Genomic DNA, 69,609 nt, shown 5'->3' on the forward strand with positions numbered 1-69,609 from the left:
AATTGGACACCTGTGGAAGTTCCGTTTGTGTGTCTGTGCTACTCATGTTCCAATAAAACCTAATAATTTAAAGCAATAATATGGCTGCCTTTGTATCGCTCTTAGGCCTATATTTTATTCCTATTCTGGGATTAAAGTTCGCTTGTTGACTAATTTCTAATCCACAGGACTCCTGATTGGGAGTATTTTTCATTCTCTGTTTACAGGGCTGGTAAATTGCCCAGACACCTGATAGCTACAGGGCAGTAAGATGCAAGTAGAGTGTCCATCTGTGAAGCTTGGGTAGTAACCTGCTGAGAAGCTCATCCCTCTGGCTGCTGGGAAGACTGTGTGTGTAGAGACTCCTATCAAGGTGCTGTTCCCTGGACCCTGCTCAGGGTCTCCATCTTCTGTATCTGGCTGCAGCTAGTTGTGACTTCTGCATCCCCAGCCAACACTTCTAGATTGGACAGAGCTTGCCAGAAAGAGCTTTATTCTTTTCCCACATCACAAGCCTCCCATCCTAGGTGTGGGGTTGGCAACATCATGCCTCTTTGGGGAGAAGGGGGTGTATCTTCTTCCCCTGCAGATAGCTCCAGCCACTTGCACCTCAGCTCTTCCCAACAGAGTGATGAAACTGATAAGAATCACATCAGTTTCATTTCTGTCCATGGGGTTCTGAATAGCAGCTGTGAAACTGACCAGGTTCTTGTCTGCTTCCTGCTGCTTCTTGGGACAGCTAAAGCACAGTAGCAATCTGGAGTTGTCTCTCCACAGATTTAGGAAGAAAGCACTGCATCAGTTCCCTCTGTGATAACTACCCAGGCACTAGGCTTAGTAATTCAGTTTCAGAACAACAAAACTTAAATTCTGTGGAAATTGATGGTTTAGGCCCCTTTCACTCACTAGGCAAAGTTTAATTTGATGAGTTGATTAATTATTGTTGTGTTTCAGTTAAGCTCTGCTTTAACAACTCAGCCCTGATAAAGGGACACTGAGGCACGTGGTCTCAGAAACTAGATTAAAGTGGCCTCTCTTTTGAAAATAAAAATCCTAATGGAAGAGTTAAGCAATATTAGGCAAACACCATATAGTACCTCTTCCTAAATCCTAAACTGGGGGGAGATTGTTAGCTTATGTGGCAATTACTACTTTATTGTATAAGTCTGGCCCGTGGCAGGATGCCAACGTTTCTTTTCCTTAGATAAAAAAGATGATAAAATGGAAGGCAAATTCCTGCGTCCAGGCAGAGCAGCAAGACAAGTTTAGTGAAGACCCTCTTACCATACATTTTTGTTGCCTGTATTCAGTGGCTGAGTTGCTTTCTTTGTGCCTTGCAGTTCAATTATATATGAAAGAAATTATAACGAGCGGTTGAAATATGGGTAGGAAAAAATCCAGTTGACTTTAGATTGCAGTCACGTCATGGAAAAGTGACTTGATTAGTCCTATCTTAGAACCCTTTTGAGGCATGGCCATGTGGCAGTGTTTCAGTATCAAGCTGTTTGCCTGGAATCTTCTCCCCTGAAAGTTCCTGCTGCCATGCTTGGTTTTATGTCAACCAAATTAGCTTTGGAGCCATAAACTGGGAAAGCAGAACTGACAATCTGCTCTGCTGTGTAGAACTTTGTACATTGAAGCCATTTTGTGTAAATGACTCCCCGCCCCAAGTGCATAACTTTTCAATCACTTCCTATTCTGATATTCATTGCATTGAAACTAGCAATATGCTTCATATACTCCTTGCATAATGCAGGTGACTGGGTGAAAATCAGAAACTTTATATCCAATGTCTTGTACTGGAGTTCTCATATTCAGGTGCGAATTGATCTAAGGTTAGCAGAAATGGTGTTTTATCAGAGGGGTATGAATCAGTTTATAACCCATTGTACTGTAATATCATACCATCTTTTCCCAGACTTCTGAGAGTAGAAAGGGGTAGTACAGTATGAAGGATTGGTTGCCTAAGGAGCCCAGGCGGGGAGCATTCTTCCCTCCGAAGCCTTTGGCTTCTCATATACTTGAAGCATACCTCTAAGCAAAGTAAGACGAGCTCTGGGTTCCCCAAGCACTACCTGTTTGCATAGAGTGGAAATCCTGTACTTTAGCTTCCAGACTACTGCTCTAAGAGGATTTGCTAAAAGGAGCAAAGGAGATAGTGGTGAAGTGGCTCTAGTCTAAGATTCAATTGTTGTCAGCTGATAGGGTGGTAGTTCTATTACTAGAGTACCCAGAGGAACCAGTCTGAATTGAGATCCCCATTGTGGTGGACTCCATTAGTGTAGTAAAAGGCAGTGCTCTGTCCTAAAGGGCTTTCTAACTCCTTCAAAAGACAAAGCAGACAGGTGGATTCTGCCCACAATGGTGAGGGATAATAGGAATGGGAATGCATTGGTACCCAGATTAGCAGTGTGTACCGCGGATAGGTGTCAGGGTGTTTTAAAGATGCCAATGAAAAGTTTAATGAGTAGCTGTATAGTCTGACATTGAACTGTCGGTTCTGAACTGGCAGGAACCTATTTGGATGGTAATGCTGGCTTCCGATGTCTTTTTTTTTTTTTTTTTTTTCTTTTCTGTTTATCTTGGCAAATAAATCACTCTCTGTTTTTAATCTCTTTGTGAGAGTGAGATCTTGGAATGACTCATACAGATGTGTGGATCCAATCCTGCTGTTGCTTATTTATGCAGAATTCCCATTAACTCCATTGGGCTCTGCGTATGCCTAACCAAGAATGGAATTTGGACTCCAATCTATTTGTATCTAAGCACTCCCTTGACTTCCTGGTTGATCTGTAGTTAATCTGGAGCTTTATTATGGGTTTTATCTTACTAACTTTAAAGGTGACCTGCAAAGAATGTTTGCTTTTTTTTGTGATTGCTTTATGATATTTCAAAGTTTGAGATATTTAAAAAAATTCTTTTCTGCTTGTCTTTTACATACAAATGCAGGTGGTTTATCTTCTTCTTTTCCCTGGAAGACTCTATGGACAAATGGAGAGATGGTAGGATTATGATATCAAAAATACCAGGGAAATGATATTTATTCAAGCTCTAAAATCAATTTAATTCAATGCCTGACAATCAGTTGACAGTTTTTTGTTCTTGAAAAGATTCCATGCCCTGAACCTTCCAGCTGAGGGCTGAGAACTCCCCTTCCAGTTCTTTGTCCTCTAAAGAAACTTCCAGCAAAAAAGTGAACAAGGAAGAGAAGATGCTTCTGACATTAAACAAATGAATCAAAAAACTCCTGTTAGACTGTGTTCATTATAAGGAAACCAGAAAGCATCCATGTTTCAGTTTGTTCCTTTGCAGATCACCTTCAAAGCATCAGATAATCTTAATTAAATAAATTAATGTAGATTTGAGGCCAATAGTCTTTTGGTTACTGACTTCACACATGTATCGGGTGACTCTTGTTTGGGCACTAACATTTGGTATAGTTTCTTCATTGGCTAATAACCTTATATTGAACAAGGACAGCAGTATTGTAGAGGAGGCTAGTCCTGGTAGGGAATTGTTTTTCATGGTGGTAATGGCCAAAATGCATCCTGTATGCAATCTTGAACTTACCACTGTCTCATGCAAAGCTCTTACTTTATTCACCACATGTTGGTGTGTGTTACTCAGCTTGCAAAGCGTTTCAGTTACTTTAAATGTTTTAAATGCTTTCTTTGCATTTCCAGAAGGGTGTCGGCAATGCAGACTAAAATATTAATAGTGAGGGGGAATTGAAAAGGGAAGTTGGTCACATTTGTTCTATTTTACTCAAGTTTGGGTCTCAATACCTGAAAGAGATCTGACAGATGGTTAAAATGGGAGCCATGTCCGTATCAACAGAATTTGAATGAATTTGGCTTGATGTTTATTTGACTTGGCTAGTATCTTCTGATGATAAGCGTGGACCAAACCCACTTTTTCTTTGAGCCATTCTGACCCCAGCACTGAGATCACGTTGCTAAACCTATGTTGACTAAACCAAACTTAACCAGTTGGCCTAGATGAGCGTCACACGTTAATCCTGTTGGCACTATAACATGGGATGTGTTAAAAATACATACCTGCGTCAAACCATTCCAGTGGCTTGCTGTAGAGATACAAATGGATCTTTTAACAAACTGTTACATCTTGTATTTAATTTCCATATTGCTGCCAAATTCATGAACACATTGGAAAGACAATTGGGGCTGGTGAACTTGTGTGTTCCAATAACTGTCGTCCATTTCTGGTGATTTCTCCCTGTAGGGAAGAGATTGATTAATGGAGATAACTGAAAAACATGATTCAGAATAGTATCATAGGGACCTCTCTCATCAGTGTAAAGCACACTTTAAAATACACGTGCCACAGATGGAGCTAGTGACAAGATTTTTCACCACTTCATTGGGTTTTATCCCCCATTTGCTGCTCATTGGCTGTGTGGTGACTGCTATGAAAAGCAGTTTGAGTCCTAGAAACAGCATAAAACAGCTGATGAGTTTTAGCCACAAGGTGGCAGCACTCCACTACTGATTACTGAATTTGATCAGAACACCTGTACACAATATTTGTATCTTAATCTGGCAGACTGGGAACCGGTTTAAGTACATCTGCTTCTTTTGGGTGATAAAACCTGTTAACCTTTCAGAACTGATAGTTTGCACCATCTTTAATGGTAATGCTTTATTTTTCTTGATGCTTAACTTGCTGCTGCTACTGTTATTGCTATGTGTATGTATCTGACTCATTGCTGGTAATTGTGGTAACAGGCTCTAAGAAGAAAATACGATTGGTCCTAATTAGACGCTTCCCTCGGTCTCATCCCATCCTAAAGGTCCGTAAGAGGTCTTTCAGAGCAGGTGGGTGGCACTTATCACAGATCGCTGTGTGGGTGATGGGAACCTCTTCTAAATTCTGCACTTTCCAAATGCTGCTTAAGGAGAGCTTGTGGTTTGGGTGTGTGTAAGCACAGGTGTTTAAAGGTGTGCTTGGTCCATAGCCGTATGTTGCTTGCTGATCTGACTTTCTAAAATGGGGAATTTTGTGAATTGCAACTTCAAAACAAGAGCACTTTTGTACTCTTGCTAAATCACCTTGTATGGACCATCTATCCTGTGCAGAAAACTGAGAATTGAAACACGCTAGGTGCAGGTCTCATGATGACTGGTACACGTGCCTTCAGGCCCCTGCTTCATTCAGCAAATGAGCAGTTATTCAGTGTTTCTCTTTACTCTCCATATTCAGTATCAGGCCCCTGGTCTTATTTACTGTACACCATCCAAAACCTGCACTGAATACAAAATTAGTCATTTCCTCTTGGGCATTTCTGTGATATTTGTCTTTCATAAGCACTAATGAAGTTATCTTCATGACACTCTTGTGAGATTACATGGTGGCATTCCCATTCTGCATGTGGGAAATGGAGAGATTTAAGGCCAAAATTGCAAAATTTCCTAGAAGCTGCTAGGAAAGTTCAGCCCATAGATGGAGCATCCTCAGTAAAAAATTTAGCTGCTAAACTCTTGACTCTCTGCACATGTGTGAACTGACGTTTTTTCAGTTTAACTTGGTCAGATTTGGGAAAATTCTCATTGGCATGGAAAAAGGCACATGCTTGACCCCAGGGCGACCCTCCTACCAAACGTCATCTCCCTGTGCCAAAAGCATGGAGGTGCTATAGCTTCTCAGCAATGGCTGGAAGAATTTTTTTTTTTTTTAAGGCCCAAACACTTCCCCTACTCTCTTTCTTGGAAACAGCTGAACTGTTCTAGCTGAAACTTACACATAGAAAAGCCAGAGGCAAACATCTGGCATGGGAAATTTCAACTCGAATGGCTAAAATTAAGTAAAGTTATCAGCTCCTGGCGTTGGTCATTTATAAAGGAAAGTGTCAGGCAATCTGAGCTGTAGGTGATGCTATCTTCACTGCCTATACTACTGTCAGCAAGCTGCAGCTTTACTCTTATATGGGTGTAATTCTTGTATGTTCAGCTCCAGAACATCTGACTGCTGGAATAAACTGGTCCACTGAGTTAGAAATGCAATTAAAAGTCCTTTCCCCGGGTAACAGCCCTTTGCCTATCCAGAATGATGTTGGAAGAGGGGCTTCTGGGGGGAGAGACTTTTGGCTGTTAGCTTTCCTAGAGAGGGGTGGCTCTGGACATATTTTAAAAGCAGCAGACAGTGATGCTTACCAATGGGCATTTCAGGAAAACAGTGGAGTTAGAGAAGCACAACTGGCTATTTTAGCCACATTGTCTGTGTCTCCAGGTCATGAAGAGGAAGCGTCCTGTCTGGTCATAGCTGCAAGACTGGACCTGATTCTCCGTGTGTATTGAACTAAAAGAAGCTGAGCATTATTTTCTGATCACTTGTCCGTGGGCAGTGACGATTTCAAGTGTCGCTCTCCAGTAAGAATGTAGCTGTCCCAGGTCCTAGCCTGTGATCTTTAATCTATCAGGAAGACGTAAAATTGCTGCTGATGTTTCTGCCACTGAGCTTATTCTGTTTGGCGCTATCCCTCCTCTCCCCCACATTTTAGCCCCTAATCTGAGAGGGATTCGTGTGTTGTCCTGTGCTCGGGTTCCCTTCTGTGTAAGTGTGGAGTGGTGCACAAGGGCAAAGGAGGAAGCACAGGAGAGTGAATCTGAACCCGCATTAATGACAGCTCTGCTCCATGGTGGCAAAGTTGTTACTGCCTAGTAGTAGGAATGAGGCCTACGCAGAGCATGCGGATCCAAATTTTATTTGGCACCAGCATGAACTTCAGTATGTGGGGTCGTCCTGGATTTGACCGGCAGCCTGCACTAGGGAATAAGCAGGCATGCAAAGGTCTTCCATCTAGGGAGGTACTGTCAATTGCCTACCCTCAAGTAGCCTGTTTTCTCTCTCAGGTTCACTACTGTGCTCCGGGCAGTATCATTAAGGCCTTTGTGTTGGTCTATCAGGAGATTGTTACTGTGCTGAAGTTTAATTAGCTACTGTTTAACTCAGTCCCGTGTCACACACAAGTGAGATCGCAGACACACGCAAGCGACAAGTGCCTGCCTGAAAGCTTGCAATTTAGACACAGGCCAGCAGGAGCTAACGATAAAGGGTAATGTAGGAATTAAGGAAGAAGTGAGACTAAATCATGGCGTGTTCACTGTTCTCTCTCAGCATTTTTAATATAAACCTTTGGGACAGTGTCTGGAATGAAACCTGAAAAAGAGAGTTCCGGGAAAGGATCTGAAAGATCATGGAGGATGTCCAGTGTATAATAGAGCATCTGAATAGGCAAGATCTGGTTGGAAGAATAGGGTAGTCTAGGATAAGGTGTAACATTCAGGCCCTTGGAGACAAGGTGTTGAGAGAAGACCTTTGCAGAGGGATGGATCTTCTCATAATGGAAATATCAACTCCTTAGCACGTGCATGCGCATAAAAAAATAATAAAAATTGCTGTTTAACTCTAGCTGTTCCAGTTGGAAGCTGAAATTTCATCCACTGCAGCATCCACCCAAAACGTGCAAACCTAGCTCCTTCCTTCCTTGGCTCCCCAAACCTTACTGACCCTGCTTTCTCCACTGTGTCTATGCTTAGTAAAAATAACTTCCTCCTGCTCCAGGTCACCGAGCCCCACCAGCGAGGAGCGGCCATCGTTGTGTAGCAGATAACGCTAACCTGTACGTGTTCGGAGGGTATAACCCGGACTACGATGAGTCTGGAGGGCCAGAGAATGAAGACTACCCTCTCTTCAGGGAACTTTGGCGATATAACTTTGCGACAGGTGCATGGCATCAAATGGGCACCGAGGGCTACATGCCTAGAGAACTAGCATCCATGTCACGTGAGTACGGGAATTCAGTTACCAGCTGTGAAATCTGTTCTAGCGGAATACCCTAGTGCTGTGCAGATCCAGCTGTGTAAAGACAACGTGGTATAATTAGAGCACAAGAGAGCTGTGCTCTGTTTTGACTCTCCCATGGACTTACTGTGTGTCTGTGGGCAGGTCACTATTACTGTCGCCCTCTTTCATCTCGCCCACCTGCTTCCCAAAGTGCCTGCCATAAATCTAAAATGAGGAGCGATTCTGGGTGCCCAACTTGAGACAACTTGACAGGGCCTGACTTTCTGAGGACTGGTGCCCAGCGCTTGCTGAAAATCAGCCCTCTCTTAAGGCATCCAAAAATTGACCTCCCAAATCACTAACTTACTTTAAAATTGTAGGCCTCTATCACCAAAGCCTCCTTACCTTTCTCCTGTGCCGCACTTCAAGATCTGCAGGTGACGAGCACTGAGTGCAGAGCATTCTGCCTTCCCTCAACACATGCCTGAAATGTTAGCTCTTCGTCCTCTCAACAGAGACAATAATAGTGCAGTCCCTTTCCGTTCTCCCAGCATGGGGTGTGACCCAAACCTGTGCTCCTCTTTCCTAGTTGTGTTACACGGGAACAATCTGTTGGTATTTGGCGGCACTGGGATCCCATTTGGGGAGAGCAATGGCAACGACGTCCACGTCTGCAACGTGAAGTACAAGCGATGGGCACTGCTCAGCTGCCGAGGGAAGAAACCCAATCGAATATATGGACAGGTACCAAGGGAAACCCAGGGTGCAAAAGGCAGCCCTTATTAAGTAGCCTTCTAGTGCCCCAAATGGATGGGATGCAACTCTGCCCCACTTCGCTTAGAAGATATGCATGTGCTAAGCTACCTGTTCATTGGATGTTCAGTGGTTCTTTGTCTAGTGCCTTCCCCCTCCCCTCTGCTTGTGGTCAAGACTGTTGTCCTTGGAAGGGTGTGTCTACACTTAGAACACTACAGCAGCACAATTTCAGCACATCAGGGTAGACGCTTACTATAACGACAGGAGGGGTTCTCCCGTTGCCATAGGGAATCCACCTCCCCAAGAGGAGATGATGTGAGGTGGACAGAAGAATTCTTTTGTCGACCTCGTTACCTACACCGGAGGTTAGGTTGGCATGGTTACGTCTCTCAGGTGTGAAAAATCCACCCCCTGAACTACAAAGCCATGCCAATGTAAGTTCCCAGTGCTGACCAGCCCTTACACTTTGTCAAAGATCAAAAGTGTAACAGAGGCTTGTCAGTGGTAGAACAATAGGAATCGATGCTTGGAAGTTTTTAAAAGAAGTTTTTAATGGGAGTGGATTGGCCAATGCAGTGTTAGTGCATCAAAGTCGACCAGTGGAAGGGAGCTTCTGTGGCTGGTTTTTGTCAGTTTCTGTGGTGTGGGAACTTCAGAAGATTTAATGCTCACAAACCACAATGTCAGATAGTAAAGTCTTTCTAAAACGCATCTAATATTCTTACTTTTGTACCACTCGTGATAAGTCTTGGGTTAAATAGGTTGTACTCATCTATAGCAGGCTATCCCCGTATGCACACACATAGCAGATGTCATCTCCGCTTGCATCTAGCTACTGTCCCCAAGTGAGGGATGTATAAAGCGTATTCACTGTCCCCAGCTCTGCCTGTGTGCCAGAGAAGTGTCCACATCTCTGTTACTGCCTAAGATCATTTGTGAGACCTCCTTCTTGACTGCACCTTTGCCCAATGCTGTAAATGGATGGACATTTAAAACACTCTGGAATTGTAAAGGCTGCCTCGTCTGCCATCTTGCATGTGTTGTTTGCCATGCAAAGGGTTTTCATCCTTGTCACTGATATGTGCTAATTGTATGTCTGTGATAAAACAATCACCATTCTGGTCGCTGGTCAGCCCAGTACAGATTCACAAGGTTAATTGTGGTTGGACTTAAACGTGCAAACAGCCCCTAGTGCACTGATCTGTCTCTCTTTTTTTTTTTAGTGCATTCAGAACGCAGCAGCTCTGAGCACCTTGCTTGCTATTCAGACTGTCGTTTTCCCTCTTTGAATCCTTCCACATAGTTCATTTTGCCTCTCATATCAAATTTAAGTTTCTCGATGTGACAGTGGGAATGTTCTGTAATATTTTTTCTGAAGCCGGCATGTGCTATGCGTTGCAGGGTTACCTGGGGGTAGAAAGGGTGGTTTGCTCTCTGCCGAGGCTCAGAGAGACAGGTTGGAATGGCTTCCAATGGAGTATCTGCACAGACTGGCAAATCAAGTCATCAGGATGTTGATACCTAGCAACCAATGACCTTAGATGGCCCATCTCTCTGCAGGAAACCAAGCAGTGTTTGCCCAGCTGCAGAGCAAGGACTGAGAAGGCACTAGGGGGTGGTTAAGGCTTGGCTGCTGAGGGCTTCTGGGGACACACACCTGAACTGGGACAGAGAGGTCAATTGGACTGTGCTGGAACTTGCTTTTCTCCGTGCTGCCCAATGACTTCCCTGTGCCATGTTCCCATCGACATAAACTCGTCTGTGTTACAGTGCCAGGTTAGTGGAGGAGTTGCTTTGCTCCCTATGATTGTACAAGCCTGCCTCAGCTGGACTCAGTAAACGGAGCTCCCGCTGTGCAGCAGGGCTGCTGACGGCCGCAATGTCCAGTCTAAGGAGGCGGGGAAGCTCTGGAGCAAGCGTGAGACCCTAAAGGTCTGGCACACTCAAGGGGTTCTGCCTAGAGACCGTTGGGGCCGGAGCGCCAATCTTGTGGATCTGTGATACCCTTCTTCCCCTTCATATTCCATCACTGCTCCCATTTCTTACCACCCTGTCAGGAATCCTGGCTCACGCTCCCCATCGCTCATCTTTGCCTTCTCCCATGCTACTCCATAGGCCCAGAACTCCTGTGTCCTCCACACGCCCCTCTGCTTCCAAATCCCCTTCAAACTGCCTCCTGCTATAAAGCCTGCATGTGATAACCTTTCCCTACAGTGCGCTTCAGGGTAGAACCAGTGCAGTAGGGGTTGCCTATTTAAAATGCAAGCACCTCCGGGTAGGGCTCAAACTGCTGCTGAGGGCCCAATCTGGAAGGCCTTAGCGCTGCTCTGAAATGAAAAGCCTTGTTCTAAACCAGCTTCTCTCCTTCTGTTTGTTGGGACTCTTCATGCAAGCGATGTCATTGGCCCCTGGTCTGCGTTGACTGACCAGTACTGAGCAAGTGACCTGCTGGCTTTATGGGCTTTGATGTGGCTCTTTCACCATGAAGGGGCACTCATTTCCCCACCTGCTTTTCTCCTAACCCCATTTTATGGGAAGTAGCTACCTGTCCACAGCTACAATGACTCCATTAAGCCCTGGTGAGCAGCTCCTGGCTGCCTCTTCCCCTCCTCTGCTGCATCCCTTCTGGAAATGTGCTTTTGGAGGTGATAAAGGGCCAGTTTTGTAACGTGTACGTGGGTCATGAAGAACAGGACATCTCACCTTCCTTCACTCACTAAACTAACACTTCACATCTAACAGGCCTGCCTTCTTTCTTTCCTTATCTTCCAGGCTATGGCTATCATTAACGGATCCCTGTATGTTTTTGGAGGAACAACTGGTTACATTTATAGCACAGATCTACATAAATTGGACCTTAACACTAGGGAATGGATACAACTGAAACCAAACAACATGCACTGTGACATGCCAGAGGAGAGGTGAGCTGTTGACGTTTTTACATTCCCTGCGAGCTTTCGTTTGGTCCAAGATGTGTATTTTGAAAGGAATTATGATAGACTTGATATGAAAAACGACTCTCGGCTCGAATGGCAAATGCATTATCTCAAGAGGGCTTTGACTAGGGAATACACTGTAACTTGTCTGAAGTGGGAAAAATTGAAAGAGCTAATGGACGCGTTTATTAGCAATAGTCGTGTGTGTCTGAAGACTTGCACTTCTGGTGAATGGATCAAGTGAAGAAAGTGGCAAACGCCTCAGTCTTGATACTAAAACTGGACTGCACAACACTAGAACAGTTGCAGGGTTCTGTGCTGGCTGGTTGGTGAACTGTGGGGGAGGGAAGGAGGCTGTATGTGACCCATCTCTTGTCTGATCCTGTAATGTGATGTCAGAGATCAGAAGATGATCAAGCTATTTTTATGCAGGACAGTTGCAAGAATACCTTACTTCTCTCAGGTTTGGGTTTGCTTCCTGGGTTGCTCGTGAAAGCACCCAAGTAGAACTCCTGCCACTGGAGACTGCTTTAGGACAACAGAGCTAGGCTGTATCAGCGTAAGCCACTCAAGCTAGTCATGTTTACAATAGCTTTCAGTTCTGGACAGCAAGGGAGTTATTAACTTCTTGTGATGCTGGCATTGCACTCTCAGGTACAGACATGAAATTGCACATGATGGTCAGAGGATTTATATCTTGGGAGGTGGAACTTCCTGGACTGCTTATTCCTTGGATAAGGTAAAGAGATCAAAATAAATAAATGAAAAGACCTAGGCATTGGGCAGTGGAGGGGTTGAGACAGAGCAGAGCAGTCAGCACACTCTTCATCCCCAGCATGCCATCCTAGTCTGACACTAGGAAAGGTGATAAGAATTGGGATTACCAGAAGAAGGGAGAAGAACCTGTTATAAATATACTCCTGGGGAAATTTGGCGCAACTATACACATGCAGAATTTCTGTCCTGTGCAGATTTCTTTGTTTCCCTGCGGAAAAATGACTTTCTGATGGGGAAGCAAAGGGAAGCCACAGGAGCAGTCACACACCCTTCCCCAGCAGCACAAGCGCATTGTTTCGGGCACCTGGAGCAGCCCACAGAGAGGAAAATCGCTGCTGGGGTTGTCCCGATGCTGGACATGGACCTCTGGGACAGCCCAGCACTTGTGCTGGGTCAGGGTCGGGTGCAGCCTCACTGCTGAGTCCATGGAACTGCAGGGTGATCTCCCACCTCTGTGCAGCTAGTCTCTTGTGCTCCCCACTGCCATGTTGGAGCCTCCACATTTATTTATTGACAGATAAAATTTGCAGAATTTTTCTTTCTTTTCTATGTGGCAAATTCCCTCAGGAGTATAAATGTTTGCGTAATTAAAATATTGAATTGTGAAGGAATGAGTTTACTACCAATTTGTTGTGGTGAATTCCAAATTAAGAAGTCATCTGGTAGATTCTCAACAACCGCAACAGTTTCCCAAAGTAACTTGTAGTTCTGTTGATAAGGATCAATTTCTTGACATGGTTAAAGGGAAAACGATGTTCTGCTAGAGCAACTTTCCAGATGTACTATATGTGCCAAACTAAGGAGGCATTGATTGGAAGCATTAAAGGGAATGGAATGATATTGGGAGTCAGGTGTGTGTCTGACTGACTGTCTGTCTCCTATACTCCTCCCCCGACTTGTGCACAATTTCTAATGGTAAATACTTTGTTTTCACATCTTCTTTTCGTGGAGGAAATAGGTTTTAGATGCCAAGACACTTAATGGGCAGGGAGAGGACTTTAAATGATGCTACATTTTCAAAAAACTTCATAAAAGCAGCTGAGAATCCTTTGGCACGTTATAGACTAACAGACGTTTAGGAGCATGAGCTTTCGTGGGTGAATACCCACTTCGTCAGATGCAGGTAGTGGAAATTTCCAGCGGCAGGTATATATATGCTAGCAAGCAAGCTAGAGATAACGAGGTTAGTTCAATCAGGGAGGATGGGGCCTGTTTCTAAGCAGCAAAGGGTAGAAAACCAAGGCGAGAGAAACTGGTATTCTAAAATAGGCAAGCCAGTTCTCTCGAGTGTTTGTTTAGTCCAGAGCTGATTGGTGTCAAATTTTGCGATGAACTGAAGCTCAGCAGTTTCTCTTTGAAGTCTTGGTCCTGAAGTTTTTTTGTTGCGGAGGACCCGTGCGGAGAAGTGATGGGGCATCCTTACCAGGTCTGCGTGGAGTGTAAGAGATATAGAGAGATGAATGTTCTCTACAGTATTTTTGGTGTGAGAGTATTGCCAGTGTGCACTGGTATGGTATTGATGTAGTAGTTCCAGATTTTTAGTCCTTGTTGTGCCGTATGTGTTACTTGTCCTCAATATTTTGGCCCTCCTCCCATGTAGCTATCGCAGAGAGGGCATTTGCTAGGTATAAGTGTGATTGGCGATATATACATTGGTGGATTCTTGGCTAGGTGTAAGGATAGAACCAGATGGGTGGGGTATGGGCTGAGCAGGAGTTAGGCTGTACGTGTGATAGGGCTGTTCTGGCTGGCCCTTGTCAGGATATATCGTAGGGCCAGTCACCATTCCTCAAGATCCTACGTGAACGGTAATATACTCAGTGAGGGCAACTGCACCATCTATAGCTCAGCCGAGCTCTGCGCTCCAACTTGGGCCCCCGGAGTGACCAACAATAGCATATCCTTCGTGTTAGAGCCCCAGGCCAGGTTATCTCTCTATCAAACGTACCTCAAGTATCCTACAAACCCGAAATCCTGGACGCTTCTGTTTCACCCATCATGCTTTCAGAGCACTTAGGCCACATGCATCACTAGTAGGACTGTCTTTATAGTGTGAGACTTGCTGTCTGAGCTACTTAGACACCATGAGTGCAACACCAGCGAACATACTCCGTATCGTCGGTGTACTAGACCCTGATTTCCTGAGTGGAACTACCATGCGATCTGAGTTCACATCCCATCGCCCGAAGTATCACACCACTAGTCTTCGCTCAGACCTCCTTGGAGGTAGGAGGGTCTCCTACCATAGAAGCATTGCTCAGCACAATCAGATGGACGCTTTACATAGCTGTCGTAGAGGAAGCCTACATCAGCTCATTCCTGATGAATCGCCACTAGGACAGATAGCTGGCTGGCTTGTTCTCGGATTTTTGCGCGTTGGTTCGATACTTCCGCACAAGACGTTCTTATCCAGGTGTTGATACTGGTAACAAGTCTCGGTCTCCAGACCAGATGCCTCGCATATTGGCACCCGCCTGGACTCCACCTACGCCCCTTTTTATGCTTAGCCTGGAACCCCCGCTTCCTCGCTCCTCCCCTCCCCGCCCCTTCTCTCCTACGCAAGAAAAAAGATCCATTCAATATGAAAAAAAAAAAAAAAATGAAAAAAAAAAAAAAAAAAAAAAAAAAAAAAAATAATAATATATTATAAAAAAATTGGTTTTACTATTACGAAAATTTATTTTTTATATTAAAACAATATTGCGTCAAGAGCGTATCGGTACATCTTCCCTATCCTGCCCAATGGGAGGAGACTCTGAAAAATTCCACACACATTTCAACAACTTCACACCCACATCAACCTCAGCCTGGACCAATCTACACGGGAGGTCCACTTTCTAGACACCACGTGCAATAAACTGATGGTCACATACCACCATATCGAAAACCTCTCACCTCTATGCCCTACCTTCATGCCTCTAGCTTCCATACCCGGGCACATCAACGTCCACTTGTCCACAGCCAAGCACTGAGGTACAACCGCATCTGCACTAACCCCTCAACAGGACAAAACCTACAAAATCTCCACCAAGCATTCTCAAAACTACAATACCACGAGGAAATTTAGGAAACAGAATCAACAGAGCCAGACGTGTACCCAGAAGCCTCCTACTGCAAGACAAACCCAGAAAGAACCAACAGGACTCCACTGGCCATCACATAAAGCCCCCAGCGGAAAACCCCTCCAACGCATCATCAGAACACACCATCTGGACAATGATCCACACTTTCACAGGTCTTGGGTGCAGGCCAATCCTCGCCACAGACAACCTGCAACCTGAAACGTATTCTCACCAGCAACTGCAACCGTACCAGTAACTCTAGCTCAGGAACCATCCATGCAACAAACCTCAATGCCACTTGCCCACATATCTACACCAGCGACACCCATCACAGAACAACCGAGATCAGCCACACCATCACTGGTTCATTCCTGCACGTCCACCAATGTAATATATGCCAGCAATGCCCTCTCTGCTATGTACATCGGCCAAACTGGACAGTCACGGAAAGGATAAATGGACACAAATCAGATATCAGGAAGGCAATATACAAAACCTGTAGGAGAACACTTTCAACCTCCCGCCACACTATAGCAGACCTTAAGGTGGCCATCCTGCAGCAAAAAAATTCAGGACCAGACTTCAAAGAGAAACTGCTGAGCTTCAGTTCATCTGCAAATTTGACACCATCAGCTCTGGACTAAACAAAGACTGTGAATGGCTTGCCAATTACAGAACCAGTTTTCCTCCTTGGTTTTCTACCTCTGCTGCTGAGTGCGCCCATCCCCCTTAATTGAACTAACCTCGTTATCTCTAGCTTGCTTTGCTAGCATATATATACCTGCCCCTGGAAATTTCCACTACCTGCGTCTGACGAAGTGGGTATTCACCCACGAAAGCTCACGCTCCTAAACGTCTGTTAGTCTATAACGTGCCAAAGGATTCTCTGCTGCTTTTACAGATCCAGACTAACACGGCTACCCCTCTGATAAAAAACTTCATATTTGTCACATTTCAACTGATTTGTCCTCATCTCCCTGTTCTTTGTGCTTCGTATCTTTCTTCCTAGATAAGTATATCTTGATGCAACTAACTATTGCTGGGAGTGGGGAGAAGGGGAAATTATGTTCTTAAACAAGAGAAATGTAGGACTGTGATATAGTCAAACTGGGTGTGTCTTTCCTTCAACCGTGGGACTTTTTTTTTTTTCTTCAGACTGTCAAACTTGTGTGTTGTGATGATGCTTTTCTGCCTAGATTTTATTGTGGGCACCTCTTTGTGTCAAAACCAGGGTAAAAGTTATTTATAGTGGCTGGCAAAGAGAAACCATTCTTGGCACTGCGTATGGCAGTTGAAGATAGTTTTTCCTGATGCTCTAATGTGTTGCGTACCCTCAATTCTTTCTGATGGCAATGGGACTGAAGGGTGCTCAGCACCAGACCAAGATTGGGTCTCGTGCCGGTAGCTGCCTCTCCCTATTAATTTTTCCTGACAGCACCATATGAGCTAATGTGTCACGTTTGTCCTTCTAAAGATCCATGCATACAATCTTGAAACAAACACCTGGGAGGAAATTGCAACGAGACCTCATGAGAAAATAGGTACGTTTTGGGACTGCAGACTTCTTACTCCTTTAGCTAAATGGGATGGCGGGGAGATTGCCTCCTAGGAGCAGATGACACTCAGAAGTTCAAAGCCTTTTGTAATGCTGCCATGTACGAACAGGTCTGCTGTACCTAACTCCACTCACTTCATTACTCCAGCAGCTGGAACGAAGCGTTCTGAAGTCTTTTTAGCAATTTTAACCTTGTCGTAAATTGGTAGAGTTGTAAGGTCAACCCCTCCCTGGAGCCAGAGCCAGACTGGCTTGTCGTTTTCCCTGCTTTTCCCAGAAAAGTCTCCTGGCCCATTTAGCAGTAGGGATGATCCCAGCTTACAGATCCCTGACTCCTGTCATTTTATACCAATCCAGAGATCACAGCTGGAGGTGGGGGGCTGTGAGATCTTCTCCTCTGCCCCTGGAAAGTGGATTAGACTCACATTAACCATGTTGGCCCTTGTGGGGGAGGGAGAGTAGCTATTGCTGAAACCTGAAAAGTGGAGAATTTGGAAATCATGAAAGTGGCAGCCATGTGGTGGGCATTTTAAAAGAAGGGGGGGAAACTGATGTTTTTTCTTCTCCCCCAAGTGAAGGAACTGGCTTATATCTGTATGACCCAGCGCTGAGCTGTTCCATGGCATTTAGATTTCTCAGTTTGGTATTCATGACCATGCTCTTTTTGCAGGTTTCCCAGCAGCCAGAAGATGCCACAGTTGTGTACAAATAAAAAATGGTAAGAAGAGCAATTGATCTGTTTCAATGCCTCATGTACACTTAAAGAGAACTTGCCCCAGCAGTGGTAAGAAATGAGATGGCCTGGTCTCTGTAATATGGGAAATGCTGTCTCAGATCCTACAGGAGACCCAAAGAAAAGCAACATTCAGATGTGTGTGTGTGTGTAATAAAGCACCCAGTCCAGCAAGGTACTTAGCATCTTCTGTGGGGTTGAGGACACAGCACGTCATGGGATCAGCACCAGAGACTACAGATTATCAAAAACCTTAATTTTCAATGGCAGTGAAGTGCAAGCAGCAGGAGGTGATGCTACACATAGTAACTAAACTCTCTTGTGAACATCTTGTGCTCAGTGAAGCCAGTTGGATGCAGCTTAAGGAGTGTCTCTTACTACTTCCGGTCATTTAATTTCTGGAATATAACATACTTAATATATTAGGAATATGATTCTGAGGAGTCCAGAGCTATAGCGCAGCATATAAACTACCATCTTAGGCCTGGTCCACACTGGGTTTGGGGTGGGGGGGTCGATCTAAGTTACACAACTTCGGCTACATAAATAATGTAGCTGAAGTCCACGTACTTAGATCGACTTACATGGCGTCCTCATTGCGGTGAGTCGATTACTGCCGCTTCCCTGTCAACTCTGCTTGCACCTATCCTGGAGTACAGGAGTCGACGGGAGAGCGCTTGGGGATCAATTTATCGTGTCTAGACTAGACACGATAAATCAACCCCCACTGGATCTGGCAGATAGTGTAGACCTATCCTTAGGTGGTGATTCATCTTTGAATGTATTACAGCCTTGATATAGAGCAACATGTACGGTAGCCTTGAATATATACAGCACTTAATAACATAGCCGATAACATGATCCACGCTTACAAATGAGACTCCTTCCTCCCATCTGTCATTAACCTCTCTGACCCAAGAAAAGAGCCAGAGTCAGAACTTTGAAATGGAATCCTGTAGCAATAGAATCATTTTGGGGTGTATCAGGCACAGGGGCCTTTTCATGATGGCCTATAAAGCTGTGTGCGGTGTACGGATTAGATTAACAGACAGTAGCAGAGTTGAACCTGGAACTGCTCATGCGGTAACAAAAAAGAGGCCATTTTATAAGCTTGCAAAGAAAACCCATTGAGCTTTCTTGGCCTGTGGTGGTGGACGTTTCTGCTCTTTTCTCCCCACCCCCTCCAGGTGATCTCACTACAAATCTTACTTAGCTCCAGTACAGAGTTTGCAAGGTAGCCTTGGCGGGGGAGGAGGGCAAGCATAGGAGATCCATATGTACTTGTTTCATAATGAGCGTTGGCCTACAGCCTTGTGAATTGCCTCTGACAACGTTTAGATCCTCTCTGTAGCCCCAGCAGTCCACGTAACACTTCTGCACTCCTAGTTCAGCAGCCACGCAAGCTGTGAAAGTAATAACTCATGCAACTTCTGAGGAAATTAAAGTTAAAATAGTGACCCTTGACTTCCAAATCTTTCAACTGAGGCTTACATGTTAAAAGAAATGGGAGCCTAATCAAACCACACAATTAACCTAGTCTCAGATTGATTTTAAAACTTTTTTAAAGCAGCAACCCTTGAGCATGGGTGCTAACCTCACTTCGCAGGCAGCGGCAATTCTATCTTGTACCTCACCACGTAAGCAACTACTGTAATTGCCGTCTGGCTGTTGGGGGCACACGTGGGCTGGGAGGTGGTATGTGGATAAGTGAATGGGAGGGGAGGTGTCCACGTGATCTGTTACCTCTGGTCTCTTTCGTGATTGTTCTGAGAAGCTCTTTATTGCTCACATTGATTGTAAAGTGGTCGTTCTTTCTGGAGAATCAGTTACTGTGTGTACTGTAACTCTTAAATGGATTGGCCATGGCCGATCACCATGCTAGATTGGTCTCTAAGCATTGTGCGGTGGCTGTCCCTTTTCTATAGATGTGTTTGTCTGTGGGGGATATAACGGAGAAGTGATATTGGGAGACGTCTGGAAGCTGAATCTTCAAACTTTCCAGTGGGTGAAACTCCCAGCTGTCATGCCTGAACCAGTTTATTTTCACTGTGCTGCTGTCACACCAGTAAGTGGCTGTAGTCTCTCTCACCCCTGTGTGCCTTGTTAGATGTAGCTTAATTCATGCACTTACTTATTTGGACACTTGTGTGGGTCTGGAATATAGATTCCAAGGCCAGAAGGGGCCATCGTGATCATCTCGTCTGACTTCCTGTATAACGCAGGCCAGAGAACTTTCCCGATAAAATTCCTAGAGCAGAGCTTTTAGAAAAATACCCAGTTTTGATTTTAAAATAGCCGGTGATGGAGAATCCACCACTGCCCCTGGTAACTTGTTCCAGTAGTTAGTTAGCCTCACTGTTAAAAACGTATACCTTTATTTCCTTCATCTTCCAGCTATTGGCTCATGTTATGCCTTTCTCCGCTGGACTGAAGAGCCCACTATCAAATATGTGTTTCCCATGTAGGTACTTCTAGATTGCAATCAAGTCAGTCCGCAGCCAGGATTCTAGCTTTACAATGTATGGCATGGAGCCATTGGCATCAGTAAAGAGGAACATCTTCAGTGGACTTAAACAAAATCCAGCATACAGGAGAGAGTAAGGCCAGAGATAAGTTCCTGCCTTTTGAACAGGAATTCCCTGCCATTCTGACTGTATACCCAGTGTGGTGGTCTCTGGCTGCCATGGCACACAGCATGCAGTGCTTCCAGAAAGCAGCGATGCTGTTCTAGTCTTCAGACTGCGTTAGCCCAAAGTAATGATTCGTCTCTGAACATCAGTCGCCTAGTCTATAAAAGCCAACCCACTGCTGTGGGCTTGCCCCACTGAGGGATTGCAGGGAGTTGAAGGTGAGCAGGTGTCTTGAGGGGACATTCACGGCATTAAGTGGGCAAGCATCAGAACGCAACCTCCAAACTTGTTGGGCAATCCAGGAATTAGAAATCCTGCATCAGCTGTAGGAGCCGTTCCTAACTAGCTATTGCATAAGGATGATTTGGTATCCTTTACATGACTCACTGTGACCAGGGATTTGGAGCAATCAGATTTTTGAATTGCTCTGGTCCAGCTTCGGGCAGAAACCTACTGGTCCGCACTCCAGCTCCGGGCTCCGCTCCAAAGCCCTGACTGACACAGTCTTAAGGGGACACTCTTGGGACTTCTGGTGATATTAGTACACGTTATTGTATTTGTAGGGTTCTATACAGCAGTGGTCCCCAACCTTTTTCCTCTGGCGGGCGCCAGATGAAGGATCATGGCAGCGGTCAAGCATCCACTGAAATTCGGTGGCATTTCGGCAGTGACGCCTCTGGATGATGTCGCTTGCGGCCAACAAGCGGCATCATCTAGAGTGGCATTTTGGCGGATGCTTGCCTGCCAGCCAGGACATGGGTGCATTTAGATGCCCCCGTGGGCGCCATGGTGCCTGCGGGCACCACGTTGGGGACCCTTGCTCTACAGGTTTTACCTTTCTAGCTTTCACCAATAGAGGTTGGTCCAATAAAAGATAGTACCTCACCCACCTTGTCTCTCTAAGCTTTACCTTTGTCCTAGTCATTCATCCCTTAGACATAAATCTGAGTGACTTTAATGGGACATCTGGGAATAATGGTTGCAGGAATAGGCTCCCCCATACCTCATCTAACAAGCTGTCTCTTCTAATGGCCCTCAAAATTACATTGTTTTTCTAGATCAGCAACATTGGTGTCCATCCCATCCCTGGAATAGGGTATAAGTTGTGCTCCCTCTGCTGGCTCATCAGTAGCACAGCACATTATAACGTCCCTTGAAATCAGAATGACTTCTTGGTTCTAAAGATCAAATAGAAATGTAGGGCTGGAGCAGCCCACAAGAGGTCAGCTAGTCCATCTTCTCAACTGAGGCAGGACCATCTCTGACAGGTGTTTGTCCAACCTGTTCTTAAAAACCTCCAGTGATGGGGATCCCACAACCTCCAGTGCTTAACTAACCTGATAGTTGACAAGTTTTTTCCTAAATCTCCCTTGCTGCAGAATAAGCCCATTGCTGCTTGTCCAAATGCTTGGTTCTCTCCAGGTGTGGATGGCAGGCTGCTTCTGAGAAGCGCACGAGCTTCAGAAGTGTAGCCCCACATGTGGTGAGCTTAGATCTGTGTGTGAACATGAATAACTTCCCTCTTGTCCTGTTTCCACCAGGCTGGCTGCATGTACGTCCACGGAGGAGTGGTCAACATCCACGAAAACAAACGGACTGGCTCCTTATTTAAGATGTGGCTAGTAGTCCCCACCCTCCTGGAACTGTCATGGGAGAAGCTGTTGGGATTCTTCCCTCATCTAGCAACTCTTTCCAGATCGCAGCTTTTGCACCTTGGCCTCACACAGGGACTCATTGAGCGATTGAAATGAGAGCGCTTCGCCGTTCTCACTCTGCCCTGGAAACACTAAAGAGACCTCTCCCCCAACCCTTTATGGATGCCGCTGCTAAGGAGACGGGAGGACCCTGCTCTCAGCGCCTTACTCAGCAAATACATCGGATGCCTTTCTGTGACTGTTGATCTGGCGTTTATGGAAATCAGCTTTTTATTTATGGATCTCTCTAAGTACATCAGGAACGAAGATGCTGTTCAGAACTCGTTCAGAACATACAGCCACTAGCCTGCTGTTAGCACATGCTTGCAGCCTAATAAATGCAGGGAAGGGGCTTAGAAATTGTGACAGCTCCTGCTTACACATGATGTTTAACTTATTGTTTCTAAAGATGCATTTAACTGAGTAGGAACCGCTAACGGCAGCAATTCAACCACATGCTGAATGAACAGTCCAATTCCCATTTGCCCACGGCAGCATCCGTCCTCTGAATGCCCAGACTGGCTCTGCCGCTGTATAGCATTCACTGCCTGAAGACTTGCATGTGATCATTGTCTTTGCGTTCTGGGAGATGGCTGGCTCATGGGAGCAGCAAACGAAGACGGCCTGCACAGTTTAAAATTTCGGTACAGGGTGTAGTGGTTTTAAGCAACAGTGTAATTGTTCCTCACCTTTTCATATTGAAACATCTGCCTGGAAGGGTGGTGAAAAATCACCGCTTACAGACTACTGTGTAGTTTTCTCTAAACAGGTGGTGGGAAGGGGCAGTGTGTCCTGCTGAATCTTCCCACGCTGCACTCTGAAAAAGCTAACTGAGGAAACTTACTATATCGATTTTAAAGCTGTCTTTACCCTTAAGTATGTTATGTCCTCTGTATTCAGGGGCTAGTCCATCTGTGCCAACTCAACATTCGTTACCCAAGCATAACTTGGTAGCCTGTTTTTGTTCTCTCCGGCATTGGAATTTTCTCTGAGCTGCCTGTCCAATGCTTTGCTTTATTCCTTTTGTGGGGGGCTTTTTTTTTTTTAAACTTCTGTGGACAGTTGCTTCCGGGGAGCTGCAAAATGAACAGCTCATTTTTTCCACAATGTTGTTTTAAAAACGTAGGGGAGGAATAGCTTGTCTCTCTTGTGTTGCTGTGAATGCAGTTCGCCCTTCTGCAAAAGCGGGAAAGGAAGAAAGGTCGATTTCCTGGGCATCTTTCTCTTAGTGCTCCATGTCACTGTGAACCCAGCTCCAGAGCATGTACCTAACTGGCCATCAAACTGGGAGCAGCTGAACTAGGCTGAGGCATTGGGTTTGAACATAACAATTGTATTTCTAAGACCATTTTTGTTAAGTGCCTTTTTTAGTAGTTTTTCCAAATGACTGTCCCCCTCCAATGTCTAAAGCCAATTTTAGAGGTTCTGCTTTTCTTTTAAGAGGCTGTGGTAGTTTAAATAAATCACAGTAACAAACCCCACAGGATGAATCTGAAGGCTGACGAGTCCCTCCAGCTACTTTGTTCTCCCAGCTCTGCTGCTTAGTAACTACCTAATATCTGTTGTGTTGTAAGGAGCCCCAAGTTTCCTTTGCAGATTCCCCTGCCCCGTCATTTTGCATCAGTGTTTTACCATAATTTAGCTTCTTCCTTTCATGGGCTCAGCGAAATAAGGGATGTGGTAGCTTTTCAAATGTAAACATCTTTCAGTGCCTTGTAATTCACACCCTGTGTGTTTGCTCTGTGCTTTCAATGCTGTTAACTGTGCTGTCTCAGCCCCCTTCAGTTTAGTTTAGCAGGATTCTGTCAGCTGCAAGGAGAAGCTAGATGTCTTCTGAGCCTGCAGGATGGCTGATAATATCAGAGACCTGCTTAAGACCCCCTATGTGGTTTCTCCTTATACCCAGGTGGGACGCTGCTAGCGTCACTTGATCGCCAGCATATTGGCCTCACACTCTCCCAGGTTCGTTGGGTAGTCTCATCAGTCTTCAGAGGAGGATCCCCATGGGCAGAACGTGTTCGTCCAGGGCATGCAACAGCATTTCACTTCACTTTCTGTCCTGTCTCTGGGTACTAGTCTGAGCGACAGCAGATGACACTTCCACCCACTGGCATTGCTGCATGCTGCTGTCTGAACGGAGAGCTCCCAATGGAGCTGGATGTCGGGGAACAGTAGCCAGATAAGCTCATCGGTATCTAGCTGTACAGGTTCTATGGGGCAGGTGGCTGTTTTGTAGTAATGTTGCCTCAGATGTCGAGCTAGTGAGCCCTCAGTTCCTGAGTTCCCCGTCTCTTTTCAGTGTGTGAGAGCTCACTAAGACGTTCTCCTAACCCCACTTCCAGAAAGTTCTCTGGAGGCCTGACTCAATGCTTCCATCCACCTGAGACTTTCCCTTTGGCCTTATCTGGTGGCTCCCGTCTTCTCTTGCAAAGATCTCACGTCTGCACCAAGTCTTGGGGTCTCCCATTTGACCAAGAGCATCGTGTTCGAGTGGCTATGTAGCACAAGGGCTGGCTCTTTCTTCTCGAGTCCCCGGTGCTGCTTCGCCTGAGTGCTCTTCCATTCCTCCAGCAATTCCGAAGGCAGCGTGAAGAGGGATGTAGTGGATCTATATACACGCATACTCCTGCTCTAGATGCTCTTGTCAGCTGCCTTGTGGGCTCTGCTTTACGTTGGCCTTCCTAAGAATGTTTGTGATGTGCCTTGCTGATGCCATTCCTGACTTAAAACGGCACTGGCAGCAACACAAATCTACCCCTGCCTTTTGCAGTCTTTGTAATCGACTTTCACTACTGCAGATTCTTACTTTTACTGCAGATCTCTAAGTGCAATATGGTCAATGCGACCAGATGGTGCGTGGTATGTAGCGTTTTGGTGAAGCTAGAACGTAGGTCCCTACTGCACCTTGAAACTTCGGGTCATGTTCACTTACCTCTTCTACACTAGCTCCTGGGGCTACAGCTGAGGATCCTCCTCTCCCAGTGACTTCTGTGGGAGTTGGATCATGTGAAGAACATCAAGGATTGAGCCCATTTCATCCTCTCCATCGCAGACTGATAGTCTGATCTGTTAATGCTTTGATGGTCTCCTTGCATCTCCTTCCGCTTTCTCAAAATAAAGTGAAGCAACAGCGATTCTCCACTTGAGAAGAGTAGTCTCCTCTGAGTTGCTGAAATCGGAGAGCTGTATCCTTTATTAGCACTGTACTTTCCGGTGAACTCTGAAATGTGAATAGAAATACCCAGTATTGCTGGGTGGGTTTCCAAATATAAAAATAGTGCTGGTATGTGAAGGGATGGGGTTAAGACGAGCCATTTAATCTGCCGAATAAGAGGACTTGAAATACTGCAAAACTGGCTGCATACTGCAGAGAAACATTTTTTCTGCATAGTACAATAAGTGTGGTTGAAACACTGTTTTATATCAAATGTTTTCAGCTACATTTTCCTCTCCCTCCTATTGCTGTTAACTTCCTTTGCTTGGTCCTGCTGATTTGTCAGGAGAAAACCTCCTTTCCCTGCTCCTGTAACAACAGAACAGGATCTCTTCCCAGATTCCAAGCCTCATTTGCAGCCCTGATGGGTGAGACGTTTGGAGCAGTTTTGTGTATTGTCTTAAGCGTTTAAAAGCAAACAGCAAAGCAAAGCTTTACCAACCAACCGAGACTGTAAAGGGTGCCTGCGCAGGCTTAACTAGAGGTCTTGTGTTTTATAATCACAGGTCAGTAGTTCTTGCCTGGCATTTCCACTGTCCAGGGTTTGGTTCCCCTGTGGTAACTGACAGGTTCGCTGTGCTGCCTGAAACAGGTGACCCTGTTCTGGGACAAACACAGACTCTTGACGACTGTTTTGCGTTTTTCGATTGTGCCTCTTTAAAGACTCGCAGGTACCCTGTGAGCTCCTGCTTGTTTTCAGCCTTTCTGGTTTATCTGGAGGATTTGAGTAATAAAAGCTGTCATTGTCTCTAAGCAATATGAACTTTGTCACATTAGAAAACAGCCTGGTACCAAACCCTTTGAACAGCTGGAGCAGGGCCTGTTGCAGGGGAGTTCTACGGAGCCTGATAAAGGGTTAGTGGCATTGTACAAGGGGAGGATACGTTCCTGCCACAGCTCCGTAAAGAACAAGTTCCAAGCACTGCTCTTACTTTTCCTTCCCAGGGAGGTGGGCGAGTTTCCCAGTTTGTTTTGTTTCAGGAGGTCAGTACTGCTGCTAGGCCAGCTGAGGCAGATACACTGGCTAATTCAGTCGGTTGGTGCTGTTTCTACATGTTAGGGGCGAATAACCCCGTAACCCCTGGGCTTTGCCATTGCTTAAAGAAACAGGGTTGCAAGTGTTGCAGCCTATTCCTCCCCCGCCCCAAGTGATGCAGAGTTCCCCTAGCTAATGGCTTGAGTGGGCATTGGGGCTCAGCACCTCTGAAGTGTAAAACAGGTCCAGGGTTGAAGTCCTTACTTGGCTTTTCCTCCAGGAAAAAGCCATGAGTAATGATCGCAGGGTTCGGTCTCCTGTGTAACTAAAATAACCCAAGTCCTAATTCTAGAGTGACCGTATGCCAAAGACTTTCTCAGAGCCCTGCTGTGAGCCTATGTTACAGCTCCTCTGAAGGGAGGTCTCCTGAAGACATAACGAGAGATGCCGTCATGTCAATATCTCTTTAGATTCCAAGTGTGCAGCTTCAAATTCTGTAGGTGGTTCCCTTGGTGCAGTTACCGCCCTGCTCGAAGCAGGCTCTGCCTCTACTCGCATCTCTAGGCAGAAACAGTCGAGTAACAGAGCACTGGAGAGCGCTGGGCCAACGTGTTCAGCTGTGAGGGGATTGCTACACAAAACCAAGCGCTCGTCTTTCCTGTGTCCGATATTCCAAGCTTAGAACAACGCAGGAGTCGTGCTCCTCCCCCCGTTTACAACGTGTGCTGGCCGTAGAGCTGTTGCTGTGAAATGTTCTCATCACACAACACTAACTCAATTGCATGCTCCCTCTCTGTGGCTCATCTCCATTTATTGCCACTTTAACATGGGGACTGAGCCTCGTGGGTGAGGAGGGAACTGTCGCTGTGATTTTTTTATTTGTATCAGATCTGATGCTTTTTAATCCTCCACTTCATCCCCCCCCCCCCCCCCGATCAAAAGCCATCGGCAGCCAGTTCTAAACACTAGGAGACCCAAGGGCAATGTTCTCGTGCTATTCGGGATGGGTGCAGAGTCCAGTGTGAAGTTCCTGAATGAACGGGGGGAAAAGTCTGCTGTGTAAACGCAGTTTCTTTATTTGGTGTTGAGGAATGAACCAGTGCCATCTTTCCAGCAGTGGCCGGGGGTGGGGAGCGTTTGGCCAGCCTCTCTGTTTGCCTGACATTGTCGGTGCACCCCAATCCTGTTTCGTGTGGGAGTCTGCTATGCATGCAGTAATTGGTGGTCACCCCTTCTTTCCCCGTGCCAACATCCTGTGGGGTGAAGCTGTGCTGGGTTGGCAGGAGGGCGAAGGGCTGACCAAGAGATGTACTTGCCTGTATTTATGGACCTTGTCAGTGTTTTGCTGTTGTGTTTTTTTTTTTGTTTTTTTTTTTTAAAAAGATCCAATAAAAAAAACCCTCTGTCCAAATCACATAGTTTGTCCCTTAGCCTCTCCTTTTCCTCTGGTGTTTGCCATTTGTGTTGGCTCAGTTTCTACCCTGGCCAAGGGTGCAGCGTTCAGCTCAGTCACTTCACAGCAATGGACCTGGCGTTGCTGTCTTGAGGGAGACAGTAGATTCTTACTGAGGGACTTTACATGTCATATAGCACTTTCTATCCAAGGCTCTAAGCACACAGCTCGTAAGAGTAGGGCTAAAGCAGTGGCCCCCAACCTTTTCCTCTGGCAGGCGCCAGAGGAAGGACCACTGAGGTGATGGAGCACCTGCTGAAATTTGGCGGTGACGCCTCTCGATGATGCAGCTTGCTGTCGACAAGTGATGTCATCCAGAGGCGTCCCCACTGAAATGCTGCTGAAATTCGGCAGCATTTCGGCGGGTGCTCTCCCGGGGGCCAGGACACAGGCGCATTATGATGCCCCCACGGGCCCCACGTTGGGGACCCCTGGGCTAAAGTGTGTTACTCAAAGATAGCTCAGAAAGCCACTTCCTATATTCCCCCCCTGCCCCCCAAGTTTGGTTTCCTACTTTGGTTGAAAACCTAATGAGACCCCCATTGCCTGTCCATATTGGCCCCAACCCTCCTGTTCTCACCCTAGCATCCACTGCGCATCTAGGACACAAGCTAATGTTGCAAGATGAGAAACAATTCTGCATTGTTTAAAGTTGTTTCCAGTTTGAACCTTAGCAGTCTGAGTCCTGATGCAGTCTTGCTCCATCCCATAGTCTTGCATGCTAGTATCTGCATCTGCTAATAAATATCTTTCAGGGCTATTGTATTAAGAGCATTTCTACGCTCACAGTCCCTTGCAACCAACCCTCTGAATGCTCCTGTGAGGTAGGTATTGTCCCTATGTGGCTGAGAAGTAGTCTGTGTCAAAGCAGAATTGGGAGTGGAGGAGTTTGTGTCTTTTAAATCCTAGGCCTGAGCCTAGGCCTCACCCTTGCTGAGATCTAGAAGCTACCAGGGCAGAACTCTCCTTCCCAGAGAGTAGTTATCAGTGGTTCGCAGTCAAGCTGGAAGGGCATATCGAGTGAGGTCTGTTTCTGTTCAATATCTTCATCCATGAGTTAGATAATAGCACAGAGTATATGTATAAAGTTTGTGGACAATACTGAGCTGGGAGGGGTTGCAAGTGGTTTGGAGGACAGGATTAAAATTCAAAATGATCTGGGCAAAGGGTCTGAAGTAAATAGGATGAAATTCAATAAGCACAAATGCAAAGTACTCTACTTAAGAAAGAACAATCAGTTGCGTGCACACACAAAATGAGAGACGACTGCTTAGGAAGGAGCACTGCAGGAAGGGATGTGGGGGTCGTAGTGGATCACAGGCTAAATGAGTCAACAGTAATGCTGTTGCAAAAAAAAAAAGAGCAAACATTCTGGGATGTATTGTAAGACATGAGAAGTAATTCTGCACTACTCTGTGCTGATTAGGCCTCAGCTGGAGTATTGTCTCCAATTCTGGGTGCCACATTTCAGGAAAGATGTGGACAAACTGGAGGAAGTCCAGGGAAGAGCAACAAAAGGTCTAGAAAACATGACCAAGGAGGGAATATTGAAAAAATTTGGTTTGTTAAGTCAGCAGAAGCAAAGACTGAGGGGAACATACCTTTTCAACTACATAAAAGGTTGTTACAAGGAGGGAGAAAAATTGTTCTTATCCTCTAAAGCTAGGGCAAGCAGCAGGGGGCTTAAATTCCAGCAAGTGGTGTTGAGGTTGGACATTAGGGAAAACTTCCTAACTGTCAGGATGGTTAAGCACTGGAATAAATTACCTAGGGAGGTTGTGAAATCTCCATCACTGGAGATTAAGAGCAAGTTAGATGAACGTGTCAGGGCTGGTCTAGCAAATAGTCCTGCTGTGAGTGCAGGGAACTGGACTAATGGCCTTTTGAGGTCCCTTCCAGTCTTATGATATTGATGGTGTCACTGAAGCATATGCTTTAGTAGCCAATGCAGATATTCTGTTTCCTGAGTCTCATCAACATTAAACTAGCGCGCCCCCCCCCTAGTTTTCTGTGCACAAACCTTGCCAGCACTTCTGCATGTGCACTTCCTCTGTGTGTGTAGCTGTGCTGGGCCACTGCCCCAGGGGAGCTCCAATGTGGAATGACATTGCTGAAGTCCAGTTCCACTCATGCAGGGAGCCCTCCAGGGCCTTCCCCCTAATACTGCTGCAGTGCCTGTTCTCACCACTAGTGATCACCTGTTAAGCAGAACCCATGCAAGCCTGACAGGTGCCTTGGTTCTTTAACCCCCTGACAGAGCAGCAATGGCAGACACACCCTTTACGTAAGCTATAGATCTGTATCATTGCAGGAGCAGGGAATTTGCTTTATTGCAAACAAACTTAGTGCTGGAGGTTGTACTAGAAAACTGCTGGCTCTAGCAGCTGTTAATGTCACTGAACTATCCCCTGGCTCCCTTGCTAGGGTCTTTAGCAAAAGCCCTTGGCCCATGAAGAAAGGAGACCTTGGATGGAGATGTGGTTTCATGGCAGATGCTTTTTCTCTTAGAGAACAGAAGACTTGCTAACAGCTTTGGAGGAGTGAAGGCAAATCCTCTGTTGGTTTGTGCGTGGGTGATAAGGTGACCAGACAGCAAGCATGAAAAATCAGGGGTGGGGAGTAATAGGAGCCTATATAAGAAAAAGCCCCAAATATCAGGACTGTCCCTCTAAAATCAGGACATTTGGCCACCCTAGTGGGAGATATTTGCCCCTAGCCTTACCTTGCTCATTCACAGTCAAGCACAGAACTTAAGCTAAGTGAAAGACTAAATCCAGGCCCCTGGTTGGTTTGTTTTTTATTTAAGGCAACAGCTGAGAGGATGTGGAGTGGCTCACATCTGCTAGTCTGTACTTTCAGTTCACTCAGAGGGGCCAGAGTTCATCCCCCTGTAAGCCAGTGCTGAAAGCAGCAGGGGAAGGGGAGCTTTTTCCTACAGCAGCTCATGGAAGGCAAGAGCCAGCTGTGTAACAGCAAATCAAAGCCCTGTATCTTCAGAGTCTCTCTGTCCAGAGCATGCTCTATCCTAGGGCAGTGGGGGTGGGGGGGCAGACATTCCCTGCATTTGCTTCTCCCCCTGGCCTCAGGCAGTGAAAGCAGTTACTGTCCTGCTGTGTTCAATGCTACCAGCCATGGAGGCAGCAGCCTGTAGGGAGTAGGGGAGGGAAGAGAGCTAGAGGCGCAAGGCTCCTGTAGCATTAGATCACTCCTTACAGAACATCAACATCTCCACCTTACTGTCAAAGCTATTAGTGCAAGGGTGGGTTGTGCAGGTAAAGCCCTGTACAAACCCTGATGATCTGGGCGGGGGGGGGGTCAATCTGGATTTTTTCCAGATACTCCAGGGGAACTAATTTGGGAAATAAATCCTTTTAAGGAGCAATTTGGGATGTAAAGTCAGGTACCCCAGAGAAGGAAGCTTTGGGTGCCTGTGCTTAGCTCAACCCCCAGGCACTGATGGTTCTGGGCTGGCACCTGCTGCACCAGGGTAGTGTTTTGTCCTCATTCAGTGAGCAGGCCCAGGACTTATTTACCACCCTCTCTAGATACTACACTAATTTCCTTTCCCCTGTTGCTATAGCACTGACCCCACTGTCACTGCTCCCCACATGATCTTCACCTTAGGCCAGGGAGGTGGTATTAGCCACAAGGTAAAGCTAGCAAACAGACACCTGAAGGCCAGCGTTGTTGAGGGTCCATTAACTGCAGGCACCCTCCGGTGACACCAATAGCCTGACTTGGCCATACTGTGCTAAATATGCTGCAAAAGCCCAGCTTCATTTGCTCTGAGTGCTCAGGAAGTTTAGCCCCACCTGCTCCAGTTCAGTTTCAGTGTCTAGCATCCTGCCACAGCCTTCCTCTGGAGGTGGGGAGATCATTAGGCACAGTGGAAGTTAGGGAGCCTGATTTGAAGCAACACAGGCTTGAGGTTGTAGCACACACTGTTTTGAAATACAAGGGAGCAGCTTGTGGCAAGTATGCTCTTAAAACCGAAGAAAAGACACCAAAAGCTTAAGAGCTACAGCAGGTGCTAGCTTATTTACACCCCAGCACACAGATTTCATGCTAATGCAAGACAGCTCTGCCCAAACATTGTTGCTGCAGCTGGGGCACAGGCTATAACCACCTTGTTAGAGCAGGGAGGGAAGATTTGAGAAATGGCTTCTCACTGAGAAGCACTGAAGCAGAGTAGGGAGCAGAAGATTGGCCAATTGGCTCCAGCAACAAAGTTTAACTAGGACTCACATGACAGAAGCATCTGTTCTAGCCCATTCTCCCTTCTGGTCTGTACTAACAGAGGCAGATGATAGACTCCTAATAGAGGACAGAGGCCCTGAGTGATGGAGGGATATTTACTCCAAGGAAGAGGTCTCTTACCAGTTTGCTTTCGCAACCTCACATGGGTCATGCTACATGGAGAAATTGAACATCAGGCCTAAGAACCTGTATTGTTCCTGAGTAGGGTAGTGGTGTGAAGAACCCAGATAGGTCAGTCAGCTACAATCTCCCACATCCCTGCATGTGGCTGCCTGCAGAGATCCTTGTTTGCCCCCTTTAGATACAGGACCAGATCAAGTTTCTACAAAACTGCTTTAATCAGAACAGTTGGGAGTGAGGGGGAGGAAGAGAAACAGGGTCATTTCAAGTTACAGCAAAAAACCACCTGTGTTATTTCTACAGGCCGGAGTTGGAAGTTGCCATTTCCATGACAAGCAGGTAGCTTCTATCCTGGGAGGGCAGGACATGGCTCTTTTCAAGTCAGCACCTTGGAGAGGGCAACACCTTTCCCAGCAGCAGGAGAACAGTGCATCCTTCAGAGTCTAAAGCCAGTCAAAGGAGGACTCTTCTGTTCCTCAAAAGCCTTTGCCAACAACAGATCTCCTTCTAGCCACAATCCCAGACCGAGCTGCACTTTAGTATACAAGGCAGCATTCTGGCATTAAGGCGTCTTCTTGGGTTCAGAAGGAGTGACTGGACTAGCAGAACACCCCCCCTTTTCCAGTGCTTAGCAATTCCCAATTCAATCCCATCTTTTCAAACAGCTGTTGAAGGAAAAACAAAACTCCGGCAGCAGGTTCTTTAGCTTCATGCAACAAATGGTTTTAGAGTAAAACCAGGCCAGCCGGGTCCCTGAGAAAAGCACCCAACATTTCTTAACAGAAGCTGCCCTGGGGGGAGTCTTCTCCCAAGGTGAGAACACAGGGTCCATGGAGTCAGGCCTCAGCAGCCAGCCGGGGAAGGAGCAAAGAAATACACAGCTAGGAGGATGACGTAGACCATCACCAGCACTGTACCTGAGGGAGTGAGAACCGCCGTGGTTAGAAGCTAGAGGGCTGGAATCACACTCAGCAGTGAACAAGATTTAGGAAGGTGGATTTTGCACTAGATGGAGCAGCTGCCAGTCTGCTCAGGACAGAATCTGCAAGTTCACACTAGGACAAGTGCTCCAGGTTGTGAGATTACAGTGTAATCTCAAAGTTAAGGGACTGTTTAAGCCCACATTTGAGAGCCAGATAACAGTAGGTCATGACAAAATCTTTGGAGCAGCTTCATGTAGGGATTGAGTCATCTACCAGTTAGAAGAATCCACTCTACTCCTGGATCTACCACTCCTGGGACAGATTTAAGTTCCAGTTACTGGGCCAGTTAATTGTGGACATCCACCACATCATGAATGATCAGATCGTCTGGGGCTTCTACTGAGGAGATTGGCACAAAGGAAAGGGACTCTTGGCTCTGCTCCCAGGGTGGGATTGCAGGTTAGAGCAAATTGGATATGGAGTCAGAGACAGACACGGGACACAGTGATGCCCCTTCTACACCGTCAATCCCTGTCCCTGAATGAGCCTGCTCAGGAAGCATGGGAATGTTTGTGAGCGGCTATGGGAGGAGTTGGAGAGGATTAAAAATTCTCAAGGGAGGAGGAGAAGACTGGCCCATGTGGACAGTTACCTTGGAAGTAGTCGCACTTGCCATCCATGAAGATGTAGTTCATGAGAATCACGCTGAACATGCTGGAGTAGACATGGAGGTCACTGAAGACAAGTATGAAACCTGTAGGCTGTGGAAAGTTAAGAGAGCAGCTTTTAAACCCTGGGCATGTCAGCCACGATTATGCCCTGCAGGGACCGTCACAGTGACTTCAGAAAGCTTATTCTGCCATTAAGACAGTCCCAGCTCCTTACCCAAAGACTCTTGAAAGACTGTTCCACCCACTGCTGCAGGTACAGTGCGTAGTAGTGTGGATAAACGAGCTATGCACATAGTACAAAAACCTGCACAGGAAGCTTAGTATTTTAAAGTCAATGATCAGGATAAAAATGTATTAACCTGCCACGTTCCCAATCCCTGCTGGACAGGGGGAAAGTTTTCATCACTCTGGTTCACATGTATTAGCAAGAATCTCACCTGTCTCATCTGCTCCCCTTTAAAAAGCTAATGAGCACGTTAGACAGTGAGGGAGTTAATTTGACTCTGCAGTCAACCCACTGCTTGGGACACTGAGGACTAGTGACTGGCTCTCCAAAACTCAGAGATGCTGGTGGGGGGGACCCTGCCCTGCAACTGCCTACACGGTTCCTGCTCTAAAACTAGCATAGCTCAATCACACCATTTCTCCAGTACCTTTCACCAACACTAGCACAATGTTCCTATCCAAGTGACATTCTAAGGTGTGCAGCTGTCCCAAACCCCTGCAACCAGGGGTGCTTCCTCCTGCCCCAAAGCCCCAGTGGCCACAAGCAGAGTGGAGAAAACAGCAGTAACCATGAAGTCTGGCTCCAGCTCCATTACTTACGTAGAAGACCGTGAAGAGCACCAGGATGGGTATCTGAAACATGCAGACCTGGACAGCAATACAGCTCCCAATCTCAATACTATGGAGGAGGAGCAGAGACACCATAAATTAACCTGCACCCGAGGCTTCTAAACACAGGATTAGAGCTGTACCCCTCTCCAAGAGGCAGGGGTTAGACGACCTGCAGCGCTCCCCGGAACATGATCCAGTGCAGGCAGCTTATTCCAAGAGTGACAGCACACGGCATTTCACTGTCTCTTCCAACACCAGAACAGCAAAAGAGTTTTGCTGAAGTGTGATCTGAAAGTAACTTCTCGCAGAAGGGTTTAGAGCCCAGCGTGGAATAGGAGGATCCATTTCATTGTATTGCACTCTGCCTGCACGCAGTAACACTGGTCACAAGTTTGAGGGGGCCCAGCTTTCAGGAAGGGGCAGTGCTTGTACCCTTGAGCAAAGTGGGAGGGGCATGTTAGATTTCAATAGGAAAAGGGCATTTAGGGAGGATCTGTTTTTCTAACATGGGCTGCAGGCCAGGTAAATCCTGCCTTACGGATTCTAGTACACTCACTCAGTGACACCTTCCCACCAAGGAACCAGTACGAGATGCAGTGCACCAAGAAACACCCCTGGGGTCTGGCATGTACCCAGCAGCACCTTTCAGACTGGCCCTTCTCAGTGCATCTCCAGTTGCTGGGAGGGAGAGAGCTGAGATACTTCAACATGGAGTTTGTACTGGGTCATTTTAGACTCTAGGAAGACTGGACCCTCTCCACTTTAAATAACTTGGGACAAGGAGCAGATGGCTCCTTCCCCTAGATACCATCCTTAGAAGCCAAGACTTTATTACAGCAAGCAGTGGAGAGCCACCAACATCTCCCCATGGAAATCCACTGCTGGCTAACACTGGAGAGTCGCTTGGTGCATCAGATTAAGTGGTCCCCACGATCAAGTCCAGACAAGGGCAGCTCCTGGGTGAGCTAGAGCGCTAGCCGCATGTCCCAGCTGCTCAGATCATTAAAGGGAGTTTCCTGCTAGGGAACATGGTGACAAGTTCAACATCTGTCCATTTGCTCTATTGGAAGCCACCGGCTAGGACTAGCCTCCGGCAGCTCATGCCAGCTATTGCAGAAACCCTGCCAGGTTCAGGGGACTCACTCACCTCAAGCTCAGGTTGTTCTGCAGGGCAAACTGGATTCCATTGACTATCTCCGGGAGCTCGGGCACCATAGCCAGCACGGTCACCCCAATGAAATACTGCCAAGGAGAGCAAGATGAGTCAGCACAGAACTAGCGAACTCCACAGCCACGCCAGGCTGCTGGCTGCTCTCAGTGAAGCAGTGAGCTCCCGTTACCTGTAACTATCCCTCACCCGTCCCTTCCTGCAGGGACGGATTTCACAGCCTTTCAGAAATTAGCTCCTTGGGAGAGTCGCTATCCTAGAGTGGGTATAGATCCCAAGCAAGAGGTCCCCTGGCGAACACAGCACAACGTCATGTCTCCATGGGGTTCTAGGAAGCATCCTCGCATGGCAAGTGCACCCTTCAGAAATGCATCCAACTGGAGGGGATACTACACGAATAGTGGTGACGGGTTTGAGTCCCCCGTCCCCCCCCAGGGGTAAGAGCACAGACTGCCCCCTCTAGGGGCTACTTCCCCACCTGGCAGTGCAGGCACTCTGGTACAGAAGAGAACGAGACATTCATGGAGGATGGGTCCATCAATGGGTATTAGCCAAGATAGTCAGGGATGCAACCCCAGGCTCTGGGTGTCTAAGCCAGTGGTTCTCAACCTTTCCAGACTACTCTTGCTCCACCACCCATGGCGGAAGCCAGAGCCCCATCACCTGCGGCTGAAACATGTAACTTAGCTTTGCGGGGCCCTGTGTGGTGAGGCCCCAGGCAACTGCTCTTCTCGCCACCCCCTAAGGCTGGCCCTGCAGTAGTGACCCCCCCTAAATCTGTCCCTTGACTTGTCTGGGGGTTGCAACCCCCAGGTTGAGAAACACTGATCTAGAGGAATTGCTGTACCCCCAGAAGACCTCTGCGTACCCCCAGAATAATAGAATATCAAGGTTGGAAGGGACCTCAGGAGGTCATCTAGTCCAACCCCCTGTTCAAAGCAGGACCAACCCCAATTAAATCCCAGCCAGGGTTTTGTCAAGCAGAGCCTTAAAAACCTCTAAGGATGGAGATTCCACCACCTCCCTAGGTAACCCATTCCAGTGCTTCACCACCATAGAATATCAGGGTTGGAAGGGACCTCAGGAGGTCATCTAGTTGTACCCCTGGTTGAGAGCCATTGTCCTAAGCCTCTGACTGCCAGAAGCTGGGAGTAGACACCAGGAGATGATCACTTGACGATTACCTGTTCTGTTCATTCCCTCTGGGACACCTGGCACTGGCCACTGTCAGAACACAGGATACAGGGCTAGGTGGACCATTGGTCTGACCCAGTCTGGCTGTTCTTATGAGGAACTAGCCTTCGGTGCACTAGCCCCATTCAAACCCAGTCACGTGACTGAACTGCATCAACTCTCCCGTGACTGAGCCAGAGGCTTCCCTTTCAGAAGTTCGGGTGTCAGCAACCCAGGATCACCTGTCAGGGAAGGGGCCAATGCAGGTGAGCAGAGACTGAACCTCATGGGGGCCTCATGAAAGGGAGCTTGAAAACCACCACAGTCCAGCTCTCTGCAGAGAGAGAACATGTTGGTTAAGGCCTGTATTAGGCCAGGCTCTTCCTGCTAGTCACTAAGCAGCCCCAAATCCAAACCTACCATGGCAACATGGCCCACTGGCTGAGCATCTGGCAAGTTCTTAAACTGGGGCCATTGGGCTGGATCCTAAAGTAAACGCCGTTCATCATGAGATCGGCATCGGGCCCTAAAGTCTGCTCTGGGTAGGGGGTTCTGGGTTTTAGGTTTATCCTCATGTATTCCAATCCAGGCTTTAAGGGGCTACTTCTCCACTCCGCTGTGGTTCCCTGCAGGGTGGCTGCAGCACCACAGGCCCGTGGACCTGGGCAGGCAGAAGGCTCCTTACCTGAGACACGGTGGAGTTAGTGAGGATGGGGCTGATGTGCTCCGTGGCTAGGTCAGCGCAGGCCGACATGCACACGGTGGAGAGCAGGAGAATGATCAGGGCCCTGCAGCGGGACCAGTGGACCACGGCGCTGTGATGGTGACCAGGCACTAAAAGCAAGGAGGCATGTGAGCAGACAGACCCCTAGGAACAGACCTGGGCTTAGCGACAGGCCCCATCTACCCATCCCCATTCAACTGCTGCAGCCTCTTGACACGATCAGCTGCCTCTGGGTTGGTCCCTCCAGGGAAAGGGAGAAGTAACTGCCCAAGCTTTGGGTGGACACAGCTTTGCTCCCCAGGGGTCTCCAGTCTGCCATCAAGGTCTAGGGGTTAAAGCCCCTGCACCCACCCACTGCGTTACTCAGGCACTTCCACAGCCCTCTAGGGCCAGGTCCCACCTCTGCCTTGTGCACAGAGCCAGCACCAAGGCCAGGAATAGAACCCAGGAGTCCTGGCTCCCAGTCCCCTGCTCTGGGCAGCAGAGAGCACCGAATCCATCTATCGCTCTCCTGTCCTTTCTGTACTGGGCCAGAGGAAAGGTCAGGCCAGCGCTCTGGGCCGGCCACGGTGGGGACTTACTGGGGCAGTCACTGATGTGAATGTCGTAGATGTGCGAGTGAGTCTTCAGGGTGAAGAAGAGGCCGATGATGTAGGCGGCGGGAAGCACGAGGGACACGGTGTACACCAGGGGCCTGCAACACACCACAGCTGCAGGGAGCTGGAAGGAGAACCCCCTACTCCCCCCCTCCCAGCAGCTCCTAGGAATTCACCTCCGGCCCTTCCCCAAGGGGGGCGGGGGGAGGGGTTTGCTGCCTTTGGCCAGGCTGGTTTTGGTCACTCTACGACGACGGGGGGTGGGGGGGTCACAGACTCATAGAATATCAGGGTTGGAAGGGACCTCAGGAGGTTCTATTCCAACCCCCTGCTCAAAGCAGGACTCATCCGCAACTAAGATGGGTGTTACTGTCTGTGCACCACCGCCCCCTCCACCAGGCTCAAGGTGCTCAATCCTCAGGGCTCTGGCAGCTCCCAAAGCCAGTTGGCTGCTAGAGGGTTTTTCCCACCTGATGTCAGCCAGAGCCCTCCCTGCCCCCACTTCTCTCCACTAACCCTTTGCATGCCTGGCCTTGCTTTTGCAGCAGCCCAAGGGGATGCACCTCATTCACACAAGGGCCCCCCCCAAGGGGGCTAAACCCACCCTCCCTAGTCAGGAGCCCTGCACTCTGAAGCAACTTGCTGGAGAAACCCAGGGTCAGAGTGGCAAGCACTTTACACAAAGGAGTTGGCAGAGCAAGTAGTGGCCAACAGCTGAGCTCGGCCATGGGGAGGGAGACCTAGGAAGGATTAGACCTTCCTCTCCCACAACACATGGGGAAGTGGATTTGAGTGCCCTGTAAAGAGCCGCACCTCCCAAGTACTATCCGATGGGAACCAGAGACTTGGCCATTACAGTAACATCTCTATGCTGCTCTAGCATCAATGGAGCTAGAGAGATAATTGGACTATGTTGTGTCCATGGCTGATGGGACTTAGGGCCAGGGGTTCAGCTAAGAGAGCAGCACGTGTTCCCAGACACTGGAGACAGTCATCCCAACCCACCTCCCAAGAGACAGGTATTAGGCCCATTTTACAGGTGATGAGACAGACCAGAGAGCTAAACCAGTGCCAGAGCCCAGATCAGCCCCTGCTCCCATAGGGAAAGCTGGCTTGACCCTTCAGGCAAAGCATTGAGAGAAGCATGAAAGCAATGCAGCTTGCAAGGTGCTTGGGCATCCCACTAGGGATCATAGCTCCCACGTGCTTCTTTAGTGGGGACAGGGCTGATCCACTATGTCCAAGCAACAGGACAGACGGTGAGGCACTTACTGGACGTGTTTGTAGTACAGGGTGCCATTGTTCTCCATCTAAAAAACAAGAACCACAGGATGGTTTGGTTGGTTCCAGTGACAGTCTCATGTGCTCAGTGTAGACGGTTTATGAATGGCAAGATGATACACTGAAGCCATGATCTCCACACTCACCCCTGTTTCCCTCCCCAGAGATGCTAGGGAACAGCAGTTCATTTGGCAGACTGGAGCAGAGCCCCATATATTGACCAGGAGAAATGAAGATTACTTACTTGTAACTAGGTTCAGAGTAGCAGCCGTGTTAGTCTGTATCCGCAAAAAGAACAGGGCTACTTGTGGCACCTTAGAGACTAACAGTTATTGGGGCATGAGCTTTCGTGGGCTACAGCCCACTTCATCAGATGCATAGAATGGAACATATGGTCAGTCAGACAGACAGACACAGAAAAGGTGGAAGTTGCCCTACCAATTTTAAGAGGCTAATTAAGATGAGCTGAGCTATTATCTGCAGGAGAAAAAGAAAAAAAAAAAAAAACTTTAGTGATAATCAAGATGGCCCATTCCAGACAGACAGTTAACAAGAAGGGGGAAGTGATAGCTCAGTGGTTGGAGCATTGGCTTGCTAAACCCAGGGTTGCGAGTTCAATCCTTGAGGGGGTCATTTGGGGAGCAGTCTGTGCTGAGACAATCTGCATTTGTTCTCCCCAGCCAGATATAGGGCTACAGGACAGATGTTGAGGTAGAAACACCTCTGCGCACAAGGGAGTGGAATGAACACTCCCTGTTTGCTGAGATGTTGCATTGGCAGGGTAACGCTCATTACTGCTTGCACAGCCTTCCCTTGCAGATGAAGAATACTCCAAGCCAGATGAACTGCTCTTGGTTCCAGTACGCTGATGTGCAACGTTCTTTCAAGACAACCAGGACTCCCAAATTCTTTAGTGACTCAAGTGCCCCACCCCTGACCATTGATGCAGCTGGAGTCAACATCTAGAATGGACCCATAGAACTGAACTGCACACCCTTGAGCAGCTTGTCCTGGCTGGCCACCAGTCTAGCAAGGCCACGACATTCCGAGACATGGTGATCAACTGAAGATTGTTCCAACTTCAACTGTAGTGCTGAATAGGTCTCATTCTCAGACAGTCAAATGGAGTCCTGTAAGTAGTGGCTGCCATAAACCTCCATGAGACCCAGGAAGAACTTTATCAAAGATTCAAAGTTGCCCTACACAGAGGATTGTCTCATTCTTAGAAATGTTTATCTGTCCTCAGAAAAGCTCTCCCTTCTGAGTCCAGTATGGCACTTGTAAAAGAAATACTGTGTCTAAGACAGAGGACAGTCTTTGGGAGGTTAAGGAAAAGATTCTAGGTCTAAAAGGAAAAATCAAAAACAAAAAAAGCAGACCACTTGCAGTGATTATATGGCTCAATGGGCCCTCATGCACAGCAGCCATCAGTAGCCAACTCTCCAGGAAAAGGTAAACAAAAATACCCTGATTCCTCAGATGTGCTACCACCATAGACAGGCATTTTGCCAATACCCTGGGTGCTGCAGAAAGGCCAGATGAGAGCACCCTGTACTGGAAATGGTGCCTGGCCATCACAAATGGAACACACTTCCAATGGTTTTGTCAAATCATGATATGAGAGAGACCTATCTCATAGAACTGAAGGGACCCTGAAGGGTCATCAAGTCCAGTCCCCTGCCTTCACTAGCAGAACCAAGTACTGTTTTTTTGCCCCAGATCCCTAAATGGCCCCCTCAAGGATTGAACTCACAACTCTGGGTTTAGCAGGCCAATGCTCAAACCACTGAGCTATCCCTCCTGATGACTGGAAATATGCATCAGAGTCACAAGCCAATCCTGGACCAACAGTGAAGGGATTATGGAGACCAGAGTCAGTACACGGAACCAAGAGCTTCTAGATGCTCTTAAAATTGGGACGTCTGCCAAAATCGCCAATATCTTCTTTTGCACCAGAAAGAACCTGGAGTAAAAACCTTGACCCCTTCCTAGTAAGCATGAGCCTTCTTGACAGCTCCCACCAGAAGCAACTTCTCCACACCTGCGAGAAGGATTGCCTTGTGAAAGGGCTGCTGGAGAGGGATGGGTAGGGGGAGTTGGGAGGAGGCAGTCTTTCCAGTTGTATGGTATAGCCCTTTTCCATGATCTCCAAGACCTGTTGCTTCCATGTGCTGATGGAGTGGGCTAGCCTGCCTCCAATGGAAAGGGTAGAAGAGTGCTAGTTGGTTGGTTCTCGACTCTCAACGATCTCACCAAAACAGAGGGTGGACCTGTCTCGGATGAGGACGCAGGTGGTTTAGATTTGGAACCTTGTTTGAAAGGCCTCTTTCCATAATGGCTCTGGGATGCTGCACATTGATTTGTGACTGGATGACTGATGGTTTGGGGTAATGCTGCCTCCAGTATCGGCAAGAGGAATGGAGAGCCTCCTTCAAGTAGATGGCATCGACTCCAAAGGTCAAGCTGTTGATCTCGTCTCCTTTAGTTTTTCCAATAGTCTTTTCACTGAAAAGACCCTCTGCTCCAGAAGGAGGCTCTCCCAGCTGACTTTGAGCAGCCATAGCTAGGAGGGGAGGGTCAAAGCCATGCATGCTCCTGATGGTCACAGCTGATGCCAATGCTCTGACATCAGAGTCCAAAGCATTGAAGGAAGCCCTGAGGGAGTGTCTAGCTACATTCTGACCCTCCAATAAGATGGCAGGACACAGCCGGTAGATGCCATCAGGCAAGGCCTGGAGAAAAGCAACCCTCCACCCCCACCCATAGATGGAACTGCTAATGGACCAGGACTGTCAGATAATTTGCCTCCCTAACACTGAGGGATGAGGAGAAGAACACCTTTCTCCCCCTTCCCCCACTGTAGCTGTCTAGACCTCCTGTTCCTGGGAGCAGCAACCACCAGTGAATTCAGCACAAAGCAGCTATGGAAGTAAGATTCTCTTCAGAGGGAATCTGGTATAGTTCAATTGCTTTCTCAGAGACGGGCTTTCAGTGGGCCACACAGAGGTGGTTGGCCCTCATAACTCATCCAGGATGGGCAGCAATATCTTACTCTTGGCAGTGGCATGGAGGATGTAAGATACTGAGAAGTCTCTTCCTCCAGTACTGTAGGGAGTTTCGAGTGGACACCCTGGGATGCTCTAAGTCACAGAAATGCAAAGCATCCCCAGAAGGTGAAAAAGGCAGATGCCACCCCCACATTGGTCAAGTGATAGGTCACAGCCTCACGATCAGGTCCTAAAAGCTCCTGTACAAAGAGTAGCTCTCTCTCTTCATCCCCCTCAGACTCAGAGTCCCAGGTCTCACTGTAATGTCAATGGAACTGGGGGAACAGGAACTGAGGACCCCTGACCTTTCAGATTCTTTGCAGATGAAGTGTCCCCTCTCCATCCACGTGGAGGATAAATTGGAGAGGACCAGTGGTGGTCCCCCATTAACACCCCAGGACTGCCAAGCCAAGTCTCCCTACTATTGGGTGTCAGGAACATGCCAGTGGAGGTGGACAGAACCTCGCTGCAGGTCAGTTCCCCTATTCTCCTCCTGGAGAGGGTCCAGGTCAGGACCCGAAAAAGCGAACCAGGGATAGTACCTGATGCAGAGGGAGGAATGGGGATCCTGCTCTTTGCTGAGGCCCTGTAGAAGGCCTGAGAGGAGAGATGAGAAAGGGTCCAGGGAAAAGCCAGCAGGATCTGGTCTCCTCTTCCTAGGAAGCGATGAAGAGGACAATCTTGGAACCAAGGATACATGCCTGCTTTTAGGAGCCACACACCTTGCATCAGGATCCAAAGCATGCACCGGAGCGGACAGAGAGAGAACTGTGTGGAACTGACAGATTGGATCAGGAAGCAACCGCAGATCCAAAGGTTTGGCCACCGTGAACTCCTCCCTTCAGTTACTGAAGCTGGAAGTGGAACAAATCTTGCTTCGGAACTGTTGTGGCCCTATCAAAAATCGGATGGAATCTGCTAGCAGTTCTGGCTCCCATGTATCAGAGCTCATGCTGACTGTCTTGCTCCTATGTGGCTTTTTCCTCCGTCACAGATGCTGCTGCACCGAAGGTGCTGATGGCCCTAATTCAAAGGCACTGCTTACATCCATCTTCCAGGCATCTGGGACAGACCCCGGTCCTGCAGCCGCAATGTCAGGGTCGGATTGCTGCGAGGCATGAGGTACAGCACTGTCCTCAACCTTTCTTTGGGAACCAGAACTGTGGGAGCCAACCACCCAGTCCTCAGTTCGGCCACACAATGCCTTAGGGCTTGACTGTCCAGCCCAGACGGGCTGTGGCTTCCTGGAACTCTTCCATCAGCTGAAAGCGGGAGGAGGCCACTGGGACAAAGGCTGAACATTTGGACCTTAGAGCTGAAGTCTGAATGGATGCAGGGGGGCTAATATTGAGGACTTCCTGAAGCAGTAGGAGTTGCAGATGAATCTGAGGAACTATTGTGGTCCTCAGACCCTCTTTGTGGAGATTGGGCACAAGATGGCAATAGCATGGGATCAGAGACTCAAGCTGGGTTGAGTTTGCAGTTATCAAAAGGATTATTCTCCCCTAAGTTAACTGGGCAGGCTGGAGATACTGATCTGGAACCTCAGAGCCTTACAGAACACTTTTAGCTCCCCAAGAGGAAGCAAGGAGTCTGGGTGCGTGCAGTGGAGAGAAAAGAGACCTCCCCATTCCATGTGATCTCAGTATAGTCTTTCCTCAGTTGTCTCACCCCAGGCCAGGTGCAGGATGCAAGCGAGGAATTGGAAATGCCAACTACCAGAAGCTAAGAACTGGACCAACCTGCTCTGTAACTCTGGCTTGCACACCAAATGTTTGAGTCCTGAAGGCGCACACAAAACCCTCCACACGTAGCTCAGTCCTCAGTGGTTAGTTACCACCAAGCATAGGAAAGTCTGTCAGGAGTGACCACCAATGCACCACAAGGAGTTGGCCTGTAAAGATGCAGACCTCCGAGATGCCTCCACCCTAGAGGTGGCTGCATTTTAGCATACAGGACCAGTAGTTTGGTACAGCATTTGTGCTGTCCAGAAAAGCAAGGCCCTCCTCCTCCTCTTGAGCAGCTGCCTGCTGATCAGGAGTGCAGGTTTTGCTAGTTAGTTACTTGAATTTAGAACATACTGTACACCGGGCATCACAGAATGTCATAGTCTAGCAGTGGACACCCCACCCCCCAACTGGGTCCTTCCTGTTCCCAACCCAGAAGCTCTTGTAATGCATGAAGAACACCCATGTTGCAGCAGCCACCAGTCTCACTTGGAGGAGTCACTGATTCGCAGAGAAGTCTGGCCCTTGTCAGCTACACTCTGCCCCCATCAAGGAGACAGGCACTGCTAAGCAGTCATGGGCACTGCATGCTTGGAGAGGCCAGGGATCCCCTGTATGGCTGGGCAGTGGTATCTGCAGGTCACCAGGCCCATGAGATGTGACTTGTACAAGAGCAAATACATTTAGGTGTCCATGGTTCCACCTACCAGGTCAAAGTGGCAGTTCTGGCAGAGGTAGTGTCCTTCTGGACTCTGGGTAATGTTCTGGCATTCGCCACAGACCAGCCTCCCATAGACTTTGGAGAACAGAGTTGGAGCAAACACGCCTGTCAGGGGAAAGAAAGGGGGGTTGGAATGGATCCGGGGGGCTTCATACCACACCGTCAGCTGACACTGACAACAAGACCCAGGGCAAGAGGAAAAGGGTGCAAGACCCACCACACTTCCACTGGGAAGTGGATCAAGACTTTGGCCACACCTGGCTGCAGACAATGAGCTGCAGAGCACAGAGTCCCACTTCACTGTGGGCCAAATAATTGCTGGTTCTCCTCTCCGGCAGCTGGCTAAAATGAATTCCCACCTATCCCCCCCTCCATCTGGCCACCATGCCTGGAGATGGGCCATTAGGGAATAACAAAGTCCCTTTAATAGGTTGTTCCCAACCCACCAGGGAGCCCAAGAACACATGTCCTCTGTCCAAGGAATAGGAGATGCTTCCCTGCCAGTGTGCTCCAACTGATCCCCGGGGGCCCCACTCCTTACACAGAAACAGTTTGTGTCCATTCAATCCTTGGCTTTTTGATAAAAAAGCCACACACCTTGACTGCATGGCCACTCCGACGTGGATACCCGCTCACTCCCAGGGCCTAGGCAGAGCCAAACCCATTTTGTGTCAGCCAGCTGGCTGGAAGTAACACCCCTAGGAGTCAAGGTGTCCAGTACCCAGGGGAAGTAAGAGGGGCGAGACGTGCTGCTCAGGACACCCCACCTCTAGCTCAAGGAGCTGCATTATGCACAGAAGGTGTCCCACCCAGCTCCCTGGAACTGTGGGAACCTCCCTGCAATGATGGACCACAGCATTTTGTGAGCAGTGCGTGACTCCAGACTCTGTCCCATATTTGAGCAGAGCGGAGCAGAGATGGAACTCCACAAAACTAGCCTGAAACGAGGTCATAACCCCCAGGGGATGTGCACCAGGTACATTTATCCTTCAAGGCTGGAGCCCTGCAGCAGAGCCAGGCTTTGCTGGAGAGGCCTCAAGAGCAGAAGATGGGGCCAGCCTGTAACAGACAGGCCCTGCACGACAGCATGGTCAGGGGGTGCGGCCAATACGTTCGGGTTAGGAGACCGTGCATTTGGCTCATTCCTGTACTCACGGCTTCAGCGCTTGGCCAGTTTCTCGCTTACCTCCCACGGAGAGGAAGAGCAGGGCAGAGCTGACGCCTGCCGATCGGCTGTTAAACCTCTGCTCCTGGTGGCGGATGCCTCCAATCACCATGCACAAGCCCTTGAAAGGAACAGGGAACACTCAGTTATCACCCCTGAGCCCTGGGCCACCTCAGCTGATGTGCATTTCAAACAGCAGCATGGCTAGCAAGGTAACACTGCCCCCCATCCAGGGGTTTGCAGGCCACTCAGCTGTGTGGCCCACCATCATGAGAGGCAGCTTTAAGACAGAGGTGGGCAAACTACTGCCCGTGGACCACATCCAGCCTGCGGGACCATCCTGCCTGGCCCTTGAGCTACCAGCCAAGGAGGCTGCCCCCCCACCCCCACAGCCATGCTGCCACATGGGCCGTGCTCTGGGCAGTGGAGCAGCGCACTCCTGCTGAGCAGAGCGGCAATGTGTCTAACTCCAGCCAGTGCGGCAGCCAGACATGCTGCTCTGAGCAGCATGGTAAGTGGGCCGTGGGTTAATAGGGAGTGGAGGGTCCCGGGGGGGGGGGGAGACAGAGGACAGGGAGTGGTTGGATAGGGCAGAGGTTCGAGGTGGTGGTCAGGGGACGGGGAAGTTGGTAAGTGTGGGAGTCCTGGAGCCTAGTCAGGGCAGTCGGGACTGGGAGCAGGGAGGTTGGCTGGGGGCGGGGTCCAGAGGAGCAGGGGGTCCCAGGAGGGGGCAGTTAGGGGACAAGGAGTGTGTGCGTGCGCAACACACGCATGCACACACCAGAGGTTCTGAGGTGGGCAGTCAGGGGGCAGGAAGTGAGAGGGGGCGGGGGCCAGGCTGTTTGGGAAGGCACAGCCTTCCCTACCTGGCTCTCCATACAGTTTTGCAACCCCACTGTGGCCCTCAGGACAAAAAAAAAAGTTTGGCCACCCCGTTTGAAGAGGAAAAAGGTTGGCTGGGACGAGTCTGAACGGAGCACTTTAGAACCAAGAGGCAGAACTACCAGAAGCTGCCTGCTCTGACAGCTGAGCCTGGAGCACAGCCCCTAGCCACAAGCCTCCAGCCAGACTCACCGGTACGAGGAGGACACAGCCCAGCAGGGTTCCCGTCAAGGCCGACTTCACAATCTCCTCGTAACACTTGTTCCCTTCCCGGGAGCCCTTGATCAGCGCCGTGATGTAGAAGGTCAGCTCTATGATGGAGCCAAAGGAGGCATTCACCACAGCCCCCACCGCAAAGTTACTCTGAGCTGAAATACTAAGGCACACGAAGGCAGGGGGTTAGTTAGCAGAGGGAGGCTCGAGACAGACCGTGGGTGGAGACAGCCTGATGGATCATTCAACATGAACAGGACAATTCTGGCTACTGGTGCAACCTTCTATATTGGAGCCACCTGGCTCCCAGCCCTCATAGAGGAACTTTTTTTGGACACTTTTTTTTTTTTTTTTTTAGAGAGGGTGCCACCCTCCTGCTCTACAAATCTGTCCACCAGCAGGGCTGCAGTGACGCTCTTTTGTGCTGCACCTTCAGGTTTCCACTTCAGCATTTAGCTTGAGGATCAGCCAAGAGCTGCTGGAAGCGGGGTCACTTCTGTAGACAGCACTTGGAGGCGGTGCCTCTGCCCGGTGCTACCGGCTGTGCCGCCTCACACATGGCTGGACAGCTTGGCAAGCTTTTCTGTCACAGATACTGCCTGCAGCCTCCCTTTCTAGAGCAGCCTGCAGGGTTAGTGTAGGAGCTGGGGCAGATTAGGGTGTTATGAGGCCCTGAGCCAGAGCAACTGAGACCCCTCCTCACCCATTCTGCCTGCATTCTCTCCTGCTCTGCCTGGCGCTCCAGCTGGGGCTTGCCCCACTTCACCTGGAGTGCTGGGCATGGGGGTGGAGTGTGACAAGCCCCTGCACCCCAACTGGAGCAGGTCTGGGCCCATTTTTCCAGGGCCCCCAGGCATGGGTCTTGTTGGCCCAGTGGCTAATCCATCACTGCACAGGAGGGCTGCATATTCCACCCCAGAGACAGCAGCAGTGGTGCCCAGATAGAGCGCAATGAGCCAGCTACACATAGTCACACTCCACCGAGAGTCCAAGAATCCCACAGGGAGCTCAGGCTGTGAAATCCAGCTGAAGGCTTGTTTGCCACAAGAAGCCGACGGCCTGTAGCAGAATGATCTGCCCAAGCAGCAGCCAGGACTCCTCCCAGCAAGGAGGTGAGAAGTCGGGGGTGGCGGAACAAGAGTCATGTTGTGTCGTTACGCCGTTCGCCTGCGAGACGGCACGATGCAGCTTCGGAATTGGGGCGGGGAGGGGGATTACACAAGGGATTGTTTTGAACCCCAGCCCCATGCCGGATGTGGGAGAAGGCGCGTCCTCACCTGGCAATGGCCATGCCGATGTAGTAGGAGAGAGGCATGATGGAGAGCAGCGAGAGGGTGAACTTCACAGGAGAGCTGGTGAAACGGTTGTGGCTGTCCACGTAGCCCAGAACCAGAGTCACAATCACGAGCGGCAGCAGGTCTGCGGTGCGGCCAGTCAAGGGGCACTTCCTGGCAATGTTGGGACACCCATCATGAGGGCCAGAGCACCTCGCCTAGAGATGTGCTTAGCCTCCACATGCCAGGAGGGAGCTTAAATAACCTGAGCAGGAGAGTCCGTGTAGATGGACTGAACCCAGCTCTCTCAACTCCCAGGCTTGGTCCTCAGCCACAAAGCCACCACTCACATTTTTCCTACTACCTGGCCATACCTCATTGTCCAAGAGCGCAGGTGTCTGCTGAGCACATGGCACGCCGCTTACACCTTTGCCAGCCTCCATCCGAGGCAGGGTCCTTCCCCCCTAACCCCGTACTAGCCATGCCAGCTGCTCAGTCGGCTGAAGGATTACCCTGAGCTCATCAGGGAGGTGTGGAGAACACCAGAGAGGCTGCATGCACACCTCCGCAGGAGGTTCCTGTACGCTCTCAGGGCCTCCATACCCCTTCTCTGCCCCAGGGGAGCCCTGGGCTGCCCAACACGCGTTACCCAGCAACACCGGATGCTGGCACTGGAGCCAAGCAGCCATCTGAAGGATACTGACAGCGAAGACGTTGATCCCATCCACGGCGTATTTGTAGTAATAGGCATTAACAGCCCGGTAGCAGCACAGAACCACTTCGGCCTCCAGCGGCACTTCTGTCTGCGGGGTCAGAGAGCCCAGGCATTATGGTGGTTTCTAATCTGCAGCAAACCTCATTATTCTCGGCAGTGCTGGGAGAGACGTCCCATTTCATGGCATCCCCCAAGGAGGAGAGGATTGTTCGGACAAGGGGAAATGCCAAAGGATCCGCTGAGCTCAGAGGCTCTCCCCTGCCCTGCTTTGCAAGATGGAGGCACCTTTAGCAAGGGTCTTATCAGAGCCGCTCTACTGTGCCAGCCAGAGCTCTGGTACAGGTTGGTCTGGACTAGCCCACGCTAGTCACGTTGATCGGCTCAGCCCTGCACTCACCTGCACTGGAGTCAGGAAGGTGGACACTGCGGGTGGCTTGAAGCCAACCATCCTCCAGATCATCCTGCTGGCTGCTTCCCCACCAGGCCAGCCTAACTCTGATTGAGAGGCAGCCAACCCCCTCCCAGCCCTTCCACAGCTGCTCTGCCCACTCCTACCTCCAGGAGATTGGGAAGCGGGGCACTGAGCTAAGAACCACCCTCCTCCCATGCAGATGGTGCTGTGGCCAGACTGCTCTCCTCACCCAAGTCTTCCCCATCCACCCTTCCCTGCCCCAGTACAGGGATGGGAAGTGTTAGCAAGTAGCAGGCTACTCTAGATGCCAGGCACCCCCCTCCCATGGGGTGGGCTGGAAACCCATGACAGTCGTGGCAGAACCAACCTTCCTCATCCGCTGGATGTGCACGTGCTCTGGGGCCAGGAGCAGGACTTCAGTGACGGTCCGAGCGTTCATCTTGGCAACGGGGATGATGAACACGAGGAGCCAGGCGACAAAGCAGACCAGGCCGTGGGCAAGAACAAGGACCGGGTAGCCCAGCAAGAGCCAGATATAAGTGCTGACACGCCGCTGGTGGAAAGAACAAAGAAAGGGCTGTGCTAAGCTAAGGGAAGTCACTTCCCATCAGGAGCCATTGGGGCTCCCCGGCTGTTACTCAGATCTGCTGAGGCATCAGCGCAGACCATTACCCCCATGCTTCGGTTACAGCAACCGTACAATGGGAGGAGACCTACTGGCATCCCGTTCCTGTCTGTCTCCTGGCCTGGGGAGTATCGGGGCCAGGGATTCAGAAGCCAGAGAGGTTCCCCATTCTGAGAGGGTATTCAGAGTGCCACAGGCCTGCACTGATAGACCCAGCAGGGTGAGCCAAGCCACAGCTGATCCAGAGTAGGAAGGGCCAGGCCTAACTCCCCTCTGGTTGAGGGGGCCTTCAGAAGAGGAAGGGGACCCCAGCTCCTTCTGGCCTCTGCTGAGGGAGTCAGAGGCAGGCACCTACTGGGCCGATTGCTGGGGAAAGGCCTTACAACTTTAAGTCACAGCTGAGCTGGTCTGTGCCAGGCTATCCACGCACAGGGCACAGCTAGGGATGGAGCATCTCCAACTCCTCCTCCTGCCCCGTGCGACACAAGCGCTGGGTACATGGGGAAGGGGCCTTACCCAGTGTGTGGCATCTGCGCAGCTGCCGGGCTTCTGCTGAGTGCCAGGCACCACTTCATGGCAGCTGAGCAGAGGGGTGTTCTCCTTCGCCTCATTCACTTCCGAGATGACTTCACATTTGTTGAACTTGATGCTGCACTTCCGAGAGTACGTCCTGGTCTAGGGGACAGGAGAGCAGGTCTTCAGAGAAGGGCAGAGATTTGGGGCTTGGAGGGGAAGTGGGGCGGGGGGGAACACGAAGGAACCTCCCCCGAGAGGCTGACATGACTCAGCCATGAGCACAGCAGCTTTCACTTCTGCAGAGGCAGGTAGTGGAGGCTGAGGCTCAGGGCCTGCTCCAGCTCCCTTTGCCATTTTCCATTCGTTCTCTGCAAGTCACTTCATTGCTGCTCCACATGGGGTCAGGGCCCCTGCGTTAGAGGCAGAGAATGGCACCTCACTGCTCTCTCATGTGAGCAGATGCCCTGAGCTGGATTAGGTTTCTACGCAGGGAATCATGCCCAACATTGGCTCCTTTTCTGGCCAGGATGTACTGGGCAAGCAAGCCAGCTCCCCCCCTGGAAAGAGAGGGAAGGGAGGGAGGGCAGGGAAGATTCTATGTTCCTGCAGTTTTGTCAGCCAGCTGGCTGGGCATCCCTAGTTCAGAACCGGGCAGCGACAGCAGCCACGAAGCAGGTTGCTCATTGTCCATCCCGCTGCTCCTGTCTACCTTCTGAATCACTTTTCCAAATGGCCAGAGGAAATAGCCAGCGAGGTCCCAGCACAGCTTCCCTGTGGGGAGAAAGGAGACAGCAGTCAGCCCCGGAGCTGGGACAAGGCTCCCTGGGAGGTTTCCCTTTGGCCAGCCAGGCACTCCCTGAGCCAGAGGAGGTTTACTGAGGGTGTCCTCGGGGATGGGACTTGCCCAGGTGGAAGGGAAGGTGACCTGCCCTCAGTCACCACGATGAGTGCTAGGTGGAAGGAAACTCACGGCTAGCTATGAAGCCAGCCTGCTCTGGGGGCGGGCACAGCCTGCCAGCCCTGGAGCTGCAGCTGCTTCGGAGGCTGCGGGGAGAGCAACGTGGCCAGAAGCAAAGAGACTCTGGTCCCACCTCTTCCCTTCTGGCTCTGCTGGCTGTGCTGCCTCTCCTTGCTCCCTCTGTTGCGGGGAGGGGCTGTGTCCCACCGCTCCCTCTTTGTACCCGTTCACAAGTCGACCCTCTTCTCTGGTGCTTCCCTTTTTTACTAAAAAAATTTGGCTTATGAACGAGTATATATGGTACTATAGGGCTGCAAGTTCTCAATCACCTGGAATCTAAGTTATTGGATGTCTAAGTTGCCTTCCTATACCTGGTGTTGCTCCTGTTTTCCACCCACAGGTGTGATCTGATGCTCTAAGGGGTGAGAAGAATTACCGTTTTGTTGTGTTTCTACAGCAGCTGGCACGACAGGACCCATGACAAGGGCTCCTAAGCACTACGGCAATACATTATTAACGTAACACGTGATTTATTGTACCCAGTATTCCAGAAGCGAGCTGAGTCTAAAATAAAATGGCTAACACAGATCACTGGCAGGGATTGCACTGTGTATGTGTCTGATGCACAATGGGCCCTGGCTTCCAGGCCTATGAGAATACACGTCACAGTTCAAGAGTCTCTACAGAACGCACCGTATGGAGCTCCCAGTACTGTGAGGAACATCAGGGCAGAGACCAGGAGATAGAGGAGGGACAGCCACCATCCAAACAGCAGCAGGTAGAGGATGTTCCCACATGTGACTGTGGAACCTGGCAAAGAGAAGATACAAGGATTGAGGGAGTGACCTGTGGAGAAACTAAGAGGCAAGTTCTGAGGAGCCGATTTGAGGGCTGGCCCAGTTGCTTTCGGAGTCATCAAGTCTAATTTCCAGAATTTTGTCCAGGTGAAAGGAGCTGGATTAGTAGCCCTAGAGACTGAAGTCCTGCTTATCTGCTAAATGTGTACAGTTGGGCTTGGGTATCCAAATCACTCACTCCCCACAAGCCAGTGAGGAATGCTGCCTGGCGGATGAGGTGGCTATGCCCCCACTCTGCAGAATTTAAGCACTACCTTTTGGATGTTTCAGCCCTTATATCTACAAAGCTAAAAGCTTGCAACTGTGATGTGATGCAGTGCAGTGCAGTTTTCCAGAGTCTGCAGACAGACTTCTATGGTGCCTCTGCTGCTGCTCAACTTTGCCCAAGCAGCAGCAGGACACTAACTGGACTCTTCCACTGCTGCTATTCCGGAGCCCTTAAAGCAGCAGTGGAAGAGTTGTGTTGATTTCACTCTGCTACTGAGAAGAAGAGGTGGGAGAGACAGTGGCTGGAGCGGTTCATGAGTAAGGAAGATTCTCCCCCACCCCCACCCCACAGCTGAGAGGGGAAGTTACAGTAGCTGGAATGAGAGGAAGAGCTCTCTTCCAGCATAAGAACGACCATACTGGATCAGACCAATGGTGCATCTAGCCCAGTATCCTATCTTCTCATAGCAGCCAATGCCAAGTGCTTCAGAGAAAATGAACAGAACAGGCAATTGAGTGATCCCATCCACTCCCAGCTTCTGGCAAACAGAGGCTAGGGACACTCAGAGCATCGTGTTCCATCCCTGACCACCTTGGCTAATAGCCACTGCTGGACCTATCCTCCAGGAACTTATCAAATGTTTTGAACCTTGTTACATTTTTGGCTTTCAAAACATCTCCTGGCAATGAGTTCCACAGGCTGAAAGCAGGCAGGCTTTGTATTTCAGACACCAGATAGCCACAGGCAATGAGGGGGGAAAGCCCCTGATTAGGATGCACCAATAGCACCCCTCTTTCTGTGTAGAGGAGGGACTTTTGTGGGGAAGAAAGAGGGGTCTCTCCTAGGCAGTTACCTCTATTTCTGCAGATCTCTGCTGCCCTCTTACCATTTTTGGATCCTCCTCTGGCTAAGGAGGCTAGTAAGCACCCAGGGAGTTCTTCCGAGCCACAAAGTACAGCAAGGGTAGCAATACCACCTCCCCCACAATCCCTGCCACTATATTCAACCCTGGCCCAGAGGGAACTCCCTTAGGACAGGAGAGGTAACCATCTGCCCATTCTGTTCTTAGCTTCTCTGCTGAGACTGCCAAGTAGCCCCAGTTTTGGGGACTCTTATTCTCTAGGAGGGCGACTGAGACCAGGCTCGTTCCCAGCTCACTGTTTGTCACTCATGTGGTTCCTGTTTCTGAAGTCAAAGCTAGTTACACGACATTAAAGAGCAGTCACCAGAGGGAAATACCTGCAAGCTACATGGACACTTAAAAAAAACACCATGAGAAAGGATCAGATTAAACGCATACCTCAAATTAAAAAACAGAAGGCCAAGAAATGCCACCACGACTAAACAGAGTAAAAGAAGCGGTTAGAGGCAAAAAGGCATCCTTTAAAAATTGTCAGTCAAACCCTACTGTAGACAATAGAAAGGACCACAAATTCTGGCAAATCAAGTATAATTAGGCACGTAAAAAAAAGTTGAAGAGCAACTAGCAAAAGACTCAAACAGCAAAAAAAAATTTGATTTGATTACATCAGAAGCAGGAAACCTGCCAGACAACGGAGGTGTTAAAGGAGCACTCAGGGAAGACCAGGCCATTGCAGAGAAGCTAAATGAATTCTTTGCATCAGTCTTCACTGCAGAGGATGTGAGGGAGATTCCCACACCTGAGCCATACTTTTTAGGTGACTAACCTATCGATCACTTCAATCTGAGACAGTTCCTAGAACTAAGAACTGTGGTATGAGACCTATCATTTAAATCTGCCTCTGTACCAGATGACTGAAGGCCAGCTAATGTAACACCAATTTTTAAAAAGGCTTCAGAGGTGATCCAGGCAAACAGGTCGGTAAGCTTAACTTCAGTACCAGGCAAACTGGCTGAAACTATTGTAAAAAAAAACAGAATCAATCAGATACATCGATGAACACAATTTATTGTTGAAGAGTCAACATGGCTTTTGTAAAGGAAAATCGTGCCTCACCAATCTACTAGAATTCTTTGGGGGTGGGGAGAGGGGGAGGGTCAAACATGTGCACAAGTGCAATCCAATAGTTATAGTGTACTTGGACTTTCAGAAAGCCTTTCAAGAGGTCCCCTCACCAGAAGCTCTTAAGCAAAGTAAGCTGTCATGGGATAAGAGGGAAGGTCCTCTCATGGATCAATAACTGGTTTAAAAAAAGACAGGAAACGAAAAGGGGGTCAGTTTTCAGAATGGAGAGAGGTAAATAGTAGGGTCCCCCGGGGATCTGTTGAACGTCACTGGTCCCAGTACATTCATAAATAGTCTAGTAAAAGGGATAAAAACAAACAGTGAGGTGGCAAAGTTTGCAGCAAATACAAAATTACTCAAGACAGTAAAGTCCAAAGCAGACAGTGAAGAGTTACAGGGGGATCTCACAAATCCAGGTGACTGGGCAACAAAATGGCAGATGAAATTCACTGTTGATAAATGCAAAGTAATGCATATTGGAAAACAAATCACAAATATACATATGAAATGGGGTCTAATTTAACTGTTACCACTCAAGAAAGATCTTAGAGTCCTTGTGGATAGTTCTCTGAAAACACCCACTCAATATGCAGCAGCAATCAAAAAGAGCTAACAGAACGTTAGGAACCATTAGGAAAGGTAAGACAGAAAATATCAGAACACCTCTATATAAATCCATGCTTTGCCCACATCTTGAAGATGGTGTGCGGTTCTGGTCATCCCATCTCAAAAAAAGAGCTGTATTAGAAACAAACAGTTCAGAAAAGGGCAACAGAAGTGAGCAGGGGTCTGGAACAGCTTCCCTATGAAGAGAGATTAAAAAGACTGGGACAGTTCAGCCTGGAAGAGAGATGACTAAGGGGAGATGATTGAGATCTATAAAATCCATGAATGAGATGGAGAAAGTGTATAAGGAAGTGTTATTTACCCCTTTGTTTAACACAAGAACCAGGGGTCACCCAGTGAAATTACTAGGCAGCAGCTTTAAAACCAAAACACAAGGAAGTACTTCTCCACACAATGCACCAGTAACCTGTGGAACTCGTTGCCAGGGGATGTTGTGAAGGCCAAATGTAGAACTGGGTTAAAAAAAGAATGAAGTTCCTAGAGAATAGGTCCTTCAATGGCTTTTAGCAAGATGATCAGGGATACAACCCCATGCTCTGGGTGCCTTAAGTCTCTGACTACCAGATTCTGGAACTGGATGATAGGGGATAGATCACTTGATCAATTCTGTTCATGCCCTCTAAAGCATCTGGCACTGGCCATTGTCAGAGGACTGGATACTGGGCTAGATGAACCACTGGTCTGACCCAGTGTGGCCGTTCTTATGTTCTTAAGTACCAGGAGGAACTTCGGTCATGGACGTGAGCCAATGCTCTGGTCCATGAGCCAATGCTCTGGTCCATGAGCCAATGCTCTGGCTGGGTAGATGGGTAGACAGAGTTAGCTGAACTGAAAAGCTCTTACCCCGTTACTCCAAGCATTGGAATCCATATGACCCAGGATCTGACCTGCACTGCTCAGCTCAGAGCCAGATGCAGACAGCTAAGGCCCTAGCTCCCAGCCTTTAAAGGAACACTAAGCCCAATGGGCAGCATGCCCTCTATTTCCAAGATATGGGCAAACATTCCCCTAAAGTTACATTGCCCAGTCAGGGAAGCAGTAGGAATGCAGCACGTTAACTAGTCAGCTAACTAATTGCTCATACAACACAGACAAGACGTTGGGGGGGGAGGGGGGGAAATCCCACTGTGTTCAGTACAAATGTTCTGCTGCTAAGTCCTTGGAGGTGCCATTTCTACTCTCTATGAGAGCCACAGACATGCACCATTTCTTTTGGGGGCCCAGGACACCATCATTCATCAGAGAGTGAGAGTCTGTCTGAGTTACAGGGCAGCAGCTGCCACGGTCGCCCTGCTGTTGGTCTGGTGGGCAGTCCTGGCGTCGGCATACATAACGTAACCTACATGATGGCCACCGTTGCCTTCCGCTAAGGGCAATCCAGTGCTCCTCTTTGGCAGGATGTGGTCTTAAGGAGGCCACACACAGAGGCCTAGATTTGGAAGCAGTGGCCCCCACATGGTGGCACTTTAAACATGAGGGCCGGGTCAGTCTGTAGGAGTTTGCTACCATCACCTACCAGACGTGCTGATGGATTCCAGATGCCCCCCGCTGGCCTTGCAGATAAATAGGATCAAAACAGAGCACTCAGAACTGCTGGCTGCCAGGGAGGCAGGGATTTTGAAATGCCCTTACCAGAAAGGAGGAGTTCAGGCAGGGCATCATTTCTTACCTCTGGGGCTTTTCACAACTTTCAGATCGGAGTAGAGCTCTTTCACGATTTCCGACCGGTCTTCCCAAGGCCTGGCTGTCACGTGGCTCTTCCATTTCTTAAAGCCGAACTGTGAAGCAGAGAGAGACAAGTCAGACCGACCCCAGGCGACTGCACCTGTCTGGTGCTGCCATTCCAGAAAGCACGTTCCACTCCTTCCAGCTAGGTCAGAAGTGCTGCAGGTTGTTTCACAAGGAAGCTGCCAATAGGGATTTTTAGAAGATGCTCTTTGGTTGGTAGGAGGTTCTTCCCTCCGCCACCGGAGACCATGTTATTGGGTCTGATCAGCCCCCACCCAAGCTCAGCACACATGGGATGTGTACTGTCACATCACTGTGAACGTGCTATTACATTGCAGCCATAACAAACATGCTATGGGCAGATATACTGAGGGGGAAGGAGGGCAAGAGGCAGTGGCTGCCTCACATTAGGATTGCGGTTGCTAATCCACAGGAGGTTTGGAGAGACCTGAGACAGTAGTTCAACTCCTCTGCTCCCCAGGAGACGCTCATACAGGAGCATGCAGTGGGGGAGAAGGCAGAGCTGGCACTACTTGGACTGACTAGGGAGCCAGAATGCTAGGCTGGCTCCAGAGATCAGGACACAGAGCTGGTGAGGGATTTCTGGCTGGGGTCTCATTTCCATGAGGGCAACCAAACATCAAGATATAGTTGTCCAGGACTAGCAGATTGTGAGACCAGCCACCAATATAATCGGGACAACTTCCCTCTGCCCACACACCTGACAGCACCCCAGAAATCTCAGTCAACTGCTTTACTGCATGAGAAAGGCAGTGAAAGATCCTGTGTGTGGTCAACACACATCATCAACAGCAAATAACAGTCAGTTAATCCTCGCTAACGAGGACAGACAGGGTACGTCTACGCTGCAAAGAAACCGGCAGCACTGAGTCTCAAGAGCGTGGGTCCACTGACTCAGACTTTTGGGGCTCGGGCTGTGAGATTACAAACAGTGCAGATGTTCCAGGCGAAGGGAAGAGGGTCTGAGGCCAAGTCAACTGAGCTGGGTTCAGACTCGGTGCTGGGGTTCTCTTTGCAGTATAGATGTACAGAAAGGCATTTAACCTTCCTGTAACATGAGGGAGGGGTGGTAAAAATCCAGACCCCAAAATTCCCTGGAGAAGGGCTTGGTGGGTAGGGGTGTTGGGCGGGGGGGAATTTTCCCCTACAGATCATTTGTTCAGTTCCAATTTGGACTCCATGGCCCAAGTTACCTGTACTCTGTTTTGGTAAGTGAAGGCAGTGAGAGGTTTTAGAACTGGAGGGAATTTCAAAGTTCCCCACAGCACAGTGGAAGGATGGCCTAGTGCCTAGAGAACAAGCCTAGGACTTGAGACCTGGGTTTAATTCTCTGCTTCACTATAGACTCCCTGTGTGACCTTGGGCATGACCTTTACTCCGTACCTCAGTTCTCATCTGAGAGATGGGGCACAAGAGCCCTGCCCTACCTCATGGGGCATTGAGAGGATAAACTACGCAGTGAGGTGCTCAGGCACGAAGGTAACAGGGTCAGAAAACCTCATTCAGGGAAACTGGTGCTCTCTCCCAGGTGCAGGTATTGGATACAGGTTATATGCATTTCCCATTCCTAAACTTCATGCACCCCCCAAACTACCCCCCTTCCATCTGTAGTTACTTCCACATCTACAGCCATCAGAACACAAGACCTTAACCCCTCAGCTAAAAGGGGGATGAAGGCAAGTGAGAAGACCCAACTCTTCAGTAGTTTTTGCTCCCCAGTAACCAACTGACTATGAGTGACGTTCAGTTGCCTACAGGTCCTTAGCTTTGGGTCAGACTTTATAAACCCAATGGAAACTGAACATGATGCTGCTTACAGCCATCTCATAATGTGCTTGCAGCCAACATATGCTGGTGGGGGAGTAATGGATGGTGTAAGGCCGGGCGTACATTACCAACGTACATAAGTATAATCCACACCCTGGAGTGACGCAGTTATACCGGCCTAACACCAGGTGTAGACAGCCTTGTGGCAATGGGAGAGTGTTTCCCGTTGACATAGCTACCAGCACTCGGGGGCAGGAGGGAAAGAAGGGCTGGAGGACCTATGTCAGAGGTGGGCAAACTACGGCCTGCGGGACCCTCCTGCCCAGCCCCTGAGCTCCTGGCCTGGGAGGCTCCCCCCGCAGCCTCAGCTCACTCCTCGGCTGGCACAATGCTCTAGGCGGCTGGGCAGCACAGCTGCAGAGCTGCAGCATGACCTGGTGCTCTGGGCAGCATGGCTGTAGCGCCGCCAGCCACCGGCACGGTAATGGGGCAGGGAGGATCGATAGAGGACAGGGGAGTTCTAGGGGGTGGCTGGATGGGTCAGGAGTCAGTCAGGGGCAGAAGTTTGGGGGCAGTGAGGGAACAGGGAGAAAGGGTGGTTGGATAGGACAGAGGTCCTGAAGCGGCAGTCAGGAAGGAGGGGCAGGTTGGATGAAGCAGTGGGGGACAGGGAGAAGGCAGTGGTGGATGGGGCAGAAGTCTCAAGGGGGCTGTCAGGGGGCAAGAAGGGGGGGAGGTTGTTTAAGGGTTGGGGGCCAGGCCATGCCTGGCTGTTGGGAGAGGCACAGCCTTCCCTAACCAGCCCTCCATACAATTTTGGAAACCTGATGCGGCCCTCAGGCCAAAAAGTTTGCCCGCTCCTGACCTATGTCAACAGGAGAGGTTCTCTAGTTGGTGTAGCAGCATTTTCACCGATGTAAAATGCTGCACTGTAGAACTGCAGACCTGCCCTAAGCACGCCCCATTTATTCAGGCGTATTGTTTTATAAACAAAGCATGCCCCATTTGTTTTATGAACAACACTTTGTCACCTCACAGTTCTCTTGCTTTGTGCAGGTGTCTCAGAAGCCAGCTCATTTCTGTAACACTTTGGCACCACTAGCCTTGTAAGATAGGCGACAATGCTCTGGCCTCAATCTGAAGTACAGACTGCCTAGAACAAGCCTTCGGAGAGCCCGCCCTTGTGTTGATTTGTTCTCATCCAGTCTGGAGCTGGTGACTGGTTGCTATGGAGCATGCAGCATATTCTTCACTCACGGCTTTTTGATGAAACACCTATTAGTCATTCCCAGCTAGTTACCCTCCCAGATGAACCTTACCCATTCAGTGCAGAGGCAGCGTCAGCAACTCCAGACCCACGCATGGATCAGTGGTCAGGGTTACTTTGCTGAGGTCCTCCAGATTATGTTCAACTGAAATTAATCCTGGTTAACGAGTGAAAGGGGGTGAGAAAATGATTTTACAGAACAAACAAACAATGGTTGGTTTTCAGGCACATGACTCGCCCATTCTGCAATTTAACACAAGTCAGAAGGTTTTATCAGATCACCACTGCTTCCCCAATGGAAGGGCAAATTGACCAAAGTTAAGGCTCTGATCAGAGCTATGTCATTCATCAAGATGTGGGGGACAGCAGGGGAAAGAAGGATGTGGAGGGACAGGAGGGGAAAGAAGCGGTTTGTTTTTTAATAATTGGAGATATACCTGTCTCCTAGAACTGGAAGGGACCTTGAAAGGTCACTGAGTCCAGCCCCCTGCCTTCACTAGCAGGACCAAATGCTGATTTTTGACCCAGACCCGTAAGTGACCCCCTCAAGAATTGAACTCACAACCCTGGGTTTAGCAGGCCAATGCTCAAACCACTGAGCTATCCCTCCCCCCTTTGCCCTGATGGTCCTCACCTTTGCCATACCTAGGGGATCTACCCTTCTGTTCTATTCTACATAGGTTCACACACCCCCACGCCCCACCACAGCATCCAAGCAGCTACCAGCAGGGCACTGAACAGGACTAGTTTGTCCCGTGTGGTTTGTTCTCTCTCCCAGGAGGAGAATTCTGTGATCAATGCAGGGTTCGGAGGAGTTCAGCCATTCCCAGATTCAGATACAGGATGTTTTTGTATTTTACTGGCCAATGGGGTGGCTTTTCTCTGCACCCAGGAAGAGAAAGCACCATTGCTGCTGAGCCTGGGAAGGAAGAGAGTGGCTCCCATACCCACCACTGTGAGGGAGATCGCCTTTGCACACATCCCAAGCCCCCAGAGTTCCTCATTGGAGAGTCTGCACTCTTCGGGGTGCAGAGACAAAGAGGTGACTGGTCATACGAGTCCCTGCCCAGAAGGTCCTTGATTCTTGCTCACCAAGTGACCTGCTTTGCTCTAGTCTATAAGCAAAGATGCAGATGGGGTGGAGGTCAGAGCAGACAAACTCTTCCTTTGGCCGGTTGGCCTCTGCCTCACCCTTTTAGCTTCCCACAGGGTGTGAGGGTTTCCCCTTCACTGCCAGGCACCAACGTGGTTAGATGAGTGCGCTCCCTCAGAAGCGAGCACCTAACTCCACAAAAGGGAGTCTTTGCTCCACCAAGGTCTTCTCTCAGTTAGCGCGGTCCGACGGTCCATTAGCCTGGGGCAGCTAAACCCTTGAGCTAGGCAAGTGAATTTAGTTACTGACTATCTGGGGAAGCTACTGTCCTGCCCAGCTCCTGGGTTGACCGACTCCTCCAACCCATGGCTGAAGAGGAGGACACGCCTCCAACTTCAGTTTCTACATACAAGGTGACCCGTGCGGCATGTTGCTTTTGAGAGGCCCCCCATATAGGAATATAGGCCCATGTTAGATGTGGGTAAACTACGGTTTTAAATTGAGGTGGGATATTGGCATAAGCAACAGGCCCAAAGCATGTGACCAAAATCAATAAGGTCATGAAAAAGAAGGTGTGTTACACTTGTAGTGACCCTTAGAAAAACCAGTTCTCTTATTTAAGGTTCAGGTTAAGGTAACAGAACTAAAACCTGGTTAACTGGGTACCTGGTTCAGTAAATTGCCAAATAAGAAATGCCTTCATCTTGCTTTAGCTAAGGCCCAATAATTGGCAATGACATCACTTGTTTGTTAACAAGTACAGAAAAGTGAACTCATAAAAGGTTCATTGCTAAATATCCACCTGACCAAGTGGTAGCCAAATTTGTAAGTATCTTGATCAAATGCTTCTGTTGCTGTTTGCATGTAGTGAATTGCTTATTAGTTAGGCACGTTTAGAGCAACTGTATAAACACTTTTTGGCCTTTGGATTTAACAAAAAATATGGTTAAATCAGTGTTGCAGTGATACCCTGCATAAAACAGTAATAATTGCAACGTGATCTATGGGGGAGAGGCAGGTGATGCGAGTCAGAAAAGGTATTTAGCAAAGCAGCAGGCCCAGCATGCAGGTCCTGGCCACTACCAGTAGAAGAAACATTTAGAAGAGAGACTTAGGCAGGAGGCCAGTTTTCAGCCTCAGATCGGCCAGATGGGGCCCCTGGGGGTTACGGTCAGATCACCAGCATGGGCATAAGGAGAGCAGAGGTTTAGAACCATCAGATCCTTCTGATGAGGCAGTGCTGTTAACCCCATTTTACAGATGGCGAATGAGACGTTTAAAATAAGCTAACTTTAATTCTCTAGAGTTTGGTAAGGAAACGTGTGTTGTAGAGAAAGGCACTGACTAGCAAATAGCAGGAAGCTCTTTGGAAATAGCTATAAAGCCAGAAACAATGAAGTGGGGTGGAAGAACTCTGGCTCAAAGAATAACTAATAAGATAAGAGGCAGTTTCTAAAAAGGCCTCTGACCGACAGGGTTAACTGCAAATGATTTTAAATCAAATCAAGAGAATCGGTCTTAAAATGAGCCAATGTGGCCCTCCCCTAACCCACACACCCAGTGTTAAAGCCCATGTGACACCAGGTGCGGTGGGAAAACTGGTGGACAGCAAGGAGGGGAAGAAAGACCTTGGGAGGAAAGGAGGTTGTAAATCTTATCTGGATTAAGACTGGAAATCAGGGTGAACGGTCTCAGATTGGTCTTTAGCTGGAGTCAGTCATTGGCAGTGACATCACTTGTTTGTTAAAGGATATACAAAAAGTAAACTCAAAGGGTTCATTGCTAATACCTGCCTGACCACACTGAAGCCAACCAATATGGGTCAGAACAACCCTGGGTTTAGCCCATTTGTAAATATCTTGATCAAGTGCACATAAATAGGTTTTGTTACTGTCTGGATGTCGTAAGTGCCTTATAATTAGGCTTTTTAGAACACCTGCAGAACATACATTTGGCCTTTGGATTTAATAGAGGAATTTATGGTTACAGTGTGTTTGGTGATTTCCCATATTAATTTCAATTACTCATTCCAGCAGATAGGGAACTAAGGCACAAAGGTTAAGTGACTTGCCCAATGTCACAAGAAGTCTGTAGCAGAGCAGGGAATTGATACCAGATCTCCAGGCCTAGTGCTCTAACCACTGAGCCACCCTTCCTCTCAGACACCAGAGTAAGAACTGACCCCAGTGCCAGATCCTAGCTGCAGGGGTGGGTTTTTACAGGCTAGGCTCCTCACAGAAGCAGCTGACACAGGGGCCATGCTTCTGTAGGGAATCCAAACAGCTGCACTGAGTGAAGGAAAAAGCCCAGTAGCCACAGCTGAGAAGAGAGAGGCACTCTCTGAAGCACCCTAGCTTGAGAGCATATGTGCCAGCAGAGAAGTTGCAGCACTCAGATTCTGGCTTTCAGTCATTGACGCATGACCCCAAAGGAGTGTGGGGGGGGGGGGGAGGAAAAGAGAAAAACGACACAGAACAAACCTTGTAGTTGTTGGAGAGTTTGTTGGCTTCTACCTCGTTTTCTGCTGTGATGGTGGTTTTCACCAGGCAGCCGTCACAAATTTGCACCTCATCAGACAGCTGCTGGCAGCAGGGAGGCGTGGAGATCACTGTGCAAGAGATCAGTGAGGAGAAGCTCAAGATCTGCCCTGTAAGGATCCTGCAGAGATCAGGAATGTCCGTCCTGTAGAGAGCTCAGAGCTGGTACAATATTATTTATCTATATTACCATAGTACCTTTGGAGCCATGGCCAGGACCCCATTCTACCACATGCTGTAGAGACACAAAACCTGGAGACAAAATAAATTTGCAAGAATGTGCCAGCAATTCTCGCTGCTATTTGAAGGGTCAAATTATTAGTTATTCAGCCCAGGCAGACGGCTGATGGGTATTTGGGTGGGTGATTCTAAACCACAAGTCTCAGCACAACATCATGATAGTCTAAAAAGACATCCTACCAAGTACAGTGTATTCTATCCACCTGTTTAAGAAGTTTACCGCCCAATCAGGGAGTAGAAGCAGCACCATGTGCGGTAGACACTTAAGCCACCCAACACTGTTCTTCCAAATCAGTGGTTCCCCACGCTGTGGCCTGCCATACATCACACAATCCACAGTGCTTGCTGGGGATGCGTGGAGAGCTGACTCCCGCAGCTAAACTGGATAAGAGATGCTGAAAGATCCATTCCTCAGACTTTAAGGCCAGAAAGGAGCATCATAATCATCTAGTCTCACCTGCTCAGTACAGGCCACAGAAACTCACCTATCCTCTCCTGTGGTAGGTCCCTAACCCTGCAATTTCATGTGCTTGTTCCTTCAATATTCCTGGATGTAGATTTTCCAGGCCCCCCAATCTGATCCCATAAAACACTTTCCTGTGAATTGCCAGAGTTGTCACTGGAACTAGCAGGAGAGGGGGTCCCTGAGCCCTCTCTCTCGGACAGGCAGTTCCTTGCTATGGTGACGTTTGAGGACCCCCATGGCAAACAGTTCAACACAGTCACGTTCCCAACAGTCACAAGTGCTTTGGAAAACATGCAACAGAAACGATTCATAACCAATCCTTCCAGCCAGCATCACGAGCGCACAAGAAGGGACAGCCCAGCCCAGTCCCGCTCTGGGGACTTGGGGGATGTTGCTGTGACCAGAGAGAAGGAAAAGGACTAAACCAAGCAGACAAGAGAAAGAGCCAATGATGCATCTGTTGAATTCAATATGCCCCACAGGGGAAGTTACCAAGAGAACTGCGAGGGATTGTACCCAAGGTGGAGTAGTATTAGCCAACTGCATACCCCAAACGCCCTCCCGAATGAGGTCGGCATTCCCACGGTACGGGCACAGGAATGGCGAAAGAGGTAAAGCGGCCATGGCCAAGCATTCTTGACACAGACTGTGCCTCTAATAGCTGCTTTTGATGTAGAACTGTTTAATCCTTTCACTGCTGCTCCCCATTGTTCACCGAAGTCAAGGGAATGCCACAGTGTTCCACCTACAGCAGTCCCCTGGCGAGAGCATTATTCCTCCTATCTAGCTAGATGCAGGTCATGAGAGCACTCCTTGTCTGAAGTCTGCTCTGGCCCAACCTCACACTCTTCACAATCACTATTTAAGCACTGGGGGGTTTTGCAACCAGAGACCAGTCTCCTCCCCCCCCAGTAGGTGCTAGGTTAACCCGCCAGTAGAGGAATACGTTACAAGAAGTTTTATTTCAAGATCTTTGATGTTAGAAAACCTGAAGTTCTTGCTATTACAAATAAGCCACACTCAGCATCACCATGCAAATATAACCCATCTACCACAGCAGGATTTCAGGGGATCCACCCATATAACGAGCATTTATTAGTTAGAGCCCAGGACTCCTGGGTTCTGTGCCCAGCTCTCCCATCCGCTTGAAAGTCACTCTATGCCCCAGGGCTGCTGCTCTAAGAGACGGCAGACTGCCTCTCCTCATGCCCTGAGAGGCAGGCATCACTTGTATGTGCCAGGCACTTAGATCCTTCAACCAAAGGTGCGATCTGAGTGCCACAAGGTTGTGGTGTGACACCCCAGAGCTGGAGAAGATGGTCACAGACAGACCCCTTTGCACTTGGGAATCTCTCTTGCATTCCCAGGGCTATCTCCACAGTTTCGGTTGGAGTGCATTTCTAAGCTACAGAGCATCAGCCACCTCATCCTCTCCTCGCAAAAGCACTAGAATCCTTTCCCATTGCCCCAGAGACCAACTCTGTTAAGTAACCCTACCACTCCAGACGACCCTTTCAGCTCCGCTTACCTGGCAGTATCCTGGGGGTCATAATGCTGTGCTGATGGGATCCCGAATGCATGTCCCCAAGGTCTCCATGGGTGTTGTTAATGGCAGCACAGTGCCGGTCACACAGCGACCCTCGCCGATGAGGGTCGACCCGGTGCTCAAATTCCTTGGGGAAATCTGAACAGATACAGTAAAGGGAGAGTGAGCAAAGGAGCCAGTCGCCATCGGGGCACAGTGCCTGTAAGAGGGAGCAGCAGTTATGAATGCCAGAATGGCAAAATGTATTTATTAGGACCAGGCAGGGTGGGGAGAGAAATGCTGAAGGTGAGAAATCATGGACAGAGTGGGAAAAAAGGCCAAATCTGAAGAGACGATAGAGAAACTCCTCCATGACAAACACCTGAGGACTTTTTCCAGTGCTGAATCCTGTCTGGCTCATCTTGCTCAGGGCATCCTTGGGGAAGGCACCCCATTTTTACAGCTCCGTGGACTTACACAGCGGCCAATAGATGCACTGAGGAGGAAAACTCAAGCGGGAGGCAGGATTTGTTTTGCATTGAATGTTTGCTTCCTGCTGGGTTAGAGGCAATGGTGGATTGGCTGTCTCTAGACAAGGGTAATCAGAAGGTTACCTTTGGGCAAGGAAAGGGGGGCCCCCCCACTTCCCACTTCCCCCCCCCCACTTCCCACCCCTCCCCATAGATGTTATAACCCCCGCCCTCTTGGTTTCCTTCAGACGTTGGCAAGTTTGACCTAGATAGATCTGTTCTAGGGCAGGTGGGGAAAATTCAACTCTTGCTGCCACTAGAGCAGAGGACAGATCAAGCAACACAAAATTTCCAGCAAAGTTATACTCTCCCCCAAACAGTCCCAGTGTGAATCAGATGACAGCCCGGATAACAAAATACAGCTCATAGGGCTGGTTGGGAAGTGGCTTCACATGATCTTCACCAACCTAATCAATTATACCAGCAAGGTGACACCAGTTAGAGGGATAAGGTCCTGGAGCTTAAGAGACAGAGCCTGGAGCTGGTTTAACCCATGGGTGACCTCCAACAGCATATTGCTCTCAAATCATTTCAGTTTCCCCTTTATGTTTGGGGATCAATCCTCCTCCCCTTCCCCCATCCCATTTATTGGTGAAACGTGCTAGGTAAAAGCAGTTTCCAGGGGCATCAAAGGGCAGATCAGGCTCATTTCCAGCATTCACCCCACCTACCTACCTTTAGGTATCAGAAAAGGGGACCTCAAAGTTGGCATCGTCTAAACCTGCCCTGGGACCTCAGAATACGTCTACACACAGAAATATTGTGTGACTGGCCTTTGTAGCGCCTAGCACTATGTTGTGCCATGCTGATCCGTCCCCCTAAGCCATACACGCCTCTGCCTTCAGCCTAATAAAATCTGACTACACATCTGGTCTTCTGAGTCAGAGCTATTCATGCTTTATAACCGATTCTTTCAGGCACGAATACAATAGCGCAGCTTAGCCAGACAAAGAAGGGCACTTCCAAGATAAAGCCATACATTTAAAGCTTGTGAACGGGTTAGATAATGGAAAAGAAAGAATTTTAGGAGTCTAAGCTTATTTTTCCACCAGCGTTGCCAACTCTCACCACGTTATTGATGGTCTCACCATTTTCAGATCTTTTCCTTAAAGACCCAGCTGCTGGAATCATGCTATTGCATGGAAATATCAGCTTGCATTTAAGTTTCTAGTCCTTATGGTTGCAGAGAAAACCTTGCAAATGTGGAGCTTGTGCATCCTAGAGACTTGAGGGGAGGGGAGACGCAAGACAACCAGAAGGTAATTTAATAACTATAAAATATTTTAAAAACCTCAGGATTCTTAAGCCAATGCCATGATCATTGGCTGTTTTAGGCTGGCAATACTTCTGCACTCATCCTTAAGTCTAACTGGAGGATGTTAGAGTTTCTCTTAAAGATACAGTTCTGCTTAGACTAGATCACAGCAAGCAGCACACCCAAGACATTTGTTGTTCCCCCAACCAGGGCGGACAGGCCATAGACTGAGCTTTCCAGGACTAGGCCCAGCCCTTGCACCTGGGGCGGGAACACTACCAGAAGCAAACATGTTTCACTCAAAACACACAGCAAGATATAAAACTTGGGCTAACCCAGCGAGTGTATTCCAGGAAGGCATACGCACCCCCTGCGCAAACAGCCTCAGCTCATGGCTCTCCTACACTAGCAGGACACAGCACTAGCATCCAGTACTGCTGCAGGGAATTGACACATCATAGAACTTCTCCCTGGATTTCAGAGGTTGTTATTCAGTGTCAGGGTCTGTAAAGCCACAGACGCTCAGCAGATTGGGGACCTGAGTGAATCCAGCATCAGTAACTTTTCTATGGCGCAGTGATTTATACATTACAGATGCTGGCCAGGAAATAGAAACAAGCCAGAGAATTGGGGGAGGGTGCGGGGGACTAGAGCCAGCTGCTTTCCCCCTTGCTCTGCCCAGGAGAGGTTCTGGGGAGCCAAGACTCAGTCTGGCTTGGCCTCAGCCGCCTGGCCAGGCCTGGCACCCCCGTTTTCACGCACCCGGTGTCGGGAACAGGAGGCTGCTCCCCTGCCTTTTCCTTCGGCCGGCACCAAGTGCAAAGGCGGCAGTGGCGCCAGGCAGCTCGGGGCCCCACCTACCGGGCAGCCTCACTCGCTTGCACGGCGGGAAGACCGCTGCCGCGGCCGCCAGCGCGGGCTGCCGCCGGGCCTAGCGGGGGGCTCCCACGCCTGGCCCCAAACAACCCCCCGCGGGCAGCCCTGCCGCGTCACCGAAGGATGTCGTGCGTGTAGCGCCGGCGGCGCCGGGGTCCGACCCGTGGACATGGGCACGGGGCGCGGAGGCGGAGGAGGAGGGGCGGCGGCTGTAGCGGCTCCCCGGGGTGCGGCACGTGCGGGCAGCCGGCCGCGAGCTGAGATTAAAGGACAAGGGGGCCGGCGGAGCATTGCGCTAGCACCCGCCCATCAGGAAATGAGCGGTGAGGAGCGTAATGTTCTGTCACCCAGCTGGCCCCGGTCGATCCTGCAGGGTGCATAAGCCCCCCCCGCTGCGTGGCATAGTCTGCAAAGGGTGATGGACCCCCCTCCACGCCGGTGTATAGAGAGTCCTGCAAGTGTTTCCCTGCCCCCTCGGGGCACGGTCTGCAAGGGCTGTATTTACTCTGCACTCCCCCCGGTGCATATGCGTGCTGGGTGCATGGACCCTGCCCCTCCGCCGGGTCATATGCTGCAAGGGCTGTATTATCGCCTCCGCGCCAGAGCCTGCAAGGGTATATTACCCTGCCGCCCCGCCGGGCTGCACGGTGCTCTAAAGCATAACTGCCCCCGCCCCCGTCGGGTGCCGTGCTGCAAGGCTATTTTACTCTGCCCCCCCCGTCGTGCACGGTGCTGCAAGGGCTGTATTTACTGCGCCCCCGCGGAGGATAGTGCTACAGGTGAATGGACCTCCCCCCCCTCGGTGAGGTGCTGCAAGCTATATTTACTCTGCCCCCCGTCGGGTGCACGTGCCAAGGGCTGTATTTACTCATCACCCGCCGGGTGCATAGTGCAGACCGAAATGCATCGTGCGCAAATGAGTTATGACTCCCCCCGTCGGGTGCACGTGCTGCAAGGCTTATTACTTTCTGCCCCCCCCGTCGGGTGCGTGGCACGGTGTGAACCAGGGCATATCTGCCCCCCCCCGTCGGGCACGTCCGGCAAGCTAATTT

At 49.2% G+C, this 69,609-nt stretch overlaps 2 protein-coding genes across 2 annotated transcripts in view; one reads left to right on the forward strand and one right to left on the reverse strand.

Annotated features, from left to right (window-relative positions):
* Positions 1-209: 209 nt before the first annotated feature.
* Positions 210-27,529, forward strand: KLHDC10 (kelch domain containing 10). Its single transcript, XM_032780928.2, has 11 exons — positions 210-352; positions 2,929-2,981; positions 4,725-4,814; positions 7,561-7,782; positions 8,372-8,526; positions 11,311-11,459; positions 12,129-12,213; positions 16,788-16,854; positions 17,539-17,586; positions 19,527-19,666; positions 21,773-27,529. The coding sequence occupies exons 2-11, from the start codon at positions 2,963-2,965 to the stop codon at positions 21,980-21,982; spliced, it is 1,185 nt and encodes a 394-aa protein (XP_032636819.1). The 5' UTR covers positions 210-352; positions 2,929-2,962; the 3' UTR covers positions 21,983-27,529.
* Positions 27,530-32,164: 4,635 nt separating this feature from the next.
* LOC116825165 (uncharacterized) overlaps positions 32,165-69,609 on the reverse strand; it is a 46,634-nt gene continuing 9,189 nt past the window's right edge. The window contains exons 2-21 of the mRNA XM_075061907.1: positions 68,675-68,814; positions 65,900-66,055; positions 63,609-63,736; positions 56,922-57,030; positions 52,267-52,383; positions 51,325-51,386; positions 50,616-50,774; positions 49,842-50,027; positions 49,048-49,150; positions 48,351-48,492; positions 47,053-47,236; positions 46,000-46,099; positions 44,800-44,918; positions 39,310-39,347; positions 38,023-38,135; positions 37,403-37,551; positions 35,524-35,618; positions 34,365-34,443; positions 33,521-33,629; positions 32,165-32,862 (exon numbers count right to left, since the gene is read on the reverse strand). Of these exons, the coding sequence (XP_074918008.1) occupies positions 32,789-32,862; positions 33,521-33,629; positions 34,365-34,443; positions 35,524-35,618; positions 37,403-37,551; positions 38,023-38,135; positions 39,310-39,347; positions 44,800-44,918; positions 46,000-46,099; positions 47,053-47,236; positions 48,351-48,492; positions 49,048-49,150; positions 49,842-50,027; positions 50,616-50,774; positions 51,325-51,386; positions 52,267-52,383; positions 56,922-57,030; positions 63,609-63,736; positions 65,900-66,055; positions 68,675-68,814 (2,362 nt within the window). The 3' untranslated portion in view covers positions 32,165-32,788. The remainder of the gene's footprint in view (positions 32,863-33,520; positions 33,630-34,364; positions 34,444-35,523; positions 35,619-37,402; positions 37,552-38,022; positions 38,136-39,309; positions 39,348-44,799; positions 44,919-45,999; positions 46,100-47,052; positions 47,237-48,350; positions 48,493-49,047; positions 49,151-49,841; positions 50,028-50,615; positions 50,775-51,324; positions 51,387-52,266; positions 52,384-56,921; positions 57,031-63,608; positions 63,737-65,899; positions 66,056-68,674; positions 68,815-69,609) is intronic.

Source organism: Chelonoidis abingdonii, chromosome 1, assembly GCF_003597395.2.
Source record: "Chelonoidis abingdonii isolate Lonesome George chromosome 1, CheloAbing_2.0, whole genome shotgun sequence".
In the NCBI taxonomy this organism is placed as follows: Eukaryota; Metazoa; Chordata; order Testudines; family Testudinidae; genus Chelonoidis; species Chelonoidis abingdonii.

Bases quoted from the DNA above. Each gene is read 5' to 3' on its own strand.
- KLHDC10 (XM_032780928.2), top strand. The intron at 12,214-16,787 runs GTAAAGAGATCA...GTCCTTCTAAAG, and splicing joins CTGCTTATTCCTTGGATAAG to ATCCATGCATACAATCTTGA. The intron at 17,587-19,526 runs GTAAGAAGAGCA...CCTTTTCTATAG, and splicing joins TTGTGTACAAATAAAAAATG to ATGTGTTTGTCTGTGGGGGA.